Genomic DNA, 70,732 nt, shown 5'->3' on the forward strand with positions numbered 1-70,732 from the left:
GCATTGAAAGGCTCGGGAGACGAGCCAACGAACGTCGCTTTGGCAGGGATAACCCAAGTGATAATCTGTTGATAGCTCGCTGGGAAACTCATCCCTGTTGTGCAAAGACACTGCTGCAGAAGACCAGATACACGCTGCAAACCTCTCCTGTAGATGAGTCAGAGCAGTATGCGAAGACTCTTTGAGCCTTATCTAGGTTATGTTGCCTTAAAATGGGCTTAACAGTCATTCTCTCTTCCAGGGGACCCCGTGGGAACTGCAGCCCTGCATAGGGCAAATGACATACGAATGCTGTACATTGTATGTATTTCAGCTACAAAAAGAAAAAGCAGCTGTGGGAGGTGACACATACAGCAACAAGCAGATTAGCAGCCAGCCGGGCGTACTGAGAACCTGAACCACTGAATAATTCTATACCTTAATTGATTGCAAATAAGGAACAACAATATATGTGAAGCTATTGGCTGAAGAAGCTGCCTTGTTCATCCGGACAGCGTTTCCATTTTTTTCAATATGCTTCCTTCCATGTTCCCTTGAAGAAGCTGATGATTGAAACAAAATGTATAAAAGAAAAAGTTATTAACTGAACTGAAATATAATTCATTTTGGTACTATTGTAGCAAAGAGATATAGCTACTTCGTTTCTTGGTCTTTATGTTTTGTATTGTCTTAGTCGTTACACTGTAAAGAATTGTATAATTTTGGACACTCTGTACATATTCACCACATGTTTGTAACAAGTATAATATAGCATTTTGATAAGCACTGAGAGCCTCATACTATTACTTTATACTACCACCTGGAGGTTGGCAACCCTACTCCCCAGGCTCCACCTCAAAATCCCCAGGAATGCCCCAAACCATAGTTGGCAACCTTAGAATCAGAATCAGAATCTCAGTGCTGGTGAAGGAGTGGAGGTTAACTGAGAGCTATTAGGGTGTAGTGGTTAGAGTATCACACTAGGCTCTGGTTGACCCGGGTTCAAATCCTTCATTGCTATGAAACTTCCTGGGTGACCTTGGGCCAGTCCGACACTCTCTCAGTTTCACCAACCTCATAATGTAGAAAGAATGTAGACAAGCTGGAACGTGTCCAGAGGAGGGCAACAAAGATGGTGAGGGGTCTGGAGACCAAGTCCTATGAGGAAAGGTTGAAGGCGCTGGGTATGTTTAGCCTGAAGAGCTGAAGACTGAGAGGGGATAGGATAACCATCTTCAAGTACTTGAAGGGCTGACATATAGAGGAGGGTGCAGAGTTGTTTTCTGTTGCCCCAGAAGGTCGGACCAGAACCAACGGGTTGAAGTTAAATCCAAAGAGTTTCCTCCTAGACATTAGGAAGAATTTTCTAAACAGTTAGAGCTGTTCCTCAGTGGAACAGGCTTCCTCGGGAGGTGGTGGGCTCTCCTTCCCTGGAGGTTTTTAAGAAGAGGCTGGATGGCCATCTGTCAGCAATGCTGATTCTGTGAACTTAGGCAGATCATGAGAGGGAGGGCAGGAAGGGTTGCGTCAGTGTTTGGCTCTCGTGGCCTTTTCTTGCATACCCAGGGTAGTGCCGATCGCCACTTTGGGGCCAGGAAGGAATTTTCCTCCAGGCCAGATTGCCCAGGGATCCTGGAGGGTCCCCCCCCCAATCTTCTGGGCATGGAGTAGGGGCCACTGCGGGTGTGGTGGAAAGTAGTTGTGAATTTCCGGCATTGTGCAGGGGGTTGGACTAGATGACCCTGGAGGTCCCTTCCAGCTCTATGACTCTATGATTCTATGTATGTTGTTTTCGGGATAAAACGGAGAGGGGAGGACCACTGGGTTGCAGGAAGGATGCGATAAAAATGTTCCACCTGCTGTTTCCTTGATCAGATATACCACTCCCCCTCACAAAGTATGCTTTTCCCAGAAAAGAAAACAGACGGACACGATACAGGAGGATATTGAACAGAGAATTCTCAATGTAGCAAGAAACTACAAATTGATCTTTGGATGGTGGAAAGTTCAAAACTTTACTTTTGCTAAGGACTTTTACTAGGGTTGCCAGCTGGGGGTTGGGAAACACCTGGAGATTTGGGGGAGAAGCTGGAGGAGGGTTACGGTTGCCCACCTCCAGGTAGTGGCTAGAGATCTTCTGCTATTACAACTGATCTCCAGCCGATAGAGATCAGTTCCCCTGGGGAAAATGGCAGCTTTGGCCATTGGATTCTGTGGCATTGAAGTCCCTCCCCAAACCCCTCCTTCCTCAGGCTCCACCCCCAAAATCTCCAGGTATTTCCCATACCGGAACTGGCAACCTTAAGGAGGTCAGAGTTTGGGTAGGGAAGGGACTTCAGTGGGGTATAATGCCATAGAGTCCACCTTCCAAAGCGGCCATTTTCTCCAGGAGAACTGATCTTTGTCGCCTGGAGATCAGTTGTAATACCGGGAGATCTCCAGCCACCACCTGGAGGTCATAATGGTCGGAAGAAGGTTGTGTTATCAGAACCCTCAGTGGTTTGTGTAAACTTTGGGTAGAAGGCTGAAGAAGCCTTACTGATGGCGAAAACGTGGATCGGAACCGGTGGACGCGTTTCCTGTGTCATTTCAGTCTGTCGGCCAAGCTATTAAGCTACTGAAGAGGATTGAAATGGATCATATGTGACTGGACTACACACGAGTAGTTGTGGAGTTTTCAACTGGTAATCCTTGGACGGTCTTGGTGTCTATTTTGATATTGTAAATATTTAGGTTACTTATTTGTTAGTATGTGATAGGTTATGGAGTATAGAATTATTTAGACTTTATAGTTATGTAATAATAGACTTTAAACGAGAGCCTGTGTGCTCTCTTTTGCTATAGACTGTATACAGCATTGGTTTCTTTTTTGTGTGGTTACCAGCTAGAGGTTGGCAAACCTAGCTTTTATGCTGCTGGTGTTCTTGTTTTCCCTTTCTAGTTAAATGTGGGTGGGTTTTTAAAACCATTCTCTTGTAATTGTGTCCCAATGCTGATGGTAAGGTCATTTGGACGTTGACCTAAGCTGCATTCAGCCGTTGTAGATCCTGTGATAGGAATGCAGGATGGAAATGTTATAAATAACACCAACGGATATTTGAGGAATGACACGACAGGCCAAATGCAGATAATAAACAAGCCACGGTGAGGGGAATGAGCCTGGGAAATCCTCGAGCTTTCGTGGACGCTCCCTCCTCTGGCTTCTTGGTTCTTGAGAAACTAGCCATGACGTCAGAATAGGATGTAACCATGGTTGGTGGGTTTTTCTGCTGCCTGCAGCTTGCAAGTTTCCAAACCAGGACAAAACCTCACTTTGGATTCTTGGTTTTAGGCAAGAAACAAACCACAGTTAGTCATTTTGCCCGATGCAGACGCTGCAAATAACTGTGGTTTTGCACAGGCCAAGAAGTCTGTGACTGAATAGGATTGTCAGTTCCAGGTTGGGAAATTTGTAGAGATTTGGGGGTGGAGCCTGGGGAGGGCATAATTAGGGGAGGAGAGCTCGGGAGCTCGGCAGAGATGTGATGCCGTAGAGTCCACCCTCTGAAGCAGCCACTTTCTCTAGGGGAATTGATCCTTGTAGACTAGAGATCAGTTGTAATTCTGGGGAAACTCCAGGACCTACCTGGGGGTTGACAACCTTACCCACATCTAGGGTTGCCAGGGCCCTCTTCGCCACCGGCGGGAGGTTTTTGGGGCGGAGCCTCAGGAGGGTGGGGTTTGGGGAGGGGAGGGACTTCAATGCCATAGAGTCCAATGGCCAAAGCAGCCAGTTTCTCCAGCTGGAAATCAATTGTAATAGGGGCAGATCTCCAGCTACTACCTGGAGGTTGACAACCCTACCCACGTCCAAAGGAAGTGAGCGCGTGCACAAAAGTCGTTCTTGTAATGAAGTACGGTTGGTGCGTTGCATTAGAATACAGCCTTACATGGGCAATAACGCAGGTATAATTCCGCAGAGTAGAGATGCCTTTTGTACCCGTCCAAAGTGGCCACCAATCATTATCTCCTGTGTTAACATTTAGCTTTAAAAAGATGCAGGCTGTGATGTCATTGACTTCAGAGTTGGCTGACCCCTGCAACCAAGCAGCTGCCAATGAAGTGGAACAGGGGAGGGGGAAACCTGGAGCTCAATGGCTTCTAGGGTAGCCAATCTCCAGGTGTAGGGTTGCCAGCCTTCAGGTGGCACCTGGAGATCTTCCACTATTACAGTGGATCTCCAGGTGACCAAGATCAATTCCCCTGGAGGTAGGGTTGCCAACCTCCAGGTACTGGAGAAATATGTAAACCTACACTGAATTAGTAGAAACTGGAGAGAGGCAGCAGCGCATGGCTCAGTGAATGCAGAATGAAAATTAAGAAGAAAAGCAATGCTATTGCTAGTAAATTATATTCATTTATATAACCAAACCTGGAAGACAAGTGTTCATTTCACACAATATGCCTCGCAGGGCTTAAGAACCAAAAGAAAAAGAGAGAGAGCAAAAATATGCTAAACATTCATTGCAGCCAATAGGGCTAATAATATTTACACAGGCAAGGTAATATTTACACAGGCAAGGTGGAAATTCCACAATGGTAAATTACATATGATCACGAAGAAGGTCAACAACAAAAGTTCAAAGTCAATTGCAAGGCTGGATAGCAAAGACGCGTTTCGAATATCTTCATCAGTTTGCTGAACCAACGATATTTAAGGAGACCATCACAAATAGATTAATCCCACTGGGGTGCAGTGTGCATCTACAACTGATAACAATAAGCCACATGACTATCCTGAAATCCAAACCACATTCAAGGTAAGTTTTAAAAGCATGAAACGGACATAATTAGCTTACCCACTGCTTCAATGTAGCAGAAACGGCACTGGGAGGATTTCACAGAGTTCCAAACAATTCTAAAATATGACAGCGCAACGTTATAGACATCTCATCAGAGAAATTAATAGTAAAGAAGTGGTATAGATGAGATGTCTATAACGTTGCGCTGTCATATTTTAGAATTGTTTGGAACTCTGTGAAATCCTCCCGGTGCCGTTTCTGCTACATTGAAGCAGTGGGTAAGCTAATTATGTCCGTTTCATGCTTTTAAAACTTACCTTGAATGTGGTTTTGATTTCAGGATAGTCATGTGGCTTATTGTTATCAATTGTAGAGGCACACTGCACCCCAATGGGATTAATCTATTTGTAATGGTCTCCTTAAATATCGTTGGTTCAGCAAACTGATGAAGATATTCGAAAAGCATCTTTGCTATCCAGCCTTGCAATTGACTTTGAACTTTTGTTTTTGACCTTCTTCGTGATCATATGTAATTTGTGTGTGTGTGTTAAGTGCCGTCAAGTCGCTTCCGACTCATGGCGACCCTATGAATGAAAGTCCTCCAAAATGTCCTATCTTTGACAGCCTTGCTCAGATCTTGCAAATTGAAGGCTGTGGCTTCCTTTATTGAGTCCATCCATCTCTTGTTGGGTCTTCCTCTTTTCCTGCTGCCCTCAACTTTTCCTATCATGACGGTCTTTTCCAGTAAATATGTAAATGGTAAATATGTAATTTACCATTGTGGAATTTCCACCTTGCCTGTGTAAATATTATTAGCCCTTTTGGCTGCAATGAATGTTTAGCATATTTTTGCTCTCTTTTTCTTTTGGTTCTTAAGCCCTGCGAGGCATATTGTGTGAAATGAACACTTGTCTTCCAGGTTTGGTTATATAAATGAATATAATTTACTAGCAATAGCATTGCTTTTCTTCTTAATTTTCATTCTGCATTCACTGAGCCACGCGCTGCCGCCTCTCTCCAACCTCCAGGTACTAGCTGGAGATCTCCTGCTAATACAACTGATCTCCAGCCGATAGAGATCGGTTCCCCTGGAGAAAATGGCCGCTTTGCCCATTGGACTCTATGGCATTGAAGTCCCTCCCCTCCCCAAACTTCCCCTTGGCCACTGGTGGAGAAGTGGGGGGTTGCTAGATCCAAGTTGGGAAACTCCTGGAGATTTGGGGATGGAGCCTGGGGAGGAAAGGGACCTAAAAGGGGTGCAACGTGGTGTAGGAGAACCAGCATGGTGTAGTGGTTAAGAGCGGTGGACTCTAATCTGGAGAACCGGGTTCGATTCCCCGCTCCTACACATGAGCGGCGGATGCTAATCTGGTGAACTGGATTTGTTTCCCCACTCCTCCACACGAAACTAGCAGGGTGACCTTGGGCTAGTCACAGCTCTCTTAGAGCTCTCTCAGCCCCACCTACCTCACAGTGTGTCTGTGGTGGGGAGGTGAAGGGAAGGGGATTGTAAGACGGTTTGATTCTCCCTTAAGTGGTAGAGAAAGTCAGCGTATAAAAACCAACTCTTCTTCTTCTTCTTCTTCTTCTTCTTCTTCGCCATAGAGTCAATCTCCAAAGCAGCCATTTTCTCCAGGGCAACAGATCTCTGTAGTCTGGAGATGAGCTGTAATTCTGGGGGATCCCCAGGTCCCAGCTGGAGGCTGGCATCCCTACTGCCAGCTCAAAAAATGTTGGTGACCCCTGCGTTAAGCAAATCCTCACATTTTTTTGATTGAGGAATTACTCCCTTTCCTGAGATATTAAAGCAGAGAAGATCAAGTTTGGGGAGTCCAATGTCTTCTCATGCTCTGAACAAAAGAGGACCAGAAAATCCCTCCCCCTCCAAGCCCATCTCTTTTTTGCTCCCTTCCGCACAGAGAATTGTGCAATGAAAATTCATCTCAGCTGTTGTTCGGATTATACAGTGCAGGAGCCGTACGGCATCTGGAGATTAGGGGGGGAGCTGGGGCAGGCGCCACACTCCACGGATGCCCCCAGCTGTCTGGTTGTCAACTCCGCATTGCTAAATTCCTGGAGATTTGGAGGCAGTGAGTGGGGAAGGGAGGGTTTGGGGAGGGGAGGGACGTCAGTGGGGTATAATGCCGTAGAGTCCACCTTCCAAAGCAGCCGTTTTCCCCAGGGGAACTGATCTCCGTCTTCTGGAGACTTGTAATTCTCCAGGCCCCACCTGGAGTCTGTCAACTAAGGTCAACCTGGAGATTTTGGGGGGTAGCCCCTGAGGAGGGCGGGGTTTGGAGAGGGGAGGGACTTCAATGCCATAGAGTCCATCTTCCAAAGCAGCCATGTTCTCCAGGGAAACTGATCTCTATCACTAGGGTTGCCAGGTCCCTCTTTGCCACCGGCGGGAGGTTTTTGGGGCGGAGCCTGAGAAGGGTGGGGTTTGGGGAGGGGAGGGACTTCAATGCCATACCCACACGTGGAGGAGTGGGGAATCAAACCCGGTTCTCCAGATTAGACTCCACTGCTCCAAATCACTGCTCTTAACCACTACACCACGTTCCCCGGCACTTATTGGCTGACTTAACATGGAAGCTCTGTGATGGATCCCAAAAAAGGCCTTTTGTGCGGCCCACCCTCTGTTTCTTCTTTCCTCTTCCAACTGGATTCATCTTCCCATCACAACCTTGCCAACAAACCATCTCGTGTGGTCCGGTGCCACAGAAAATAAAGCGCTGAATTCCTTGGACCTGCTCTGTCATTTCTGGATGTGGTCCATAATGTTTTGGGTTTTTTAAAAATCCCTTTTGCAGGCTGGCAAAGTCTGCTGGGAACCATTCATGGCGGTGTGTTCGCAGGAATCCAGCATCGCCGATAAACCATCCTAGAATTAGAAAGAGCCAGGGGATGGGGAAAAAGAAGGTCTAAAAATAAAAGACAGCCTTTCTCTCTCTCTTTTAATTCCAGATAAGTAATTTTTCCAGACATTACCGGTATGTATTTATGGAATTTCTAAATTTGTAGACCATTATTTACACAGTCGTTTTCTTGAGTAAGGGCAGTTGTGATGACTACTCCCTGGTCCGTGTTTCTCATACATTTTCTTACAAAGTCTCATGTTTAAAATAAACGTAAGTGTATGAGAACTACAAGAGATGGATTGACTCAATAAAGGAAGCCACAGCCTTCAGTTTGCAAGATCTGAGCAAGGCTGTCAAAGATAGGACATTTTGGAGGACTTTCATTCATAGGGTCGCCATGAGTCGGAAGCGACTTGACGTCGGCACTTAACACACACATGAGAACTATGGCTGATACAATAGTCATCATAACTGTCCTTACTGAAGAAAACAATGACTGCATAATCTGTCTTGCTTGCCCAATCTGTCTTCCCTTCTTTCCTGGAGCACAGCTGGAAAATTGATTCTACCTAGCTCAGTGGTAGAACGTTGCCTTTGCATGCTTAGGGTTGCCAGCTCTGGGTTGGGAAATACCTGGAGATTTTGGGGGTGGAGCCTGAGGAGGTCGGGGCTTGGGGTATAATGCCATAGAGTCCACATTCCAAGACGGCCATTTTCTCCAGGTGAACTGATCTCTGTCAGCTGGAGATCAGTTGTAATCCCAGGAGAACGCCAGCCAACAACCTGGAAGTTGGCAATCCTATGCATGCGTAAGATCCCAGGTTCTGGCAAGAAGGACAGCCAGAGACACCAAAAGCCGCCACCTAAATCCACTCGAGCTTAGGGTTGCCAACCTCCAGGTAGTAGCTGGAGATCTCCTGCTATTACAACTGATCTCCACCCCACAGAGATCAATTCACCTGGAGAAAATGGCCGCTTTGGCCATTGGACTCTATGGCATTGAAGTCCCTCCCCTCCCTAAACCCCACCCTCCTCCGCCTCCAAAACCTCCCGTCGGTGGTGAAGAGGGACCTGGCAACCCTAGATGCAAGCCTCCAGGTTGGGGCCTCCAGCTTTGGAGGGTGGATTCAATGGAAGCAAATCCCCTCCTGAGCTCCCTCCCCAAACTTCCCCTTCAAAGCTCCCAAACTGGAGTTTGCTACCCTAGCCCCTCTTGTAATGTACAGCTTGCGTGCAGGGCTCAGATTGTGCCAGGAGACACCCCCAGCAACGAAGGTAGACTCTTACATTACTTTCGGCATTCGTCAGACTCGTAATGATGAGCTCGGTCCCGTCTGAGAGGCTGTTGAAAGGAGTTATTAAAATATCAGTGTCTTTGCTGTGAAGAACGCCAGGAAAACCGACTTCCTTCATGCGACTGGCTCTAATTTTCCTGCCCCTTCTCAGCAATCTGGTTTTGTTTTGATTTTTTTTCCTCCCAGTCCTGGGGCAAGAGAGCTGCAGCGGAGACTACTCTCTGGGCCGAGGAATTCGGATGGAAAACAGGAGAGGGGTGTGTTTGTTACGCTCTGAAAATAACAGCGTGGGAGACGAAGAGGGTATCCCTGGGCGCTCTCCGAGGTTTTCATTAAAAACCCCAAAGCCGGGCAATCGGGTGTGACTCCCATTGCCAGCACGCCATGCAACTATACCAGAGGTGGGGTCGGGGCGTTCCTAATGTCAGAACATTTGCTGTAGCGCGTTGGGGATTCACCTGGCTTTCTCTTCAGATCCCAGAAATTATGGCTCAGACAACCCGTCGCAAACCATAAAACCTTCTTAACCACACCCTGTCACCGGCCGTGGCTGCGATGCGCTCTCAGAACTGCCCAGTTGCATGGAGGATCCATCAGCCGTTGGTACCCAACAGACTCCAAGCAGGGCTCAGCTCGAGCAGGCAGCTCAGGTTGCCAACCTCCAGGTAGTCACACATATACATAAAGTACCACTAAAGCTGGACAGTGAAGAAAGCTGATAGGAAGAACATAGATTCCTTTGAAATGTGGTGTTGGAGGAGAGGGTGACGGATACCCGAGACCGCCACAAATCAGTGGGTTACAGATCAGATCAAGCCGGAACGGACCCTAGAAGCTAAAATGACTAAACTGAGGCTAGCGTACTTTGGTCACATGAGAAAAGAGTCACTAGAGAAGACAATCATGCTGGGAAAAGTTGAGGGCAGCAGGAAAAGAGGAAGACCCAACAAGAGATGGATTGACTCTTTACAAATCTATACAAGTTGCAAACAAACAATCTATGCAAGTTTACAAGGTTTTGCGAATCTTATCCGCGTTTCGCTAACTGCCTTTGCTTCCTCAGACGTCTGTTGCTGCTGCACAGGGAAATCGTTAAAATTAGCAAAACACGGATAAGATTCGCGAAACCTTGTAAACTTGCATAGATTTTTTTTGCAACTTGTATAGATTTGTATTGAATGATGCAAATTATTGTGATATAAAAAAAACAATAAAAATTAAAAAAAAAACAGTTGGGGACTCCTGCCCTAAACTAAAGGTCTCGACCGTGTTTTCTTTTCCAGTTTATTCACCTTCACCACCTTGGGTCATTTGTGGGTTCAGGAACAAACATCTGCCATCTTTCTCAGCAAAAAGTTGAATATGTTTGAATGACTGATGCGTGACGCATTTATTTTCCCCTCTAGCAAGCAAAGGAGTGTTTATAGTTGATTCCACCCAAGGTCAGGGTAGGCCACAAGAGAAAAACCTCCAGTTGTGGGGAGAGGCTCCATAAATGCCACAACTGTTCCACTGTATTTCGTCCGAATCTGACGCTGCTCTTTCCTGTAGGGCTGCTGACGTTTTTGATTTGCTCAGAAAGGGACCGCGTGGGAATGCATTCACAGCCGTACTTTATTGCCCTTTATTGCTCCTCTGCTTACTTCTGAAGTAGGCCCATAACCTCCAATGCTGCTAGGGTTGCCAACCTCCAGGTACTACACAAGAAAAGAAGGCTCAGTGCTGTAAGGATAATTGGAGCAACCCAAAACAGCACTATAACACTATAAAGCAAATAAGTGAATTTTATAAAGTGCAAAGTGAATAAATATATACAGCATATACAAAGGGAGTACAACCAGATACAAACTTTACAATAACAATCCAATAAATATGACTTATCAAGAGGATGCCAAAGATCCTGATTCAACAGGTAAGTTCAAGTAATCAACCAATTAAGGTATCATTTGATATTAGAATTTTTTTGAATCTTTCAAATTCTTTTTAGGTTGCAGTTATTAGAGTAAAGCCACAGGAAAAAGATGTCAGACGTGTTGTCTAGATCGGGACCACGTTTTGCATATGGCTTCTTCGGTGACCTGTATCAATAATAAATATATGTATAAGTGCCTTAGTAGGTGTTGTCTCATAGGGACCACAAAGATTTGTATCCAGGTCTCCAGAAGGATGGAAATGATAAGTCATATTTATTGGATTGTTATTGTAAATTTTGTATCTGGTTGTACTCCCTTTGTATATGCTGTATATATTTATTCACTTTGCACTTTATAAAATTCACTTATTTGCTTTATAGTGTTATAGTGCTGTTTTGGGTTGCTCCAACCTCCAGGTACTAGCTGGAGATCTCCCGCTATTACAACTGATAGGGAGGGAAGGGGCCGTGGCTCAGTGGCAGAGCCTCTGCTTGGCATGCAGAAGGATCCCAGGCTCAATCCCCGGCATCTCCAGTTCAAGGGACTAGGCAAGGAGGTGATGTGAAAGACCCCTACCTGAGACCCTGGAGAGCCGCTGCCTGTCTGAGTAGACAATACTGACTTTGATGGACCAAGGCGCTGATTCAGTATATGGCAGCTCCATGTGTTCATAATGAGGAGGGGCTGTGGCTCAGTGGTAGAGCATCTGCTTGGCATGCAGAAGGTCCCAGGCTCAATCCCCGGCATCTCCAGTTAAAGGGACCAGGCAAGGAGGTGATGTGAAAGACCTCCACCTGAGACCCTGGAGAGCTGCCATGGCTCAGTGGTAGAGCATCCGCTTAGCATGCAGAGGGTCCCAGGTTCAGTCCCCAGCATCTCCAGTTAAAGGGACTAGGCAAGGAGGTGATGTGAAAGACCTCCGCCTGAGACCCTGGAGAGCCGCTGCCGGTCTGAGTAGACAATACTGACTTTGATGGACCAAGGGTCTCATTCAGTAGAAGGCAGCTTCAGGTGTCCATGTGATCTCCAGCTGATAGAGATCAGTTGACCTGGAGAAAATGGCTGCTTTGGCAATCAGACTCTATGGCACTGAAGTCCCTCCCCTCCCTAAACCCTGCCCTCCCCAGGCTCCGCCCCAAAAACCTCCCGCTGGTGGCAAAGAGGACCTGGCGACCCTAAGCGCTGCAGCCTAATTGGTTTGAGGATGTAGCCATTAGGGTTTCTAGGTCCCTCTTCGCCACCGGTGAAGCAAATTGCTGCTTTGGAGGGGGGACTCTATGGCACTGTACCCTGATGAATATGGTTGCCAGCTCCAGGTTAGGAAATACCTAGAGATTTTGGGGGTGGAGCCTGAGGAAAGCGGGGTTTGGGGAGGGACTTCAATGGGGTATAATGCCATAGAGTCCACCTTCCAAAGTAGCCATTTTCTCTAGGGGAATGATCTCTGTCATCTGGAGATTAGTTGTAATAGTTTAGGGTTGCCAGGTCCCTCTTTGCCACTGGTGGGAGGTTTTTGGGGCGGAGCCTGAGGGCAGAGTTTGGGGAGGGGAGGGACTTCAATGCCATAGAATCCAATTGCCAAAGTGGTCGTTTTCTCCTGGCGAACTGATCTCTATCGGCTGGAGATCAGTTGTAATAGCAGGAGGTCTCCAGCCACCACCTGAAGGTTGGCAACCCTATAATAGTGGGAGAGTTCCAGCCACCACTTGGAGCCTGGCAATCCTACTGAGGAAACCTCTTCCCTTCCCCAAACCCTAGCCTCCACCTAGGGTTGCCAGGTCCCTCTTCACCACTGGCAGGAGGTTTTTGGGGCGGAGCCTGAGAAGGGCAGGGTTTGGGGAGGGGAGGGACTCCAATGCCATAGAGTCCTATTGCCAAAGTGGCCATTTTTTCCAGGTGAACTGATTTCTATCTGCTGGAGATCAGTTGTAATAGCAGGAGATCTCCAGCTAGTACCTGGAGGCTGGCAACCCTATTCCCACCCCCAAATCTGCAGGAATTTCCCAGCCCGGAGATGGCAACCCTAAGTCTACAGGGAAGTACTGCCGATAGGGCTTACGCAGAAAAACATACTTGCGGCTTATGCTCAGCGCTTGAACTTGATTGCCCCTTTCCCCAAGAAAGGAGCCATGGCAAAAAGGGTACGAATTCATTTATTATTTTCCGTGGAGGCCCAGGACATCATCTATAAGGGCCAAAGTTATTTTCCTTAGGTGTGCCTCTGTTGAGCTGGGAATAATCGAATCAAGAATGTTCTTCTTCCAGCTCTACCGGCTCTGTTGCAATTCTAGACGTTTTGCTGGGGGCCAAATCTCCAGATCTTATGCAAGGTTTTTTTTTTAAAAAAACACAATAAACCAAAAGCAATCCCGAATGAGAAAGCTGGTCTCAGCTCGCGAGTAGACATTCCTGGTTTCCAATAGTCACGTTCCAATCAGGTCTGGGCTGCAGCCGAGGGAACTGGGAGATCTTCAAGTCCCGCAAGATTCTCACGGATGCTGCAGGCAACACCAAGAGAGATGAGAAAAAGAGATTAGGTGCGAAGCCAGTGGGGCTTAATAGGGTGTGACTCTGCTCAGCATTGTCCTTTTGGCTTCTGGGGTTTAATTGCAACCCAGTGACAGAGCTAGGCAGAACTCAAAACGCTGCTCAGCCTGGCCTCTGGGATTGCCAGGTCCCTCTTCGCCACCGGCAGGAAGTTTTGGGGGCGGAGCCTGAGGAGGGCGTGGTTTGGGGAGGGGAGGGGCTTCAGTTCCGTAGAGTCCAGTTGCCAAAGCCCTCCCTCGCCCCCTGCCCCGGGCGCTCCTTCCCCCAGCTCCATGCCTGAGGCTGTGACGGGCTGACTGGCCAAGGTCACCCAGCAAACTTCCAAAGCAGAGTGGAGATTTGAACCTGGGTCTGATGCTCTAACCCCGTGTTGGCGAACCTATGGCACGCATGCCGACTCTGGCACACGTAGCCCTCTCTGCCGGCACTTGCGGCTCAGCTGGGCGGCGGGGGCTTTGAACTGCTTCCCTGGACTCCCCGCGGCCCAGCTGGGCGACGGGGGCTTTGAATTGCTCCGCGCTGCCTGCAGGCAGTTCAAAGCCCCCCCCCTTCCCTGGACTCCCCTCCGCCCAGCTGGGAGTCCAGGGAAGTTGTTTTTTCTATACTAAAACCTCAGTATTCAGGTTAAATTGCCGTGCTGTCACTTTGCGATAAATAAGTGGGTTTGGGGTTGCAGTTTGGGCACTCGGTCTCTAAAAGGTTCGCCATCACTGCTCTAACCACTACACCATCCTCACTGTCACGTGGAGGTGACAACAGGGAGATCAGAAATAATGTATCCTGTAATCCCGTGTGCTGATTTTATCTTGCTAATGAACTGTTGTGTTGTGGTTGTGTCCTTGCTACTGGTTGTTGCATTGTTAGCCGCCCGGATTCTAAGGAGAGAAGGCGGGAGAGCAATAATTTAAATAAATAAATGCAAGCAACGCCTTTGAAAACGCCAGGCCTCCCTTCTCAACTGCAAGTTACTTGCTGGAACAATTGCTAAAATACATGCGTTGAACACTCAGAGAAAGCAGCGCCAACCAGATCAATGCTGGTTCTCTGTTTTGTTAAAGGGGAGGCTGTGGCTCCGTGGTAGAGCCTCTGCTTTGCAAGCTGAAGGTCCCAGGTTCAATCCCCATCGTCTCCAGTTAAAAGGACTAGGCGAGGAGGTGATGCGAAAGACCTCTGCCTAAGACCTTGGAGATCCGCTGCCAGTCTGAGTAGACAATAATGACCTTGATGGACCAAGGGTCTGGTTCAGCATGAGGCAGTTTCACATGCTTATGTGTTCGTTTCTCACCACTGTTTCCAATCTGAGAGCCCCTCTGTTTTCTTTGGTGTCCTCAAGGAGGGTGGGTAATAGGGTTGCCAACCACCAGGTACTAGCTGGAGATCTCCTGCTATTACAACTGCTCTCCAGTCGATGGAGGTGCGGTGGAACACAGGCAGGATGGAAGGGCCTTTCTTATGTTCTTAGAGATCAGTTCACCTGGAGAAAAGGGCCACTTTGGCCATTGGACTCTATGGCATTATAGTGGCAAAAAGGGACCTGGCAACCCTAGTGAGTAAAAGGTTAGGGACTGTCGTCTCTACTACTCTGTGTAGCTCATACTGCCTGTTGCTGTAGGTAGGATCCTGCTATGTAATTTTTGCATCAGCGTTATGTTAAGAGCCCCATGGCGCAGAGTGTAAAGCTGCAGTACTGCAGTCCAAGCTCTCCTCACGACCTGAGTTCGATCCCGACGGAAGTCGGTTTCAGGTAGCCGGCTCAAGGTTGGCTCAGCCTTCTATCCTTCCAAGGTTGGTAAAATGAGTACCTGGCCTGCTGAGGGTAAAGGGAAGATGACTAGAGAAGGCAATGGCAACCCACCCCATAAAGTCTGCCTAGCAAATGTTGTGATGTGTCGTCACCCAATGGGTCAGTAATGACGGGATGCTTGCACAAGGGACTACTGTTACCTTTTAATACTTATGCTTTTGTTCAGTTCTGTTTTCAGAGTTCTGCTTGGTTCCAGATTTCTACAGCTCTAAGCCTATTGCACTGTTTATGGGATGTCCCCTCCTGTATTGACTTACTCTGCGTAATCTGCCTTGAGTCCCAGTGAGAAAGGCGGACTATAAATAACGTCAATAAAAACCCAAATTGCACAGGTCTGAATCCAAACCTAAATGCCACGATCTCTCTTCCACCAAACTCTTAGCAGAGTAAACCTGCTTCCAACGCCGACGTTCTGGCCGCTAAGCGCAATGATGGTTGGCAAGAATTTGTCATACTTTAAAACGTAGTCAATGTTTTCCAGGAAGCCGCTAATCAGATCAACAATTTCAAGCATGTTAGGCAAACCTGCATTTAGATATTGGCTCTTTTGGAGGGGCTGAGGCCAGCCCTCACCCCAGTCCATATGGAGCTCTGCATAGATCTCTGCTGTTGGGAAGGTCTTTGAGAAGGAGGAGGAGGAAGAAGAAGAAGAAGAGTTGGTTTTTATGCCCCACTTTTCTCTACCTTTAAGGAGTCTCAAAGCAGCTTACAATCGCCTTCCCTTCCTCTCCCCACAACAGACAACTTGTGAGGTAGGTGGGGCTGAGAGAGTTCTGAGAGAACTGTGACTGGCCCAAGGTCACCCAGCGGGCTTCATGTGGAGGAGCGGGGAATCGAACCCGGTTCTCCCGATTAGAGTCCGTTACTCATGTGGAGGAGCGGGGAATCAAACCTGGCTCTCCAGATGCCAGTTAATTCCCCCAAAACTGTAAACCAAAGCAGAGGCAATGTGTCCAAGCCAAAAGTCAAAGAGACATTTGCGCCTCTATATTACATAGCTTTGATAATAAGAAGTTCCCAAGGAGAGACTGAGTTGGATCCTGCAGAACGTTTCTGGGGTGGTATTTTTCTTTTTGTGGAAGAGTTCTGTAGGATCAGATACTATATACATTGAATGAAATAGCACATGGTTTAGAAAATTTGCCTTTGTCTTTGTAACCCATTTTGTGCTCCCACCCTGGCCCACCCTTACATATGGAAATAAAAGGGTGTGTGGCAGGAGAGAGTAAGAGAGAGAGAGAGAGAGAGAGAGAGAGAGAGAGAGAGAGCGCACCAAGGAAAGAAATGTGTGAATACAGATGAACACACCCGTCTCACCACGCATGGTGTCAGAAGTGGGATAAGTCTTGTTTCTCTACGGCAAGTTTGGAAGCCTCTGCTTATCCCCGCTGTCACCACCCCACAGCAAAACAAATTATACATAAATAGCCTTGCTAAGATTTCTCTGGATTAGGTTTGCCAACCTCTAGGTGGGGCCTGGAGAACACCCAGAATTACCACTGATTTCCGGACTACAGAGCAATTCCCCTGGGAGAAAATGGCCAATTTGGAGGGTGGGACTCCACGGCATTATACTTCGCTGATGTACCTCTCCTCTCCAAACCCAGAGTTAATCCAGAGTTGGCAACCCTACTCTGGATGCTTCCCTTCTTCTCATCCCTCTGTTCTCTTCCCCACAGTCTGGATTCGAAGCCCCTTGGGGGCAGAGACCAGTTTGCTTCTCCTGTAAAGTCTACAAGGGCTTCACCTCGATGGTGTGGCATCAGTCATAAAAAGCAATATTAGTCTGTACCTTGGACAGAAGCTGTCTTGGGCCTTCACAGCTCCATCATCATCTTGAGGAACTCGTGGTAGTTCACTTTCCCGTTCCCATCCACATCAGCCTCCTTGACCATGATTTCCATCTTCTCATCCGTGAACTTCTCCCCGAGGTGGATCAAAACATGCTCGAGGGAGCGCATGACGGTCCCCAGCTCATCTGGAGTGACGCTCCCGTCGCCATCTTTGTCCAAGTGTGAGAAGGTCTCTTTGAATACGGCGAGTTGTTCTTCAGAGAGCCCGTGAGCCATGCTGCCTTCTCCGATCCCTCCCTCGCAGCAGCTCGCTTCTTCTTCAGCGCATCGCAGGCTCATCCTTGGCAAAACAGGAAAAGCTGGCATGCGGAGGGGAAGGGACAAATGCGCAGTCCACACCCTTTGTGACCTCAGGCAGGGATTTGGTTCCTTTGAGGAGAAACCGCTTGGAAGAAGAGACACCTTAACGTCAACTGGATTCTTGCAGGGCTGCTAGAAGTACTATCCATTCTCAGCATCTCCACAACCTCAAAAATGTATGACAGGCAGAGCTGTCCCCTAGGTTGTAGTGGTTAAGAGTGTGGTTTGGAGCGGTGGACTCTGATCTGGAGATCCTGGTTTGATTCTCCACTCCTCTACATGACCGGCGGATGGTAATCTGGTGAACCGGGTTCGATTCCCCACTCCTCCACATGAGCAGCTGACGCTAATCTGATGAACTGGGTTGGTTTCCTCACTCCTACATGTAAGGCCAGCTGGGTAACCTTAGAGGTCTCTTAGAGCATTCTCAGCCCCACCTACCTCACAGGGTGTCTGTTGTGGGGAGAGGAAGGGAAGGCCATTGTAAACCGGTTTGGTTCTTCCTTAAGTGATGGAAGAAAGTCAGCATATAAAAACAACTCTTCTTCTTCTTCTTGTAGCTTCTACCTCATCGTCTGTCTGATTTTGTGGCACTAAGACCTTGCTATATGCAACCCATTGCGGTTTTGTGTGATAAATGTGCAGTTTGTTCTGCAGCTTCCAGATATTGGCACAACACAACTAAACAGCTAGATTCGAGTCCAGTAGCACCTGAGAGACCAACAAGATTTTGGGGGTTTAAGCTTTCAAGAGTCAAAGATCCCATTGTCAGATACAAGTAGGAGTTCGCTATCTGATGAATGGAGCTTTGACTCTCGAAACCTTATAATAATACCAGAACGTGGGGTCATCTGCTGAAACTGGAGGGCGAGAGATTCAAAACAGATAAAAAGAAGTATTTCGTCACACAACGCATAGTTAAACTGTGGAACTCCCTGCCCCAGGATGTGGTGATGGCTGCCAACTTGGAGGGCTTTAAGAGGGGAGTGGACGTGTTCATGGAGGAGAGGGGTATTCATGGCTATTAGTTAGAATGGATACTAGTCATGATGCACCCCTATTCTCTCTAGTATCCTGCTGCAGTCATCTTGCTTGTGGCCTTCCTAGAGGCCCCTGTTTGGCCACTGTGTGAACAGACTGCTGGACTTGATGGACCTTGGTCTGATCCAGCAGGGCCTTTCTTATGTTCTTATACTCCCCAAATCTTGCTGGTCTCTAAGATGTTACCTGACTCGAATCTAGCTCTTCTACTGCAGACCAATATAGCTACCCCCTGGAACGACCTTGTACAAATTAAGGGCACTTTCTCAGCTCTCAAATGGTGGGATTTGAACACATGAACACATGAATAAGCTGCCTTATACTGAATCAGACCCTCGGTCCATCCAAGTTAGTATTGTCTACGCTGACCAGCAGCAGCTCTCCAGGGTCTCAGGCAGAGGTCTTTCACATCATCTACTTGCCTAGTCCCTTTAACTGGAGATGCCGGGGATTGAACCTGGTACCTTCTGCATGCCAAGCAGATGCTCTACCGCTGAGCCACAGCCCTCATGATGCTGGGGAAATGCGGTTCTTCCCACGTTCATTACTATGGCTGCTTCTTTATATGACAAGCAATTAACATTTCTGTTAACATTTCTTTTACATGATGCGCCAAACATGTATGGAATGTGGCACGCTCAAGATCTGGTGACAGTCGCTAGATTAGGCGGCCTTTGAAAAGGGAAGGGCACATTAATAGGGGTGACTCCAAATTATGGATATTAGCCATGATTGCTACCGGGAACCTTCAAGTCTCCTGGCCGGAAACATCTAAATATCAGGTGCTGTCATAGGGGTGGGATGTTCTGTCCAATTGAAAGCAAGATGCTGGGTGAGATCGATTGGTTTGTCTGAAACATTTTTCTCCCCTCTCTCCAAAACTCTTGCCCAAGGCCAGAAGGTCCTTTGAACACATGAAGGTGCCTTCTACTGAATCAGACAGCCAGTCCATCAAGGTCAGTATTGCCTACTCAGACTGGCAGCGGCTCTCCAGGGTCTCCAGCTGAGGTCTTTCCCATCGCCTACTGTCTAGTCCCTTTAACTGGAGATGCCAGGGATTGAACCTGGGACCTTCTGCATGCTGAGCAGAGGCTCTGCCACTGAGCCATGACCCCTCTCCATGGCTCTCCAGTGTCTCAGGCAGAGGTCTTTCACATCACCTACTTGCCTAGTCCCTTTATCTGGAGATGCGGGGGATTGAACCTGGGACCTTCTGAATGCCAAGCAGAGGCTCCGCCACTGAGCCACAGCCCCTTCCAAAGAGAGAACCACGGTTGAATGAATACACATGAAACTGCCTCATACTGAATCAGATGTCGGTCCATCAAAATCAGTATTGCGTATTCAGACTGGCGGGGGCTCTTTAGGGTCTCAGGCGGAGGCCTTTCACAAAGGGTTGCCAACCTCCAGTGGTGGCTGGAGATCTCTTGCTATTAGAACTGATCTCCAGCCAATAGAGATCAGTTCCCCTGGAGAAAATGGCCACTTTGGCAGTTGGACTCTATACCATTAAAGTCCCCCTCCCCTCCCCAAACCCCGTCCTCCTCAGGCTCCACCACAAAAACCTCCCACCAGTGGCAAAGAGAGACCTGGCAACCCTAACCACAGCACAAGGATCTTCCCTGATGGCAAGCCATTTTGTGGCTCCCGTGGCAGTCCGGTTGCCAACCTCTGGGTTCTAGCTGGAGATCTCCTGATATTACAACTGATCTCCAGCCGATAGAGATCAGTTCCCCTGGAGAAAATAGCCATCTGGCCCTTTTTTAAACTGGAGATACCAAGGATTGAACCTGGGACCTTCCGCATGCCGAACAGAGGCTCTTCAGTTGTGCCAAGCCCTGCCGTCATCTCAGCTATGAAGCCGCCTTATACCGCATCTGACCCTTGGTCCATCAAGGTCAAGATTGTCTGCTCACACTGGCAGCCGCACTCCTGGGTCTCAGGCAGAGGCCTTTCACATCACCTCTTACCTGATTCTTTTAACTGGAGATACCGGGGATTATACCTGGGACTTTCTGCATGCCGAGCAGATGCTCTGCCACTGTGCCACGGCCCCCTCCCTGAAGCTACGGCCCCTTTGACTTGATCCCACAGTCTCTTAGCTTGACGGGATGTGCCTGTGTCAAGGGCGAGGTGGAATGTGGTTCTGCAAGTGTCCCTGACCTCAGGGGAAAGGTCTCCTGCCTGGGCCATGGGTGACCTTTTGAAGTTTAATTGTGGAACTCCCTGCCCCAGGATGTGGTGAGGGCTGCCAACTTGGAAGGCTTTAAGAGGGAAGTGGACATGTTCATGGAGGAGAGGGCTATCCATGGCTGCTAGTACAAATGGATGCTCGTCATGATGCAGACCTATTTTCTCCAGGATCAGAGGAGCATACCTGTTATATGAGGTGTTTTGGAACACAGGCAGGATAAATGCTGCTGCAGTCGTCTTGCTTGTGGGCTTTCTAGCAGCACCTGCTTGGCCACTGTGTGAAGAGACTGATGGACATTATGGGCCTGGGTCTGATCCAGCAGGGCTTTTCTTATGTTCTTATGATCAATATGGCAATTGTTTGCAACTGGTTTTGCTTGTTTCACATGAAAATCCAGTTAGAAACGACTGCTGTAATGCATTGAGAGGACATTATCCAACGATGTGTGAAAATAGATCGTGTTACAAATTCAAAACAGATAAAAGGAAGTATTTCTTCACACAACACATAGTTATATTGTGCAATTCCCTGCCCCAGGAGGTGGTGATGGCTGCCAACTTGGAAGGCTTTAAGAGGGGAGTGGACAGGTTCGTGGAGGAGAGGGCTATCCATGGTTACTAGTCATGATGCACACCTATTCTCTCCAGGATCAGAGGAGCATGACTATTATATTAGGTGCTGGGGAACACAGGCGGGACAATGCTGCTGCAGTCGCCTTGCTTGTGGGCTTCCTAGAGGCACCTGGTTGGCCACTGTGTGAACAGACTGCTGGACTCGATGGGCCTGGGTCTGACCCAGCAGGGCTTTTCTTTTGTTCTTATGTACGTTTTGCCAGTTTGAATTATTCGACTCCTCCACATGAGCGGCTGACTCTAATCTGGCAAACCAGGTTGGTTTCCCCACTCCTCCACATGAAGCCAGCTGGGTGACCTTGGGCCAGTCACAGTTCTCTCTGAACTCTCTCAACCCCACCTGACTCACAAGGTGTCTGTTATGGGGAGAGGAATGGAATGATTGTAAACTGCTTTGAGACTCCTTAAAGGTAGAGAAAATCAAGGTATAAAAAACAACTCTTCTTTGTCTCCAAAAACAGGCAACCAATTCTAAGTAGGTGTAACCACAGTTACTCATCCGTTGTCTCTTATGACCTCAGAATCTCCCATGACTCCTTTCTCGTTCTCCACAGTCAAATTTTGGACTGCAAGTGCTTTGGGTCAACGAGGTGACTCCTTTTAAAAAATCTTATTTTGCAAAGCTCCACAGTCTATGAGAGCACAGCATACATAATCAGTAATAATTAAGGCCACTGTATTTAGTCAGATAATCAGTTCGAGCCATCTCCTATGGTCCACTAAAAACTTGCCTCCTGTTAATCCGGCTGTGGATTTTTTTAATTCATTTTTTGCATTGTTTTTAATGCAATATAAAATCAGTGGGTGGCAAGGATCGTCTTTCAAGATGGATTCACTCCTGGAAGAACAAGGGAGGAATGCCTCTTCTAAGAGGATGCCGCCTCTAAAAGGTAAAGGTAGTCCCCTGTGCAAGCACTGGGTAATTAGCTGACCCATGGGGGTGATGTCCCATCACGACGTTTACTAGGCAGACTGTGTTTACGGGGTGGTTTGCCATTGCCTTCCCCAGTAGGGTTGCCAGGTCCCTCTTTGCCACCGGCGGGAGGTTTTTGGGGTGGAGCCTGAGGAGGGTGGAGTTTGGGGAGGGGAGGGTCTTCAATGCCATTGAGTCCAATTGCCAAAGTGGCCATTTTCTCCAGGGGAACTGACCTCTTGTCAGCTGGAGATCAGTTGTAATAGCAGATCTCCAGCTAGTACCTGGAGGTTGGCAACCCTATTCCCCAGTCATCTACACCATGCCCCCAAAAAGCTTGCCCAGTTTTTTACTTAAATGCAAATTTACACAGATTTAATTGACCAACAACTCAATTGACTAAGGAAAATGCAACCACTGGAAAAGAAAGTCATGCCAGGAAAAGTTGAGGGCAGCAGAAAAAGAGGAAGACCCAACAAGAGGTGGATCAACTCAATAAAGGAAGCCATGGCCCTCAGTTTGCAAGATCTGAGCAACGTTGTCAAAGACAGGACATTTTGGAGGACTTTGATTCATAGGGTCACCATGAGTCGTAAGCAACTTGACGGCACTTAACATACAACACACAAACACACAAATGCAACCAATTCATTTTGTTAATCTGAGGAAAAGCCCTCCTATTTTTGAAATCCATACCTGGATGACGTAACCCCCGGAGAGTCCTTCACTTCTCCATCATCACCCGTACAAACTCTTCGTAGTTCACTTTCCCGTCCCCATCCATGTCCGCCTCCTTGATCATCTCGTCCACCTCTTCGTCCGTGAGCTTCTCCCCAAGGTTGGTCATGACATGCCGCAGCTCGGCTGCGCTGATGTACCCGTTCCCGTCCTTGTCGAACACCCGGAAGGCATCGCGGATTTCCTCTTCACCCGCCGACTCCCTTGTCCGCTTGGCCATCAGGGAGAGAAATTCCGGGAAGTCCACGGTGCCGCTGCCATTGGCATCGATATCGTTGATCATGGCCTGCAGTTCAGCCTCAGTCGGGTTGTGCCCGAGAGACCTCATGACGGTTCCCAGTTCCTTGGTGGTGATGGCCCCGTCGCCATCCTTGTCGAACAGAGAGAAGGCCTCCTTGAACTCTGCAAGCTGTTCCTCTGTAAGATGGCGAGCCATGTTTCTGCCTCTGATCTCTTGCACAGCCTCGTTCGACTCAAGAATTCCACAGGCTCGTCACCCCTGCCGAAACAGGAAAAACTGGCACGGGAAGGGAAAGGGTTGAAGGCCGCCAACCAACACCCTCTTCGTGGCCTAAGGCCTGAAGATGGCTCCTACCCCTTTTGTGATGAAAGAGGTGAGAGGATTAGACTTGCCATTGCAGGCTGGGTTCTTGTAGGGTTCCCAGAGGTAGAGAATGAATCATAGAGTTGGAAGGGACCACCAGGGTCATCTAGTCCAACCCCCTGTTCAAGAAGGAGAAGGGTTGGTTTTTATATGCCAGTTTACAATCGCCTTACAAACCGGCTTACAACACTTTCCCTTCCCCTCCCCACAACAGACACCCTGTGAGGTAGGTGGAGCTGAGAGAGCTGTGACTAACCCAAGGTCACTCAGATGGCTTCATGTGTAGGAGTGGGGAAACCAACTCGGTTTACCAGATTAGCCTCCGCCACTCCAAACCACCACTCTTAAGCGCTACACTACGCTGGCTCTCACAATGCAGGAAATTCACACCTACCTCCTCCCCACATCCCCAGTGATTCCTACTGCATGCCCAGAGGATGGCAACAAAAAAATGCCCCTCAAACAATGTGTAGCTCATTTGCAGCTCAAGAAATGGGTAGAAACATGGGTGATTTCATCATGCTCCATGTCTGGGTTTAGCGACGTGATGATGTGGTGCTGCAGAACATGTGGTTTCTTCATGCGACAAATGCACATTTGATGTTTTGTTCGTTGCACAGGATTCAGATGTCCTATTCTCCAGTTCTCAGCTCTCTTATTTTGCCATTGGGGGCGGGGTGGGGGGAGGAAATAATTTTTCCCAGCAGTTAATGTATGCATTGCTGTGGATAGTGTTTATCAATGGGAGGCTGTAACAAGTCTAATTTCCCCCCTGAGGGTACGCACACAGCCTCCTAAGATTCTCTGGGATCTGAGTGTATGTTAAGTGCCGTCAAGTCACTCCCGACTCATGGTGACCCTATGAATCAACGTCCTCCAGAACGGCCTGTCCTTAACAGCCTTGCTCAGGTCTTGCAAATTGAGGGCCGTGGCTTCCTTGATAGAGCCGACCCATCTGTTGTTGGGTCTTCCTCTTTTCCTGCTGCCTTCAACTTTTCCTAGCATTATTGCCTTTTCGAGTGGCTCTTGTTTTCTCATAATGTGACCAAAGTGCAATAGCCTCAGTTTAGTCATCTAGTCAAATTCAGGCTCGATTTGATCTATAACCTACTGGTTTGTTTTTTTGGCAGTCCACGGTATCCGTAACACTCTCCTCCAACACCAAATTTGATAGGAATCTACTTTCTTCCTTTCAGCTTTCTTTATTGTCCGGCTCTCACACCCATACATAGTAACAGGGAATACGATGGCATGAATTAACTTGATCTTGGTGGCCAGTGACACATCCTTACACCAGAATCTTTTCTAGCTCCTTCCTGGTTGCCCTTCCTAGTCTCGATCTCCTTCTGATTTCTTGGCTGCAGTCTCCCTTTTGGTTGATGATGGAGCCATGGAATAGGAAGTCTTGAACAATTCAATTTCCTCCTTGTCAACCTTAAAGTGGAATAATTCTCCTGTAGTCATTACTTTTGTCTTCTTGATGTTCAGCTGTAATCCTGCTTTGGCACTTTCTCTTTTAACTTTCAGCAGTAATCGTTTCAAGTTTTTGCCATTGACGTCTCTGGGATCTAGGGTTGTTTTAACCTAGAAACCTTCACTTCGGTTACCACGTGTTCTAAAGGTAACAAGTGTATAGGCTTTGGGTTCGCTGCTGTGAGGTAAGTCTATGCAGTGTGCAAGTAGTTTATGGAGATCACTGAGGCCGGTTTTGAACAGGAACAACAAAAATGATGAAAATGAGAAATATCACATAATAATAATCAAAGAATGGAAGTTGTTACACTGAATATATAGGTTTGCCAACCTCCAGGTACTAGCTGGAGATCTCCCGCTATTACAACTGATCTCCAGCTGATAGAGATTAGTTCGCCTGGAGAAAATGGCCACTTTGGCCATTGGACTCTATGGCATTGAAGTCCCTCCCCTCCCCAAACCCTGCCCTCCTCAGGCTCTGCCCCAAAAACCTCCTGCCGGTGACAAAGAGGGACCTGGCAACTCCCCCAAAATCTCCAGGTGTTTTTGGCAACCCACAGCTGGCAACCCTAACTAGGATACCGAAGAGCCTATTTACCACTACACCTAGCAACATGATTCCTTCTCCCATTGCCACACCTTGATGTAAACATCAGATAAAAAGGCTGCGGCCTGAGTTTGTGCAAGAGGCCCCCCATTGACAAAGAACATGTCTAATCGGTTCCCCCGGCGTCTCCCTTTTCTTCCAGGCTTTGTGCTGACTGCCCTGTGCTTGGAGCGGTTATGAAACAGTTCCTTGGCAGCTCCCCAGGGACAGGAGGAGGGCGAGGTGGAGAAAAAGAACCCGGAGCGCAAACAAATGCCGTCAGAGAGCCGCCAACGTTCCCCAGACTTGATAGGGAAGAATGGGGGAGCGCATTGCCACCTTCATGCACAGGCTGGGGAGCCAATAGCTGAATGCTTTAAAAAAACTAGCAAACTGGGTCAGGAGAGAAACTTTCCCTTCTGTAAGGTGGATTTGCTAAATAAAAGTGTGTGTGTTAGGTGGTGTCAAATCGCTTCTAGCTCTTGGTGACCCTATGAATCAATGTCCTCCAAAACGTCCTCTTGTTAACAGCCTTGCTCAGGTCTTGCAAATTGAGGGCCCGGGCTTCCTTTATAGTGTCAATCTATCTCTTGTTGGGTCTTCCTCTTTTCCTGCTGCTTTCAACTTTTCCTAGCATGGTGGTCTTTTCCAGTGACTCTTGTCTTCTCATAAAAGTGGGGCGATTCAATCCCTGGACAGTCTGAGGGCCCGAAACAAAATTTATAGCAATCGCACAAACATGGGGGGGGCATCTATGTTTTTCTGCCAGCAAGGCTAGACGGGGCATTTTGGGTCTGGTTTTGAAATACCAAAATCACCCCTTTTTGCCAATTAGCGTTCCCAACCTCCAGGTGGGGCCTGGAGATCTCCTGGAATTACAGCTGATCTCCAGATGACACATATCATTTCCCCTGGAGAAAGTGTCAGCTTTGGATGGTGGGCTGTATGGCACTGTGCCCTGCTGATGGCGTGGGTTCCAATCCCACCGCTGCCACCAATATATCACAATCCGTGAGTACCGAAAGTCTGTTTTCCAAAATGTTCGATTGGAGTTTTAATTTTTCTCCTTAGTCCCTTTACTTATTTTACCCCAGTAGTCCCTTTACTTATTTTACCAGCAGGACTAGACCAGGCAAATCTTCAGGAATTTCCAAATCCAGTTGGCAACCCTATGCCAATAACAGAAGGCAAAATCCAGCCTGGCATTCTCCTGCACAACTCCTACAGAAATGAACTGCACAAGAGCAGGTTCGTGCTGCCTATGTCAGATCTGTCCATCTCCCTGGGTGCCACCCTTAAGGACACCCAGTATCCAGCACCCAACAGTCACAGGGCAGATTTGGCCAGACTCAGAAATCTACCCTCCACATTGTGGGCCGTACATATCAGTTTGGCTTGTGCAGGGAAACTTCCTGTTGACAGCCAGCACGGCGGTGTCAACATGTAGGAGCAGCACGGGGAAGACCTTGGTTTGAATCCTCGCTCGTTCCCGAAGTTCATGGGTTGACTATCAGCTAGTCATTCTCCCTCAGCTGAACCTACCTCACAGGGCTGTTGTGAGGATAAAATGGAGGCGGGAAGAATCACATATGCCACTCTGTACTCCTTGCAGGGAGGGTAGGATAAAAATTGAATGAATGCACATGGGCAGGGGGGGGGGAGCAATGATCTTGGATGATTAGGGTTGCCAATCTCCAGTAGGTGGATGGAGATCTCCTGGGATTACAACTGATCTCCAGGCAAGATATCAGCTCCCCTGGAGAAAATGGCTGCTTTGGAGGGTGGAGTCGATGGCATTATACCCACTGAAGCCCCTCCCCTTTCCAAACCTTAGGCTCCACTTCCAAAATCTCCAGATATTTCCAACCCAGAACTGGCAACCTTACTGGGATGATCTGCAAACTCACCCAGATTTCACTATTAAGGTTACTAATAGAGAGCCAGTGTGGGGTGGTGGTTAAGAGCGGTGGTTTGGAGCAGTGGACTCTGATCTTGAGAACCGGGAGCGGGGAAACAAATCCAGTTCACCAGATTAGGCTCCACCACTCATGCGGAGGAGTGGGGAATCAAACCCGGTTCTCCAGATCAGAGTCCACCGCTCCAAACCACTACACCACGCTGGACTGGAGGAACCAACAGTAATGCAGAATTTCCTCCTCCTGAACACCAATGCCTCCTCCAAACAATACCTGCCTGCAGACACACCTGGCAAAACCATGAGGGCTAGAAACACTGGTTCTTTCTTTCCCCAAATGGCCGAGTTATCATTGAACAAATATGTTTTTAGAAAGCCTTGCATGAAAGCGTACACTCATTCATATTTAGCAGAAAGTTGAAAAAGAACCTTTTCACAGGGTAGACTTGCTGGTCTGCAATAGAACAGCTAGAGCCGAGTCCAGCAGCACCCTAGAGATCAGCACGATTTTTGGGTTGTAAGCTTTCAAGTCAAAGCTCCCTGCATCAGACATGACAAAGGGAGCGTCGACTCTCGAAAGCTTACACCTCATAAAATCTGGTTGGTCTCTAAGGTGCTACTGGACTCGAATCAAAGAGAATCTGTACTTTGATTTTGACGAACATCAGAGATGCAGACTTCTGGCGACTTGACATTTCCCACAGGGCCAAGTCTGATCCCTACCCGGCGAGAACCAAAGCTGTTTATGATTATCAAGAGTGGGGCAGGGGGATTCCCTTTATGGGGTCCACCGGCATGTTACATACGGTCTGAACATCTGACAGTTAGCTGTTCAGCAGCTGAGAATGATTAGGCTTCCATTATCCGTCGCCCCCATTCGTTATTGTACAATTTTTCCCTTGCCAGATGTTTGAAGAGGTACACAAGTCACAGCAAGATCGAAAACCCAGACGCTGCTTTGAAGCGAGAGCGCCGGGTGTGAATTTTAGGCAGGCGGGATTATGTTGTGAGCCCTATGCGCCGAGGACGCTTGAAAACAAAGAAATTCGGTCTGCTTCTGTTTCATCCTAGCATGGAAAGGTTTTGAGATTGGTGTTCCAGCAGTCCACATGTCTCTAGGGTGCTTGTGGGAGCGGCCTGCATAACTCAAGGGTTCAGTTAAATTAGGAGCTGCCCCCGAAACACTGCTCGACGTGGAACTCATGCAGGGTCGATTCTGCTCCTGGCTCAATGCTGATTTTTAAAATCTGACCTTTAAAATTACTATTCACGGTCTTGATGCAAGAGGAGAAAGTCAAACAAACTCCACCACCCCCCACTCGCCTGCTCCTCCGTTTGCTTAGCCATTACCAATAGTCGTTTGCCTAGCTAAGCCATGGCTGGGATTCTGCATGCTTCTTTCAGTGAATGCTTCGATGCGGGGGTGGAGCAAATACAAAAGGTCGCATTAAAGGGGCTCTTAAGAAATGCAAAGCAGGTAGGGTTCACAGTGATGTCTGGAATGATGGTCAGGTGTGAAGAAATCAAAAAAATATGTGGGGCACTTCAGCTTGGAACACGCTGATAATTACCAAGCATAAACAGCCAGTAAGAATTTGAGGATCCCTAGGGACATAAGAGCAGCTGTGCTGGATCAGACCAATATCGATTATGAAAAGACCAAAGTAATAGTCTTCAGGAAAAGGCCAACATTTTTTGCCTGGAGTAGTCATGGTACACAAATAAATTAATGCAGCACATTTAAATACTTGGGAGTCACTTTCAGTGAAACCTTAAATTGGAATTCACATTTGGTAACCATCAAATCCTCAGCTTTAAAGATTGTGGGAGCTATTCTGAGATATTACTATAGCAAGGTTTTTTTTTTAATTGATCCAGTTTTAAAATGATTTGTAAGGCTGTCGACCACTTGCTATACGGTATCGAAGGGTGGGGATGGAAGGAACATATTGTGTCTAGCCTGGAAGCTATTCAAAATTATTTTGCCAGGCGAATTTTGGCACTCCCAAAGGGGTCCTCTGCGGCTCTGGTTAGAGCCATACTCTGCCTTCCTTCTCTTAGAGCCCCACATACATCCAGCCGTCTTAAAACTTTGGAAGAAAAATAAAAATGTGAACATAAATCAGTTTAGTAAACAACCCTTTCTTCTCTTGGGAACAAGGATCCAACTCACCTTCGTAGTCTTACCACGCTGGGAGTGCCAGTGTGGTGCAGTGGTTAAGAGCAGTGGTCTGCAACGGTGGACTCTGATCTGGAGAACCGGGTTTGATTCCCCCACTCCTCCACATGAGTGGCGGAGGCTAATCTGGCGAACTGGATTTGTTTCCCCGCTCCTACACACAAAGCCAGCTGGGTGACCTTGGGCAAGTTACAGCTCTTTGAGCTCTCTCAGCCCCAGACTTTCTCCACCACTTAAGGGAGAATCAAACCGGCTTACTATCACCTTCCCTTCCCCTCCCAATACTCTGTGAGGTAGGTGGGGCTGAGAGAGCTCTAAAAGAACTGTGAGTAGCCCAAGGTCACCCAGCTGGCTTCATATGCAGGGAATCAAACCCAGTTCTCCAGATGAGTCCACCGATCCAAACCACCACTCTTAACCACTACACCACGCTGGCTCTCATCGGGAAGTCACACCACCTCATCGGGCTGCTCAAACCCGACAGTCTCGTTCTGATAAGAAGCCTCCTCCCAAACTAAAAATGGTAAAAATACCAAACTGTACAAAACTACAACCAGTTCTTGGGCGGAGATGTCCTCTGTACCTGGACCATTGTGAGTAGGGGGTCACTGGGTGTGTGTGGGGGAGGTAGTTGTGAGTTTCCTGCATTGTGCAGGGGGTTTAACTAGATGACCCTGGTGGTCCCTTCCAACTCTATGATTCTATGATGGGGGGAACTAGACGCTGAACGAAACACCAGCCATAATTCCATCCTCTGTCACAACAAAACAATCCAGGAACGTTTGCCAAAAGAGTTTAATTGTACTCAGATATTGACGCTGTACACACATTTACAGAGGACCGCTTGGCTTTGGTTGTCGCCTATTTACATTTGCTTCCAGTCCTGCGTTACCAGCATATCTCACTTGCCCCCTTCCCTTTGGGACCCATTTTTGGTTACACTTGACGGTTGCCAATTACCAGGCGCTCCTGTCATTGGAACCGCTTAGGGGTGCGTACAATTACAACCGAGGGGAAACGGCCCTTCCCTAAACTCCAGGGGGGGAGGGGCCCTCGCAAAAATTGCAAGTAAATAGACCTTACCTTTTCCTTCTCCCAACTACATCTTCCCAAACCTTCCTACGACGTACACTGTGCTTTTCTCCTTGGCTCCCGACAGCATCGGTCATTTCCCGACCTTACCGACAAACTTCATCCCTTCCCACTCTCCACGCTCCCGTTTCCCTTTTGCCTAACTTCTTCCGCTACATTCCTGAAACTTTCTGTGCCATCCACTGCAGTTCCCTTTCAGTCATTCAGAGCACGCAAGCCGCTTTTAGCAGGCCTGATTGCTCAGTCCCAGATGCTACGAACAGTAGAGGCTTCTGTCTGCCCACCTGTTAAAATTGCCTTTTGCTGACCAGAGGGGTTCTCCTGTGCCTTTAAACAAAAGGGGGGTGTCTCACACCACTGGGCACCCCCCCGTGCGCTATTTTAAAGGTACAGTTGCTCTGGACCAGTCGGAAGGCGGGGACTTGGCTCTACAGTTTCTGGCTGGCTAGTGAGAGTTTTATGGCTTCGATTCACCTGGTCAAAGCTTGGAATCGGCTTTTAAATATACATGACAAACTTGCATTTCGAGCACCGTCAAGTACTTGAAAGGAAACAAACAAACAAACAAAAAAAGATCTCGGATCGAGAAATACACTGACAAAGTACAAAAAGAAATCTCCACAAACTTATTCAAATAATAATAATAACGGTAATAAAAAAAAGATTAAATACCAGGCAGGTAGTGTCAATTCACACAAGGAATGTACAACAAACGACAAAAAAAGGAGATACAGAATTCCAGTCAGTAAAAACAAAAAACCTGTCGAAACAGAGGAGTCCTTGCTTAGGAAACACAGGCTGCAGGCTTTAGGCCGCTTCCTCTAGAGTAATCACATTGGTTTTCATTCGACTGCTCCAGATCAAGTGGATTGGTGCACATGCTAGGGTGGCACCACCTCATACTGGAAGGAACAGAACACTCCAGAACACGCCAGAATTTTAAATTCCCATCATTTTGCAAACTGATCTGGCGAGGGGGGTGGGGGGAATAAAACCACTGGATTTTTAGGATGCCCTGTCTTCTTTGGAAAGCAAACCTCAAAAATATGGACGTTTGCCAGTATCAAGCCCAGTAACCACTGAAGCCTGCTCCGAAATGACCGCCCCCCCTTCGATAATAACACTTCCAAGAACACTGAAGTCTTCGACTGCAATGGGACCAAAAAATAAAATAAAAAACCCCACAGGGGGAAAAAAATCACAATCCTTAATTATTTTTCTTAACCAAATCAGACTCCAGTTCAACAACGGTTGCCGAGAACCAGTAGCTGCCATAAAAGAAAAAGAGGAAAAAACATACATACCCGCACGCAGAACCGCCCCCCCACAAAAAAAAAAAAAAGTATTTTCAGAAGAGCAATCCCTGCCATTCTCACATTACAGGAAATGTACACTTATTTATAAATAAACACTGGAGAAAAGGTCCACAGAGGCGTCGGCCACTTCTTCACACCAGAGTCTCTTTGCGCTTGCCGCTCAGCTGGGACTTCTCCCTCGTCCTCCGGAGCCCCGTGTGTATCCGGAAGGTTCTGGCGGGCTTGGGCTCCTCGCCTGTGTCCATCCCGGTGCCGCGTTCCGCACCGTTCTCGTCCAGCTCCATGTGGGAGAGCGCGGACTGCCGCCGCTGGATCTTTGCGCTGGACGCCGCGGGGCTGTTCTCTTCCCCCTCCTCGCTGAGCTCCGGCAGGTCTTTGAGCTCCGGGGGCCCGGCCGGTGGCTGGTGGGGGGCGACGGCCGAGCGGATGCAATTGAGCCACTGCTGCTTGTGGAAGATGTCGTTGGCCTGGAGCGTGTGGGACTGGCCCGGGGAAGGGTCCCGGAAGCGGACGCGGAAGATGTTCTTGGCTAGAAGAAGAGGAGAGTTGGGTTTTTAGATGTCAAATTTCTCGACCTTTTAAGGAGAATCAAACCGGCTGAGAGAGCTCGGAGAGAACTGTGACTGGCCCAAGGCCACCCAGCTGGCTTCATGGGGAGGAATGAGGAATCGAACCTGGTTCTCCAGGTTAGAGTCCGCTGCTCACGTGAAGGAGTGGGGAATCGAACCTGGTTCTCCAGATTAGAGTCCGCCGCTCAGGTGGAGGAGTGGGGAATGGAAGCCGGTTCTCCAGATTAAGAGCCCGCTGTTCCTAACCACTGCACCAAGCGGGGAAAAGAATGCCAGTGTGAGAGGCCAGCTCTCAAAATTATTGATTTTAACTAGTGTTTTTCATATATTATGTATTTTTATTTTATTATTATTAATGTTGTAAGCTGCCATGTATCCCTGTAAGGCAGAAAGGCATCTAACAAATGTTTTCAATAAATAAATAGTGGGGATTTGTCTCCTGAAGAAATATTTATGAATACATGAAGCTGCCTTATACTGAAGCAGACCACTGGTCCATCAGAGTTAGCATTGTCGACTAAGACTGGCAATGGCTCTCCAGGGTCTCATATTCCAAATCACCTGAACATAAGCCCTGCTTCCTGCCTCACACAGTGGCCAACCAGTTCCTCTGGAGGTCCAACAACAGAGCATAAAAGCTGAGGCCTTCCTATAAGAACATCAGAAGAGCCCAGCTGGATCGGACCAGGGAGGGTCATAGAATCATAGAGCTGGAAGGGACCACCAGGGCCATCAAGTCCTGCACAATGCAGGAAATTCACAACTACCTCCCCCCTCCACACCCCTAGTGACCAGAAGATGGCCATCTAGTCCAGCATCCTGCCTCACACAGTGGCCGACCAGTTCCATGGAAGGTCCAACAACAGAGCATAAAATAACATAAGAACATAAGAAAGGCCCTGCTGGATCATACCAAGGCCCATCAAGTCCAGAAGTCTGTTCACACAGTGGCCAAACAGGTGCCTCTAGGAAGCCACAAACGAGGCGACTGTAGCAGCATTTATCCTGCCTGTGTTCCACCGCACCCAAAATAATAGGCATGCTATAAAGCTGAGGCCTTCCCCTGATAAGAACATCAGAAGAGCCCGGCTGGATCGGACCAGTGAGGGTCCATCTAGTCCAGCATCCTGCCTCACACAGTGGCCAACCAGTTCCTCTGGAGGTCCAACAATGGGACATAGAGGCCTTCCTCCGACATTGCTTCCTGATCTTTACTAGAGATGCCGGAGATTGAACCTGGGACCTTCTGCATACCAAGCAGATGCTCTGACGCTGAGCTCCCTGCCCTCCTCTAAATGACAACCCTTCAAGTACTTGAAGAGAGCAATCTTGCGGATAACAACTTTAATCTTAGTCAAAAAGGGCAAGAGTCCAGTAGCACCTTAAAGACTAACAAAAATATTTTCTGGTAGGGTATGAGCTTTCATGAGCCACAGCTCACTTCTTCAGATACTGGACTCTTGCCCTTTTTGACTACTGCAAACAGACTAACACGGCTACCCACTGTGAATTAACTTTAATCTTGCGGATAACAACGTGTTCAGAAATGTGAATGTGATTTAGGGCAACAGCTTATGGAACACAGATCAAAAATGGTCAGTTCACACCATTTTTATACGGTTCTCAAATTAATTTGCTGATTTCTCCTCCCCATTTCGCTTAGGAACGCTTCAACCTATATTTAGATCATGATTCACAATGTTCGGGATGAGCCCCATTTTAAGAGTTTGTGACCTGCCAAGCCTTGAACTATCAGAACAGATGTCGAAATATTTACAAGATTGACCTGACACTCTGAAATCCAGGGAAAGAGGAGGCAAAGGTCTTGGGGTTGAGAGAGGCGTACAGTTCAGTCTGTGGCTACAGCACAGGGAGCTGAAAGGGGCGTGGGAAAGACGACGGAGACGGATCGGCTTCTTACCTTTATCGGAATTGCCAAACGCGCCCCGGAAGGATCCTCCCATCTTCACGTCGCCATCTTGCAAGTCCTCCAAAACCAGTTCCTGGACCGGGATCGGCTGGCGGTACACTTGATATGAATGCCGCTCGTTACGTGTGACGGGCCGAGTCAGAACCAAGACGTCTTGGAAGAGGAAGACGTAGAGCTTCTGGGGGGGAAGACAGAGATTTGGGTGAGTACATGACTCAATGCCTTTTGCCACTGGGACCAGCACTGAATAACAGGACTCGCAATATGGCAATACCTGGGCACCTGCTCTGAATTGAACAGGTCCCACAACCCATGCCAGCCTCTTTGGACAGAAGGGTCTCACGCAACAGGGTTGGAAAATCCTCACCAAAGATGGAAATGTTTTTACTAGAGAGAACAGATAGTAGTAGTAGTAGGAGAACAGTTGGTTTTTTATATTGGAGAGGGGCCGTGGCTCATTGGTAGGCCATCTGCTTAGCATGCAGAAGGATCCCAGGTTCAATCCCCGTCATCTCCAGTTCAAAGGACTAGGCAAGTAGGTGATGGGAAAGATCTCTGCCTGAGACCCTGGAAAGCCACTGCTGGTCAGAGTAGACAATACTGACTTTGATGGACCAAGGGTCTGGTTCAGTATAAGGCAGATTCATGTGTTCATGTGTATGCTGACTTTCTCCACCACTTAAGGAAGAATCAACCCGGCTTGCAATCATCTTCCCTTCCCCTCCCCACAACAGACACCCTGTGAGGTAGGTGGGGCTGAGAGAGCTCTAAGAGAGCTGTGACTAGCCCAAGGTCACCCAGCTGGCTTCATGTAGAGGAATGGGGAAACAAATCCAGTTCACCAGATTAGCCTCTGTTGCTCATGAGGGAGTGGGGAATCGAACCCGGTTCTCCAGATCAGAGTCCACCACTCCAAACCACCGCTCTTGACCACTACACCACGCTGGTGTATATAAACACACAGGACCAGCTGCAACCATTTTGCAGCCGTCAAATTCTCCCATCAAGGCATCGCTCCTGTGAGCAATTTCCATATTCAGGTAACAATGGTGCGAAGGACAGAAGTCGCATCCTTCCGGTACTCTCTAAGTTAGTGCTTGGAGCACACAGTGAAACCTCACGCATGACTTTTCTGCAAAGCCTCCCCCTGGTGTCAATCACGTGAGCCTGCCTGAATCATGCCTCTTGACACTACTGAACAAAGGCTAAAACTAAACACATTCATAGAATCCACTTCCTTTTGAAAGAGAGCCAGCATGGTGTGGTGGTTAAGAGCGGTGGGGTTTGGTCTGGAGAACTGGGTTGGTTTCCCCACTCCTCTACATGAAGCCAGCTGGGAGACCTTGGGCTAGTCACAGCTCTCTTAGAGCTCTCTCAGCCCCACCTACCTCACAGGGTGTCTGTTGTGAGGAAGGGAAGGTGATTGTAAGCCGGTTTGATTCTTCCTTAAGTGGTAGAGAAAGTCAGCATATAAAAACCAACTCTTCTTATTGATTGATTGTTTCAATTTAATACCCCGCTCTCCCCAACCGAGACCGGGCTCAGAGCAACTTACAGGGGAATAAAACCCATTTAATCGATAAAACCTTTTAAAACATCATTTAAAAAAGCGCTAAAAGTCCAAAACCAATCCTAAAACTACTACTACTTCTTCTTCACTTCTGATAGGGTGGAAAGTGGCTAGGGCAGGGGTCTCCCAACCTTTTCGAGCTTGTGGGCACCTTTGGAATTCTGGCACAGCGTGGCGGGCGCAGCCCCAAAACGGCAGCTGCAGGAGGCGGAGCCAGTTGTGTGACGGCTGTGGCAGCTGACCTTTGCTCACACAATGAAGATCCTTGTGCTGTGGTGGCAGCTGCTGCCTAAGCAATGTTTTTTAAAGTCTGCACGGCCAATCAGAAGGCTTGCTGGGCAAAAAGCCCCACTCGGTCCTGCCTGTTTCATAAAAAACACTTGGAAAGGTGTTGGCAGATGCCATGGTGCCAGAAGGCACCATGCTGGGGACCCCTGTGTCGAAAAGGAGTAGGAAGAGGAGGAGAAAGAGTAGGGCGAAGAGGAGTTGGTTTTTTATGCCAACATCAGGTAAGCTCAAGGGATAGTTCTGACACCAAAGCGGAGGAGATCATGCTGCCACCGTGACTTGACGCCTTGCTCTCTGCCAGGAGAAAAGGCCCCCCAAAACCCTTTCGAGTCCCAGCTTCTATTTTTTGAGCAGTCGCACTGGCCAAAACCTTAAACCCCGGCAGGGTTGAGACTTAAAGCTGTCAACGGTTTGCTTCAGCTCGAGAGCTTGCGTGTCTGGAAGGCTTCAGGGGCCGTGTTACATCACCGGGAACGCTCAGGAAACGCTTTGCGAGCAACTGCGAAGAGCATGTTGTGCTTGGCGGGGGTAATTCTACGCTCGTTATTTCGAAACCCGCCGAAACCTGGACGGACGCCAGCCCTGCTTTTAGTCTCAAAGGACTGTCTGGTCTGGGGCTTTCTTAATGGGTTCCTTCAAATCCCAGCCCCAACCTGGCGCCAAACGGCTGCAAAGAAAAAGGAACTCTGATCCAGACCGTTCCTTTTAACAAAGAAGAGGGCGACAGAAGCAGGGTGGGCCCTGGATCTTTGTATCTGGAGGTCACTCTTCACCAAGAAATTGAGTCAGAACGCATTCTTGAACATTTTAGCCTTCAACCGGAGCTGCTTTGCCTACTCTCCTAGGCTGGCAACCCTGGACTCCTCCCCCTTGGCAAATGTTGGCTCCAACAGGGCACAATCTGCGCCACCAGCTCCTCCGCTTAGTGAGAAAGACTTACGTGGCCATTCTTGTTCTTCAGCTCTCCGTGGCAGAGGAGCACCTTGCTGGCTTCGATCCGGGGATCCTTCTGCTTCTCGTCGAGATATTCCAGTTTGTCGATGTAGTACTGGCACTCCGACTCGCCTTTCTTCAAGTTGATGTCGGACAGGACCCCTTGGATGATGGAGATCTATGAGAAATGGATCGACCAATCAGAGCTGCTGGAAGGTTTACCTGCCACCCACCTTTTTAGATGCTAAAATCAGTGTGCAACCTCAGATGGTGTCGCTCTACACCCAGCGTGGTGCAGTGGTTAAAATGATAGCCTAGGATCTGGGAGCCCCGGGTTTGAATCCCCACTCTGCCATGGAGGCCAGCTGGGTGACCTTGGGCCAGTCACGCACACTCAGCCAAATCAACCTCACAGGCTGGCTGGTTATGACCGTGTGTCAGGTGCGTCCATCTCCCCCACTCTAATACCCGTATTGTGACATCTGAAACCAGTTGCCCCATTGTCCGTCAACATTAAGAGGAGCCCTGCTGGATCTGACCAGTGAGGGTCCATCCAGTCCAGCATCCTACTTCACACAGTGGCCAACCAGTTCCTCTGGAGGTCCAACAACAGGGCAGAGAGGCTGCGGCCTTCATAAGAACATCAGAAGAGCCCTGATGGATCAGACCAGTGAGGGTCCATCTAGTCCAGCATCCTGCCTCACACAGTGGCTAACCAGTTCCTCTGGAGGGCCAACAACAGGGCAGAGAGGCTGAGGCCTTCCCCCGATGTTGCTTCCTGGCACTGGGATTCCGAGGTTGACTGCCTCTGAATGTGGAGGTTCCCTTTAGTCACCATGGCTAGTAGCTACTGATAGACCTCTCCTTTCCCCCATGAATCTGTGTAATCCCCTTTCCAAGCCATCTCCGCCTGTGGCCGTCACTCCATCCTCAGTGCTGAATAATAGCCGGGCAGTGGATGTTTTCAAACCCAGCCTGCCCATTTCAATGTTAGATCAAATTAACAAGTCACTATTGAGATAAGAACATAAGATTTGTTGTTGATTGTCACAGGGAAGCTTCACTGGTAGGTTGGGGACCATTCGTTTCAAAGGACCTTTATTCACACCCTTGGAGTTTGTTATGGATAAACCCGAAGGCACTTACTGCTTCTTCCAGAATCTGGACGTCCGGATGATCATTGGGGGTGTGCCTGAGGATCTCTTTCAAGAGCAGAGGGTACTTCACCAGGCGACTCCGCGGGATGTCCAGAAAGCTCCAGAGATCCAGCTTGCGGCTGAAGGGAGACTCGAGGCAACGCTGGAGAAAATCCTGGACTCGCGGATCCTGCTTCTTCTGGTCCAGAAGGGCCTTTGCTGCCAACTGGTTACTGATGTAGGCTTTGTACGCATTCAGTCCCGGTAGCTGGAAAGAAGATGACACCACATTTGCTCACGAGTCTTTCGGAAGCACTGAATGAGCAGGAGAGCTTCCTCTTTTCTTAATCATAGAACCATACAGTTGGAAGGGACCTTCAGGGACCTCTTAGTCCAACTCCCCCCACAACATAGGAAATTCACTACTACCTCCCCCACCCACATCCCCAGTGACCCCTACTCCATGTCCAGAAGATGGCAAAAAACAAAACAAAACACAAACCCTCCCTGGCCAATCTGGCCCGGAGGAAAATTGCTTCCAGACCCTAAAGTGGTGGTTGGCATTACCCTGGGCATGCAAGAAAGGGCCACGAGAGCCAAACACTGGCGCAACCCTTCCTGCCCTCCCTCTCATGATCTGCCTAAAGGTCACAGAATCAGCCTTGCTGTCAGATGGGCCATCTAGCCTCTGCTTAAAAACCTCCAGGGAAGGGGAGCCCACAGCCTCCTGAGGAAGCCTGTTCCACTGAAGAACTGCTCTAACTGATTCATTTCTGAAAGGCATAGTTAAATTGTGAAACTTCCTGCTCCAGGATGTGGCTATCGCTGTCATCTTGGAAGGCTTTAAGAGGGGAGTGGACATGTTAGGGTTATCCATGGCTACTAGTCAAAATGAATACTAGTCATGATGCACACCTATTATCTCTAGTATCGGAGGAGCATGCCTATTATATTAGGTGTTTTGGAACACAGGCAGGACAATGCTGCTGCAGCTGTCTTGTTTGTGGGCTTCCTAGAGGCACCTGGTTGGCCACTGTGTGAACAGACTGCTGGACTCGATGGGCTTTGGCCTGATCCAGCAGGGCTTTTCTTATGTTCTCATACATGCTTAGGATTGGACAGCACACATCAAGAGACCACCAGGGTTATCTAGTCCAATCCCCTGAACAATGTAGGAAATTCACAACTACTTCCTCCTTTAAGCAGAGGCTAGATGGCCATCTGTCAGCAATGCTGATTCTTTGACCTCGGGCAGATCCTGAGAGGGAAGGCACCATGGCCATCTTCTGGGCATGGAGTAGGGGGTTACTGGGTGTTTGTGTGGGGGAGGTAGTTGTTAATTTCCTGCATTGTGCAGGGGGTTGGACTAGATGACCCTGGTGGTCCTTTCCAACTCTATGATTCTAGGATTCCTCAGTTCTCTAACAACTAGCCTTACAGAAACCGAAGTGGTTTAGGCCTCAAAACTACCAGGTTGCAAGATAAACGCAGCTTCTGCTATTTGCCCCAAGTTTCCTGATCTCACAGCTTCCCAGCAAACAAGCCGTTCTCATTCAGAGGGAGGCAGCCGGGAGTCACTCACCCAATTCACCAGAATCGCTCCGATTTGCTCCACTGTCCCGTCCGGTCTCGTTGCTTCAGCCAGCCTGGCCAGAAAGTCTGGAGGGCAAGAACAGAGGGAAGTTGGCCCCAGGAGCAGTTTTCCTGAAATACGGATCAAGAATTCTGCCTTCCAAAAGGCGAGTCCAGCCAATTCAAGGTGCCAAATTGAAAGTTCTGCCTTACTCATTTTTTTACCTCAGTGGCCCCCTGCCTTTCTCCCCAACGGGGACCCAAAGCAGCCTGACTCATTCTCTTCTCCTCCATTTTATCCTCACAACAACCCTGCAAGGTAGGCCACTCAGAGTGTGCAACTGGCCCCCAGTCACCCGGTGAGCATCCGCAGCAGAGTGGGGATTTGACCTGGGTCTCCCACATCCTAGCCCGGCACTCTAACCGCTACACCGTGCTGGCTCGTACAGGGTCCAGGGGCCGCGTGCTTTAGGAAACACCCTGGGTATTCCTGGGCCCACAAATCTGCAAGAGAGGAGGCCTTACTCTTCAGCCACAGCCAGCCAGCATGGTGTAGTGGTTAAGAGCTGCAGACTCTAATCTGGTGAATCAGGTTGGTTTCCCCACTCCTCCACATGAAACCTGCTGGGTGACCTTAGGCCAGTCACAGTTCTCTCTGAACTCTCTCAGCCCCACCTACCTCACAAGGTGTCGGTTGTGGGGAGGAGGAAGTGATTGTAAGTCTCTTTGAGACTCCTTAAAGGCAGAGAAAAGTGGTGTATAAAAACCAACTCTTCTTCTTCTTGAAGGCCGCTGGGAACCAGGCTCTCTCCACAGTGATGCCCCACGTTTAGGGAACACCCTCCCAAGAGGGCTACTGTGTCAGGCCTCTTTGGAGAGCCAGACTTCAAATCCACTCCGCCATGAATTAATTTGGGTGACTTCATTTGGGCCAGTCACTCTGCCAGTCTAGCCCAAAGCTTCTTAAACTGTGGGTCGCGACCCTATGTGGGGTTTCATGACTGAATGTGGGGGTGTCGCGAAAAACCTGGCAATGGTAAATAGTAAAATTACATGGATACCAAAGAACTGTTTTAAAATAAATTTCTTTGTGATTTATTATCAGTAAATGTTAAATTTGTATACCTATTTTATATACCTGGGGTCGCGTAAAAATTTCTCGGGCAAAATGGGGTCGTGAGTGAAAAAAGTTTAAGAAGCCCTGGTCTAGCCTACCTCACAGGGTTGCTCTCAGGATAAAGTGAGGAACCGAGAACTACGGTTATGCACCTGAGCGGCATAAAAATGTCCAAGACTGACAGTGAGGAATTCTTTGCAGAGTGGTTGGTAACCTGCTTCAGATATGGCGTGGGGAGCCGCGGTGTCTTAAGTGATCAGATTCATCAAGTAAAACCTCCCCAGACTTGCCTTCATGCAGAGGGATATAGGAATCCAAGTCCCCAAAGATGTGGGTGAGCTCTTCCTCAGACATAATGGACAGTTTCAGCATGGGATCGTGGTAGGCCTGTCGAGAAATAGCGATGAAGCGTTAAGAAGGAGGCATGAAGGTACAGCTGCACATACCAGATGTTAAGTTTGCACGCCACACGGCTTCAGTCTGCAAAGGCCAGCTGACACCGCGAACGGAATCAAGTGGCGAAGCTTTCTCTGGGCTTGCTGTGGAATGCAGGTGACGGGAGCTGCCTGCTTGAATTGGCCCCCATGACAAAGATCCCGGCCACACGGGAAACCACAGCGGCTTTGGAAGGCAGCAGGGGCTGAACCTTTCAGCCCATCATGCTGCTGGTGGTGGAAAGTGCTGCGAAGTCGCAGCCGACTTGCGGTGACCCTGAAGGGTTTTCAAGGCGAGAGACCTTCAGAGGTGGTTTGCCATTGCCTGCCTCTGCGTAGTGACTCTGGACTTCCTTAGTGGTCTCCCATCCAAGTACTAACCAGGGCCAACCCTGCTTAGCTTATGAGACTGGGCTAGCCTCGGCCATCCGAGATCTGTTTATTCAGGAAGACTGTAAGATGGGGAGTATTGAAAAAACGCGCACACAGAGAACTGCTACCTGCAACCTGAGTCTGTACCATTCAGAAAAGCTTTACCACTTGATTCTGCTCAAAGCATACACCATGGTGGAAGTTCCCACTCAGAAATACGTCTCGGTTTGCTAGAGAGCAGCCTGCAGAGTCCTCGACTCAATAGGAACTGCTCCACTCAAAGCGGCCAGGGCAACAGAACGAGTGGTTCTCTCCTCACCCTCGCCCTGAAAGGCCACTGAAATTGCACACTGGCTTTTACTGGCGGCGGCTGCAGGACGTAGCGCATGAAATATCCCGTGGAGAAAAAAACGATCACAAGGGAATAACCAGAACAGCTCCTCCCGTGAGCAAGTTTGAGAGGGTAGCTGTGTTGTAGAACTACAAGGCTCGAGTCCAGTAGCACCTGGAGGGGGAGGTAGTTTGGAATTTCCTGCATTGTGCAGGGGTGACCCTGGTGGTCCCTTCCAACTCTATGATTCTAGACCAACAAGGTTTTTCAGCATATGAGCTTTTGACAGTCAAAGCTATCTGCCAAAGGGAACTCTGATTCTCAAAAGCTCTTACCTCCCCCCAACCCAAGATCTTGTCTACCATGGGTACGACGGCTTTTGAATTCTCAGGCGTTTTCGAGCAGAGGTGCTACTGGTCTCTAACCCAGCTGTTCCATAAGGAACACATTTTCCCATCACCACGTTCTTGGGTGGAAAAAAACACGATGGAATTCCTTTAAGCAGATCTGTGGCTCAATCCAGACTATAGCAACAGTTTCAAGGAGAGCAGTGAAGAAAGCAGGGAGGAAACAAACCAACCTTCCTGGCAAGCTTCAGGTCCTCGATCAAGTCCTGCTCGCCCCGGGACAGTTCGTAGATCGTCTACCAAGACAAAAAAAGAAAAAAGGGGGGACATTTTTAGAAAGCCACTTCCTCAAAAATTCACCATGTCCAAAGTTCTACCCTTCCTAACCCACGGAACTTCTGATGACTTGCAGACTGTTCTGCAGCCGAGTTACGCTGAGGTAGTGGCATGGAAGTCGGTCTAGTCCAACCCACGTCAGCACAGCCATTTCAGATCAGGAATCTGGCCCCTCAGCGACCCCCCAGGAGGGAGTTGCTGTTGAGTTGGTTTTTTTAATATGCCAACTTTCTCTACCACTTAAGGAAGGCTTACAAACCAGCTTTCCCTTCCCCTCCCCACAACAGACACCCTGTGAGGTAGGTGGGGCTGAAGAGAGCTGTGACTGGCCCAAGGTCACCCAACTGGCTTTGTGTGGAGAAGCGGGGAAACCAACCCGGTTCACCAGATTAGCCTCTGCCACTCATGTGGAGGAGCAGGGAATCAAACCCGGTTCTCCATATCAGAGTCCACCGCTCCAAACCACCACTCTTAACCACTGCACTACGCTGGAGTAGAGGAACCTACCGTAATGCAGAATTTCCACCTCCTGAACACCAGTGCCTCCTCCAAACAATACCTGCCTGCAAACGCACCTGGCAAAACCATGAGGGCTAGAAACACTGACTCTTTCTTTCACCAAATGAAGGCCAAGATGCTCAGAAACCCAAATCCAGGACTGCCAACCAACGGTGCTGAGCATACGGCCGCCTCGCCGGCAGCCTACCCACCTCCTGGCGCTTGATCTCTTTGGCGCTGAGCGTCTCTTTCATGTTAACATCCAGCGTCTCGGACCACAGCACGCTGTTCCGCCTCTTGGGGGGCGTCGGGGCGGCAGACCGGCTGCAGGGCTTCTGGGTGCTACCCGGAGATTTGCTCTCGCCACGGAGGGAGAAGGACTGTCAGGTGCAACAGAGAAAAAAAAGAAACGGCGGTGATGAACAGCGAGGAATGGTAGCTGCTTCAAGGAATCTCATGGATGCTTTGCGACTGTTCTTTTAAAGGGAATCTTGCATCGACCCAAGCGGAAACACCACGGGCCCAAAAACAGAACGAGGGCAGGCCTTCGCTCGCGCAGTGGTGAGCTGCAGCCATGGCCAATGTAACCCGTAGTTACATTGGGAGGGGCCGTGGCTCAGTGGTAGAGCATCTGCTTGGCATGCAGAAGGGCCCAGGTTCAATCCCCGGCATCTCCAGTTAAAGGGACTAGGCAGGTAGGTGATGTGAAAAACCCCTGCCTGAGACCCTGGAGAGCCGCTGCTGTTCTGAGTAGACAGTGCTGACTTTGACGGACCAAAGGTCTGATTCAGTATAAGGGAGCTTCGTGTGTTCATAGTGAAGGAGCTTCCAGAAGAATGCCAGCAAAATCTGCACAATTTATGACCCCCCCAAAAAACCCCAGCTTAATGTAGGCTGCAAGGGGCCCAACCAACCTGCGGCTTGTGCAACCTGCTGGGAAGAGCCAAAAAACAAAAACAAATCAGGGTTCTCAAATTCCCAGCAGGCTGTATTGGGTGGGATTACCCGCTATACCGGCCTGGGTGAATGGATTTGCCCTCAACTTCTCTATGTGCCCCCCACACCCAGGCCTCTTCTCTTTTGGTGCTCACCGGCAGCCCCCCCCCCCGACAGGCGTTTGACCTGCAACCGCCCCCCCCCCGGCTCCTTCGCCCTCCCCTTCTCTGCCGAGGGTACGGGTTAATTTTAAAAGGGCTGGCTGCGAATCCGGTTTCAAGGACACAAATAGTGTAATTCTACCTCTCCTCTCTAGTGACACGGGCAAGCCACGTGAGCGCCATTCTTTTGCAGCCAGTAATGGAACTACCAGCCAGATCGAGACCCGGCAATATTTACACAGTTGGGCGAGGGCATCTCCCATAACAAGCCTTTCTGATGTCACGTTCTTATTATGAACAGTGGGGTAACCTCAGACAGAAGCGTTTGCTGCAGCAGCTCAGAACAGGTCTCCCAAAGGTGGGCAGGGGTGGCAGACATCTGCCCCATACACAGCGGGCCGGGCTTAGGGGGTTGCTCCCGATGAAGATGCGATGGGCCTGTGGCCTCGGCTGACTCTACGCGTGCAAGCAGCTCTCAAAGCAGCCGAAGGACAAGCAAAATTCTGCGCTCAGAATCTCATTTATCCCAGTGACCCCTTTGAGATTGGCACGGAAAGCGGGGAGGAGTTGTCAGGGCAACGGGCTCCGGGAGACACGCCACGGGTCAGAAATTCTGTGGCCGACAAGGAATGCTGTAGAAAAGCCAAGGTCTGCACCTGGAACAAAATTCCATATATGTATTCACCACTGGGAGACCACTAAGGAAGTCCAGGGTTGCTATGCAGAGGCAGGCAAACTACCTGTGTGTGTCTTTTACCCTGAGCTGGATGGCCCAGAATAGCCTGATCTCATCAGATCTTGGAAGCTAAACCATGTCAGCCCTGGTTAATGCTTGGATGGGAGACCACCAAGGAAGTCCAGGGTTGCTGCGCAGAGGCAGGCAATGGCAAGACACCTCTGATCATCTCTTGCCTTAGAAACCTTAAGGGGGTCGGCTGTGACTGGACGGCACTTCCCACCCCTGCCAGTCCCCAATACCCACTTGCCAGCTCCAGACCCACACGCTGATCTCCCATCCGTTACCTGTATCGTCTGCCCAAATCGACGCACTGCACCATTTCTTACGGGCGAAATCAGGTTTGCCAAGGAGGTGACCCGAGCCAGAGGTCGGATGCGCTTATTGCTGGGCTCCTGCAAAGAGACAAGGGAGAGAATAAGTTGTACTGATGGGTTTGCTCAAGGCTTTGCGGACGAGAGTCCAGACTCCCTGCAAGCGACAGGCTGGGCAGAGGCAGGGCTATGGAACACATGGAGGAGCTCGAAAGCCCAGAGGCCTCTTCCAGGCACCTCTGCCTGGTTGAAGCCCCCACCTTAAAACCCAGTGACAAACAGGCTGCTCGGGTGAGACAAAGGAAAGGATAGCAAGGTCATAAGAACCTAAGAAAGGCCCTGCTGGATCAGACCAAGGGCCATCAAGTCCAGCAGTCTGTTCACACAGTGGCCAACCAGGTGCCTCTGGGAAGCCCACAAACAAAACGGCTGCAGCAGAATTGTCCTGCCTGTGTTACACAGCACCTAAGATAACGGGCATGCTCCTCTGATCCTGGAGAGAATAGGCATGCATCATGACTAGAATCCATTTTGACTAGTAGCCATGGATAGCCCTCTCCTCCACGAACATGTCCATTCCCCTCTTAAACCCTTCCAAGTTGGCAGCCATCACCACATCCTGGAGCAGGGAGTTCCACTGCAGGCAGGATAAACAAGGGTGCTTTCCAACCACAAGAGCTTGTCAAGCATGATTTCTTTTTCTCTAGAAGAATGAAGCAGGGGTTTTGTGTTCCCCCCTTCCTGTCTTTGCCACAAATGGGAAAAGAGATATGGGGGGGGGGGGGAGAAGAGGAACCCAGCTGCTTCTCTTCTTAGACGCACCCGTTTGCATGATAAAGACGTCCCTGGTGTGTTTGCTACTCTCAGGGCCAGTGCAGGAATCCCACCCCAGCATGCCCTACTCTCCCCCTGCCTTTCCGAGGAAGGAGGCGCGCCAAAGGGTACAGCCAGATAAGACAAGAGTATTGCCAAGACACCCTAGAACAGGGGTGTCAAACATAAGGCCCCCATAACAATTGAGTTCGACATCTCTGCCCCAGAAATAGTGCTGTCTGAATGTTCGAAGGACACAACACCCTCGCAACAGGAGGCGCCTGGCTAAAAGAAAAAAACAAAAAAACCAAACAAGCCCTGCTTGAGTACTGTATGAGGTGGGGAAAAAGGGATTTCAAGGCCCACAACAATAGAGGCGGGATGCTAAAAATACCTTGATGTTGCACAGTCAAGGGCTGCGTCATCCGCCGCTCTCCCGCCAAATTGGGAGAGCCGGCCTACCATACAACTCTTGCCCAAATCCACTGGCTGAGTTTCAGAGTTGCAAAGCAGAGATTCCCCTCAACTTTCTCAAGAACGTGATCTGCCATGAACACATGAAGCTGCCTTCTACAGCATCAGACCCTCGGTCCATCAAAGTCTACTCAGACCGACAGCGGCTCTCCAGGCTCTCAGGCAGAGGTCTTTCCCATCACCTACTTGCCTAGTCCCTTTAACTGGAGATGCCGGGGATTGAACCTGGGACCTTCTGCATGCCAAGCCAAGGCTCTACCACTGAGCCACGGCCCCGTGACTTCAGTTCCTTCCTTTCCTGGCCTCTCCAGAGCCTCTCCCCCACCCCCATATGATTCCCCTATCAATTCTGGCCCAAGTTCTTCCTCTTTCCCTTTCATTTTGAGCTCACTAAAACTGTGAGCTCTCAGTCAGGGCCCTGGGACCGCTTTTGTTTTGTGCGGCACCCGGAACGCTGCACAGCTAATATTAGCTGTGGCTTTTTTATACAACTAAAAACACTCTTCTTTAGTAGCCCGTCCTATACACGACTATGGAAAGAGCTACCTGTCACAAGCTTTTGGAATCATCTGTTTGCTCAACAGCCTGCAACAAATGAGCCCCATTAGATATTTTGTGAAATTAGAATAATAGAATCATAGAGTTGGAAGGGGCCATACAGGCCATGTAGTCTGACCCCCTGCTCAATGCAGGATCAGCATAGAGCATCCCTGAGAAGAGTTTGTCCAGCCTCTGCTTAAAGACTGCCAGAGAAGAGGAGCTCACCACCTCCCCAGGTAGCTGATGCCACTGTCAAACAACTCTTGCTGTTAAAAAAAAAAATTCTAACATCCAGCCGATACCGTTCTGCCCGCAATTTAAACCCATGATTGCGAGTCCTGTCCTCTGCTGCCAACAGGAACAGCTCCCTACCCTCCTCTAAGTGACAGCCCTTCAAATACTTAAAGAGAGCAATCCTGTCCCCCCTCAACTTCCTCTTCTCCAGGTTAAACATTTCCCTCAGCCTTTTCTCGCAGGGCTTGGTCTCCAGGCCCCAGATCATCCTCGTCGCTCTCCTCTGCACCCGCTCCCTTCTGGCCACATCCTTTTTGAAGGGAAGCCTCCAGAACTGCACACGGGACTCCAGGTGTGGCCGTCCAATGCTGCGTACAGTGGAACTGTGACATCTTGCAATTTGGATGTTATGCCTCTGTTGACGCACCCCTGCATTGTGCAGGGGGTTTGACTAGATCACTCCGGAGGTCCCTTCCTACTCTCCGATTTTGGCTCCAGTGGATTTCTCCCTAGAGAACCCAAATGGCGAAGGAGGGGGGAAAAACTTGAGATGAGATGTTATGGGCGGTACTACCTTCCCTAACTGTCCTTGGGTGCAAAGAGCGCTGGTAAAATGGGAAAGGGGAGGGGTGCTTCTGGGTAGTACAGAGGAAGTGGGAAACCAAAAAAGGAGAAACGGTTGGATTTTTACGGTCACGTCCAGGAGCGCGAGTCAGAAATATCCCCGCTAGAAACAAAACCACTTTGCTGCCCCATTAAGATACCAGAGAACCTTCAGCAATGATGTCATGGATTCCACAGAAAGGGGGGTGTCTGTCGCAAGGGAAGGAGAGGGCGAAAGAACTGAGCCGACGCGTCAAAAATGCCATTTCAGCACAGCCCCGTGTGGTCACAGCTCCATTCATTATTTCATGCCGGGCCTTTCCCGCTAACTTTGGCCTGGAGGATCACACGCTGGCCAGCAAGGCCTTGGAAGTCCAAAGTGGAACCCTGTTGTGCAGCAGCCGCAGGTCCACCCCACTCTTTCTAGTCAGTGTGATGTAGTGGTTAAGAGCGGTGGTTTGGAGCAGTGGAGTCAGATCTGGAGAACCGGGTTTGATTTCCCCCTCCTCCACATGAGCAGCAGAGGCTAATCTGGTGAACTGGAGTTGTTTCCCCACTCCAACACATGAAGCCAGCTGGGTGACCTTGGGCTAGTCACAGCTCTCTCAGCCCCACCTACCTCACAGGGTGTCTGTTGTGCGGAGGGGAAGGAAGGTGATTGTAAGCCGGTTTGGGTCTCCCTTAAGTGGTAGAGAAAGTCGGCATATAAAAAGCAATTCTTCCTAGTCTGACCCTGTAAACTGGGCACAGGGCGACTTGCCAGGATAAAGCCCTTCTGCAAATTGCAACTGCTAGACCGATGATGCCGACAGATTCCATGAGTTTACAATGTGGAAGTTAGTAGGTTGTGTGGGTACGCACCATTTATTTATTTACAGCCCACCTTTCTCCTTCATTTTATCCCCGCAACAACCCTGTGAGGTAGATTAGGCTGAGAGTGTGGGACTGGCCCTGCAAGCTTCTATAGCAGAGAGGGGATTCACACTGGTGGCTTTAAGAGGGGAGTGGACATGTTCATGGAGGGGTATCTGTGGCTTCTAGTAAAAATGGATGCTAGTCATGAGGCATCCCTACTCTCTCCAGGATCAGAGGCATATGTCTGTGGAACACAGGCAGGATAATGCTGCTGCAGTCATCTTGCTTGTGGGCTTCCTGGAGGCATCTGGTTGGCCACTATGTGAACAGACTGCTGGACCTGAAGGGCCTCAGTCTGATCCAGCAGGGCCTTTCTTATGTCCTTATGTTCACCTGGATTTCCTAGATCCTAGTCCAACACTCTAACCACTACACCAGGCTGGCTCCTGTTTGCTTAACGTGGGAGGTTTTCGTTGCATTTTAGCGGTTGTTTTGTGGCTTTGCGTGCCCTGGGTACAGGTAGTAATCTGCAGGGCATGAATGAAACAAATTAAGAGATGAGCAGGCAAGACCCAGCAGCCGTAAGAACTGTTCAAAGCGAATCCTCCTAGGAACTGGGAAGAAAAGGGGCTCTAGAGTTACCTGCACCAAGATCTACCCCACAGAAGAGGAACAGAACTGGGCGAAAGAGGACAGGTTCCAGTGTGGCGAAAGAGGACAGAACAGAAACAGATGAAGAAGCCGAAGCTCTTCAGCTGGAGTTCGGCCAGCTCCCTTGTCTGAACTGCCCAGATTGTCCAAGGTCAATGACAGGGCACATACAGGACAAGAGGTCCATGCATAGGCCGGAGCAGCACAGATGCTCTCTTGCTCACGCCGCGCATGCATATGCAACGCACGCCAGGCTTGGCAGAGAACATCATTTTTCCATCCGGGACAGGTGACACAAAGGGAGGCCCCCTCAACGGGTTCATAAATGGCCGTCAACCATGCAACAGCTAGGCTGCTTTGAGGCAGACACAGAAAGAAGCAAAAGGTTTCCTGTATAGGATCACTGGCCTCCCTTAACCCTCACCACTTTTATACTTCCCTATGTTGAACTGGGACTGGCGCTCCACCTGCTCGCCTAGTTGTAATTTATATTTTACACTTGAGGAGGAGTTGGTTTTTATATGTCAACTTTCTCTACCACTGAAGGAAGAATCAGACCGGCTTACAATCACCTTCCCTTCCCCTCCCCACAACAGACACCCTGTGAGGTCGGTGGGACTGAGAGAGTTCTAAGAGAGCTGTGACTAGCCCAAGGCCACCCAGCTGGCTTCATGTGCAGGAGTGGGGAAACCAACCTGGTTCACCAGATCAGCGTCTGCCGCTCATGTGGAGGAGTGGGGAATCAAATCTGGTTCTCCAGATTAGAGTACACTGCTCCAAACCACTGCTCTTAACCACTACACCACGCTGGCTCACTTTGGAGCCGCCTTAAGTAATTTTAGCAATTTGGTTCATATAATTTTAATAGGGCTATTTTAAATGCTGTTTTAATTGGTTTTTATTGATTAACGCTCTGAGCCCGGTCTTGGCCAGGGACAGTGGGGTATTAATTTGAAATAATAAATAAATAAAAATTCTTTCTTCTGGGGGGGAGGGAGGGAAAGCTCTTTCCCCACCAACTTTCCTAAGTGTTTCTGAGAGAACTACAAACAAGCTGGTTCACTGCCTTCAAAATACTTGGCTGCTGAACTAGAAATTGCCTGAACAGTGGGGGAAAGGGGTTACTTGCGTTGTGAGCGCAGTTTTGAAAACTAAATCCATGTTTTGCTCTTCAAAATATAAATTGTTGAGTGCAGATCCCATTTAACTCCATAACTGAAATTACCCATAATGTTAGATCATGATGGGTAGCCGTGTTAACCTGTCAGTAGCAGAAAAAAAGAGCAGGAGTCCAGTAGCACCTTAAAGACGAACAAAATTTCTGGCAGGGTGTGAGCTTTCCGTGAGCCACAGCTCATTTATTCAGCTCCTACCCTGCCAGAAATTTTGTTAATCTTCAAGGTGCTACTGGACTCTTGCTCTTCTCAATTACCCATAATGTGTTCAGGACACTGCTAGACCCCCTTGGTCCCTTGTGTGTGGATTACGAATTCTCCTTCCAGTTTGGCCCCATAACCCACATCTATGGATTATGTAGGAACAAATTCCAGCCCTACTCTTCTCAGACTCAAATAGTTCAAAAGGTGTCTTTAGACTTCTTGGGCAGTAAGACTTTTCTTTCTCCCTTATTTTTTGAGTTCATTGTTCTTGCTAAGAGGGTTTTGGCGTTGCAAGAGTTAACCACTCATCTGCCTCCACAGGAAACGAGTTTTTCAACATTTTTTTAAAGAGAGGGGGCAGCTATCCAAAATCCTTGCCCACTCTCAGGTGGAAAACAGGTTTCACCCTCCAGCGAGTCAACTGAGAACCAGGAGCTTTTCTGGGGGCTCGTGAAACCCAGCTGGCCGAGCCTGAAGCCATTTCCTGGGCAAACAAGTCCAAAGTCTCCAAAGCCACAGTACAGATTAACACAATTAGAACCAAGAGATAGCAGAACACGGGGTCACACCGCCCGTCAGCTGAGACAACAGGCTGCCAGCCACACGACAAAGGTCTGGGGATTCCCTGCTGAACAGACCGAAACTTGGGCCAAGAAGATGCCTCCGTTCAAGGAGAGATATTTACAGACCAACAGATTTACTAAAGCGAACACATGAATCTGCCTTATACTGAATCAGCCCCTTGGTCCGTCAAAGTCAGCACTGTCTACTCAGACCAGCAGCGGCTCTCCAGGGTCTCAGGCGGAGGTCTTTCACATCACCTACTTGCCTAGTCCCTTTAACTGGAGATACCGGGGATTGAACCTGGGATGCTTCTGCATGCCAAGCAGATGCTCTACCACTGAGCCACAGCCCCTCCCCAGTGTCCGCTCTTGTGGGCTACAGCAGGCTTGCCCAAAGAGCTCCTGTTACCGAAGGCAGCCGCCTCTCTCCGTCTTGATGCCACAACTACAAATTAACTCCCAAAGGGTCAGAAGGGGCTTGGCCCATGAAGTTTCACCAAGTGTGAACACAACGGAGAAGCTACCCTGTCTTTCTGGAAGCAGAAGCGACACACAAGCCAACCCCGGGAAGGGATCCACAATAATATTTAACCTGCACGGGATCTAACCACTCCCAACCCCCAGGAGCCAGTCCTCTGATTCCTGGAGCCCCTTCCACCAAGTCAAGATGCCGAGTTGGGCCTTTCGAATGCCATATCCGTTCCTCTAGGATGGCGGCAACCCAGTACGTTAACCATTGACTTCAGGAGTCACAACATCATCACAAGCTAAAGTGTGTCAAGGGCCAGAAACCACTTGATGTACAAAACACATGCACACATTCAGCCTTCGGCTTCCCCCCATTCAGCCGCCGTTCAGCGCACTTGGCCAATCGGCGCAAGCTCTCTGTTGAAGCCTTGAGAGGTAAAGATCCACAGGCTGGAAATACTGAGTGTCTGGGCTCTGTGATGACATAAAAAGGGTCTCCTTATACGTCCTCCCCACCCAAGGATCAAGCTCCCTGGGCACAGCAGAGGACTTACACATCCAATGAGAAAATATAAGGAGGGCTTACTTGAGAGAAGCACCTTCACATCGGCTTTCGGGTGGTTTGTTGCTCCTTCTCTGCTGCTAGCCCCGTGCGCGCATTGTACGGAAACACTTAAGCCTCCGATTATAAGCTAGTTAAAGCAGAACTATTGAATCATAAAGAAACCCAGACCGACAGAGCTTCCGGACAGGATGCCTTAGGTCACAAGTCACTGCATATGGGAGATCTGACAATTGAGTTCTCGTGACTTCCCTCCATCCGCCAGGAAGATACCTGCAGGCAGCGCATCTCGAGAAGATTAATGCGCTTTTCCTCACGTGTCACACCACACGCACATATAATTATCCTGCAACAAGGCTAATTTCCTCAGCCATCTACGAGATGTTATTGACTATTGACGAACCCCCAAGCCTGACACCATGAATGTGTATTTTGTGTTTACGCAAATGAGTAGGCTCATTGGCAGCAGTCAGAGAGGCAACTCACGTACGTAAACTTGCCCTGCTGCAGGATCGTGTCCTCCTGAATTTATTACATAGGAGTGTTGATGACTTCAGACTATTTTCTGGGTCCTCGTCGGAACAAAACTGAGTTTGACGCTACAGAGCAGGAGAGGAAAATATAAATACGGGACGGAAAAAAAATGCAGCAGAAGGAGGTTGGGGAGACAGAAGTGTCAGATTCCCTGACTAGTGTTTCTTTCTTTAGGCTCCCTTAAATGGAAAGCAGATGAGGAACGTCAGACTTCTCGGTGTCTGAAATGTTTTCCACAGTGACAAGTAGAAACTCTGTGTGCCGTCAAGTCACCACTGACTTATGGCGACCCAAGGCAAGAGACGTTCAGAGAGGATTCGCCATTGCCTGCCTCCGCAAGGGGCCAAGTGAGTTCTGAGAAAATTGTGACTGGCCCAAGGTCATCAGGAAGAATGGGGAATCGAACTCAGTTCTTCAGATTATAGTCCGCTGCTCTTAACCACTACATGGCACTGGCTCTCCAAGTAGAAACGACAAGTTTATCAATAGAGGCAACAACAAAAATGGCAGTTTTATACACACACTCACAGTTTTATACACATAAACATGGAGCATAAGCCAACCAACAGCTCCCAGACACCACTGTTATAAGCACCTCCTAAGCTCAACACTGGGAAGGCTTGGATACCCTCTGAACAGTTTCCAGTGTGGTGTAGTGGTTAAGAGCAATGGTTTGGAACGGTGGACTCTGATCTGGAGAACGGGGTTTGATTCCCCACTCCTCCGTATGAGCAGCAAAGGCGATTCTGGTGAATTGCGCTGGTTTCCCCACTCATCCACATGAAGCCAGCTGGGTGACCTTGGGCTAGTCACAGTTCTCTCCGCCCCACCTACCTCACAGGATGTGTATTGTGGGGAGGAGAAGGGAGGGCGATTGTAAGCTGGTTTGATTCTCCCTTAAGTGGTAGAGAAAGTTGGCATATAAAAAACAACTCTTCTTCCTCCCCCAGGGGAAAAAAGCAGGAGAGAGAAACTTGGCAGTGAATCACACGGGTAGCCCTGTTAGTCTGCCTGTAGTGGTAGAAAAGAGCAAGAGTCCAGGAGCACCTTAAAAGACTAACATTTCTGGCAGGGTAGGGGCTTTCTGAAGAAGTCAGCTGCGGCTCACGACAGCTCCTCTCCTGCCAGAAATGTTGTTAGTCTTTAAGGAGCTCCTGGGATTTGTTTTTCCACTGAAGAAGTGACCTGTGGCTCACGAAAGCTCACACCCTGCCAGAAATTTTGTCAGTCTTTAAGACACTACTGGACTCTTGCTCTTTCCTACTGAAGCAGTGAGCTGTGGCACGCGAAAGCTCCTGCCAGAAATTTTGTCAGTCTTGAAGGCGCTACCGGGCTCTGGCTTTTTTCTTGGCGGAGCGTAACAGCCTTCAGACCTGCCGCCTGCGATCACACGTTTCCTAGAGCCGCGCCCAGCTGGTAAAAAAAGAGCCGCCGGCCCCCACCCCCCGAAAAGGCTGCGTGAAAGCAGAATTCAGCAACAGCTCGCAGGCAGCCCGCAGCGAGACACCGGAGGGCGAGAAACGCAACAGGCAATCCTGGCGGCCGCAGCCCGACCTGAGCGAGGATCGGTGGTCCCCTCCTGCTTCCCCCCCCCCCGGCCGCAGACCCCCCGCTTGCCCCGCCAGCCTCCTCCGGCGCTTCCCCGCAGCCCGGCCCCGCTCCCCCCTTCCTAGGGGGCCGGCCCACGCGGGACCCCGGGCTCCTCACCTCCTGCTCCAGGCCAGACGGGTTCTGCGCGTCGATCAGCCGGATCGTCCTCTTGATGGGGAGCAGCCCCCCGGCGTCGTCGTGGGCCACCATCGCCCCTCGCCCGCCCGCCCCCGGGGGCCGCCCGTGCAAAAGCCGCCCGCCGCCGGCTACTCTTCCGCGTTCTGGCCCCGCACGAGCCGCCCCATGCCGCACGCAGCCCCGCCAAGCACCCGCGCCTTCTGCGCCGGCCCCGGCCGGCCACGCCGTCCTGGAGCGGCTGGGCGGAGCCCGCCCCCGCCTCGGGAGCTCCTGGGCCACGCCCACCCCCGGGCACGCCCACCCACCCCCGGGCACGCCCACCTGGGAGGGTCTGGCCGGCGCGCCTGGCGCGTTTTTACGCACGGGCCGGCGCGCACGCCGGGGCCCCCACGTTCCCCGCCCCCCCGTCCCGCTGGAGAGGCCTTTGGGCGGTTTGGGGCGACCCTGCCCGTGTTCCTCTGCACCTAATATAATAGGCCTGCTCCTAGTAGCTAAATGGTGGCACTCCCTGCTCCGGGATGTAGTGATGGCTGCCAACTTGGAAGGCTTGAAGAGGGGACGTGTTCATGGAGGAGAGGGCTACCCAAGGCCAACAGTCATGGTGCATCCCTGTTCTCTCCAGGAACAGAGGAGCAGGCCTGGTATACCAGGTGCTGTGGAACACAGGCAGGAGGGTGCTGCTGCAGTCGCCTTGTTTGTGGGCTTCCCAGAGGCCCCTGGTTGGTCGCTGTGTGAACAGACTGCTGGACTCGATGGGCCTGGGTCTGCTCCAGCTTAGCCTTTCTTATGTTCTCCAATCCTGGAGAGAATGGGTATGCATCATGACTAGTAGCCATTTTGTCTAGAAGCCACGGATAGCCCTCTCCGTGAACATGTCCACTCCCCTCTTAAAGCCTTCCAAGTTGGCACCCACCCCCACATCCTGGGCAGGGAGTTCCACCATTTAACTATGTGTTGTGTGAAGAAAGACTTCTTTTGATCTGTTTTGAATCTTTCACCCTCCAGCTTCAGCAGATGGCCCTGAGTTCTGGTATTATGAGAGAGGGAGAAAAGCTGCTCCCTGTCCACCCTCTCTATACCCTGCCTAATTTTATAGACCTCTATCATGTCTCCCCTTAACAGCCTTCTTTCCAAGCTAAACAGCCCGAAGCGTTTTACCCGCCCCTCATAGGGCAATTGCTCTAACCCCCAGATCTTTTTGGTTGCTCTTTTCTGCCCTTCTCAAGTGCTACTGGACTCTTCTGGGGGGAAAATTGTTACTTTGAAAGGTGGGCTGCATGGCATTATACCCTGCTGAGCTCCCTCCCTACACCCCTACCCTCTCAGGCTGCACCCTCAAATCTCCAGGTATTTCTGAATTTGGAGTCGGCAGCCCTACTTGGGAGTAAATCCCACAGAGCTCAATGCAGTTTACTTCTAAAAATGCACAGGCAGCTCAATCCGCACTGCTGCTTGCAGCCAAGTTCCGTGCCATTCAACAGCACTTCTGAGTAAACACAAGATACGGCTGCAAATGTGGAAGGGCACACGCCTTTAACTGTAAAAGATGACTGCCCTTCAGGTGCTGTTTATCAGGCAGGGATGAGAGTAGGATCACCTGCTGAAATGCTGCTACTGGATCCCAATTAAAGACCCCCTTCCCATAAATTCTTCGGGTTAACAAGCCGATCACAATGAACGGGGGCTCCAGAGCTGATCCAGTGAAACAAACCAATAAGAACAACAAAAGTCTAGCAATCTCCAAACACAAATCTGTTTTGTGTTTAAACGCAAATCTATTCAAACACAAATCTGTTTTAACCTTCCAAATGTGCAGAGATTATCCAAATTCTGCAGCAGGTCCTTGTGCCCTTCCCAAAGCAACCCCACTCCAGACAGAACACCGAAGCAGCTTCAGATCCATCTAAGGCTGCAAATAATGTGCAGGCTTACTTGGGAGCAAACCCCACTGAACTCTGCTGGACTTATGGCTGAATAAACAAGTTATGGGCTTGAGCTGTAAGGTGCCGGAGATGAAAGGGCTCCATCCTGTATCATTAACAGGTACATAAGACTGATTGGCCTGCCAAGATTCCCTCCTTTACTCCCCAGTTGACACAGGTGTCCTCTCTTAGATTTACAAGTAGAAGAAGAGTTGGGTTTCATATGCTGACTTTCTCTACCACTTAAGGAAGAATCAAACCGGCTTACAATCACCTTGCCTTCCCCTCCCCATAACAGATACCTTGTGAGGTAGGTGGGACTGAGAGAGCTGTGTCTAGCCCAAGGTCAACCAGGGGGAAATCAAATCCAGTTCACCAGATTAGCGTCCACCACTCATGTGGAGGAGTGGGGAATCATACCCAGTTCTCCAGGCCACTGCTCCAAACTTCTAAAAAGAGTTAGCGAGTGCCAGGAGCCAGCAGATGCCATGGCACCCACGGCACCGCATTGGGGACCACTGAACTAGGAACTATGCCCTGTAGTTATCCCAAACACCAATTCTGTCTCTACGTCCTTTGAGGCAAGACTATATGGAGATTAAGAACATCAGCCACTGCATCTCTTCATCTTCTCATCCTCCATACATACGGGTTGAGTATCCCTTATCTGGACATCCGATGTCCAGCCTGAGCCAGCATACAGGTATTACTCACAGGCCCTCCGCAGTGCCGTTGATGGTTCAAGGTAGACAAAGTTATTAAACATGTTGTTCAAAATTACATTCAGGCTATGTGTATAAAGTATACATAAAACATATATAAAACAAATGAATTTCGTGTTTATGTACATGCAAAAATTCCAAAATATGGAAAGATCTGAAATACAGGACCACTTCTGGTTCCAAACAGTCCAGATAAGGGATACTCATTGGCCAATCTTGCCCTTGTGAACACATGAAGCTGCCTTATACTGAAGCAGACCCTTGGTCCATCACAGTCAGTATTGTCAACTCAGACTGGCAGCGGCTCTCCAGGGTCTCAGGCAGAGAAAGGTCTTTCCCATCACCTGCTTGCCTAGTCCCTTTAACTGGAGATGCCGGGGATTGAACCTGGGACCTTCTGCATGCCAAGCAGATGCTCTACTACTGAGCCACAGCCCCTCCCCTACGCAGGCCAAATGGGTCCGTCACTGTATGAAAGAATTAATGGACACAAGTCTAACACTAAGAACAGCAATACTTGGGAAGATCGAGGGGCCATGGCTCAGTGGGAGAGAATCTGCTTGGCATGCAGGAGGTCCCTGGTTCAATCCCTGGCATCCCCAGTTTAAAAAAGGACTAGGCAGTAGGTGATGTGAAAGACCTCTGCCCAAGACTCTGGAGAGCCGCTGCACATCCTGAGCAGACAATAGTGACTTTGATGGACCAAGGGTCTGATTCAGTATCAGGCAGCATCATGTGTATTCATGTGACCAATGGGAGAAAACTGCAGCCGTTAGGACACTGGGACTGCTGACCTGACAAAGAACTAGCAAAGAAACCGCTTACCTAGACTCTTGTGGGGAAATTCGATTGTACTTATCTTGGTCTTTAAGACCATGGTTTTCTCACCAACAACAGGTGTTGAGTTAGCTTAGCCAAGCTGGGGAGATTTTGTTATCACCAAAGTCTGCTACTGAGCTAGAGATTTTTTTGCTGCTGCAAATAGCCAGTGTGGTTATCTTACAGACGTTTAAGTTCTGCACAGAAGGGTCACAGCCACAGAGGCCATCTAGTCCAGCCCCCTGCCCAATGCAAGATCAGCCTAGAGCAGGGGTGGGGAACGTCAGGCCCGGGAGTCATTTAAGGCCTGCGAAATCATTTGGTCTGGCCCTTCCTGGGTCCTGGTAGATCTCTAGCTCAGAAGGATCTAAGACTGGCGACCATCCTCTGCCACCAGGTGGGCGAGTACGCCACCGGTTGGATGCCTGCCTGCTTGCCCGCGCCAGGGGGGGTTCATCTGGGGCAGCTGCCTGCTTGGGGCTTAATTGGCTAATTTTTAAGTTGATAATTTTGTATGGCCCGCAAATGATGTTATAAATATCCAAATGGCTTATGGTGGAAAAAAGGTTCTCCACCCCTGGCCTAGAGCATCCCTGACAGGTGCTTGTCCAGCCTCTGCTTAAAGACTGCCAGTGAGGGGGAGCTCACCACCTCCCTAGGGAGCCGACTCCACTGTCGAACTACTCTGACTGTAAAAAAATTTGTCCCTAATATTCAGCCCTTTCTGCCCGCAATGTAAACCCATTATTGCAAGTCCTACCCTCTGCTGCCAACAGGAACAGCTCCCTGCCTTCCTCTGAGTGACAGCCCTTCAGATACTTAAAGAGAGCAATCCTGACCTCCCTCAACCTCCTCTACCCCAGACTAAACATTCCCAACTCCCTCAGCCTTTCCTCGTAAGGTCTGGTCTCCAGGCCCCTGGTACAGTAACCATCTCCTCGCCCTCCCCCCATTCATCTCCCAATGAAATGCACGTCAACAGGGCTGAACAGCATGTCCTATACGGAGAGATTTAAAAAGTGATGAGAAGAAGAACCTCTCTCCAGAAACCAGGAGGGGTGGGGTAGAGAGGAAACACCCTGGACTTTTAATGCAGCTCTCTTAATTAAGGAAAAGGCGCTCAGGCCTTCCCCAAAAGGTGTGAGAAGAAAGGCAGCCCCAGCTCTCCCACGCTGTAAACAAAGCCCCATTACAGCCAAATTAAAAGGACAAAGGCCAGAAGTTTGAACAGTCCGAGATGCCCGGGTCCGAGTCAAGTAAGAGCCGGTCTGCTTTCTCAGGGATTCTTCACACTGGCCGCCCGATCCGAGACACACTTAAGAGCCAAACCGCACTTGGCTTTGGAGAGCCACAATCAGATTGGCAATATACAGTCGAAACTCAAAACTGGATCAGGGTCACACGCTGGAGCCGGCCGCTTTAACCCCCTCTCCCTTTCGGCTGACATCCAACAAGTTAAGAAGAGTGGGTTTTTATATGCTGACTACACCACTTAAGAAGGAATCAAACCAGCTTACAATCCCCTTCCCTTCTCCTCCCCACAACAGACACCCTGTGAGGTAGGTGGGGCTGAGAGAGTTCAGAGAGAACTGTGACTAGCCCAAGGTCACCCAGCTGGCTTCAAGTGGATGAGTGGGGAAACCAACCCGGTTCACCAGATTAGCCTCTGCCGCTCATGTGGAGGAGTGCAGAACTGAACCCAGTTCTCCCGATTAGAGTCCACCGCTCCAAACCACTGCTCTTAACCACTACAGCACACCAAGTCTATAGCAGGCACCCCCAACCTTTTTCAGCCTGCGGGCACCTTTGGTATTCTGGCACAGGATGGTGGGCGCAGACGGAAAACGGCTGCCGCAGGAGGCAGAGCAAGACACAAAACGGCTACCTCATACAGCAGGGGTGGGGAACGTCAGGCCCGGAGGCCTCTTAAGGCCCGCAAAATCATTTGGTCAGGCCCTTCGTGGGTCCTGGCAGATCTCTAGCTCAGAAGGATCTAAGACTGGTGATCTGCCCCCTCCCGCAGACAGGAATAGCCTCTATTCAAGGCAAATATGAGTTTGTTTTGCTGAGAAAAGGAACCTTCCCCCCCCTTGCAGAAGAGTCGTTAGCTATGGAGCTGCTAGGATCGCCCAAGAAACTATGTTCACCCTTTCCCACCCAGGCCGTGGAAAAACGTATTTCCTCCGCACTACAAGAGGGCTGGGGGAGGAAGTGGCGACAGTGGACGGGTTAAAGAGGCAGGGCCAGAATGCGCCCGGGGGGGGGGGGAGTTCTTAGCCAGTGTGTCCTCATTTCATCCCTGCAAGCGGAGGTAGCAGGAGCCGACTGTAGAATCCGGCCCTGACCATGCGAAGCAGGAGCAACTCTGGCATGTGGCTGGATGGCTACACCCGGCTACACCAGTGCAACAGACCATCCTGTGCCACCAGGTGGGCAAGTGTGCCACTGGTTGGATGCCTGCCTGCTTGCCCATGTGGGGGGGGGGTCATCTGGGGCAGCTGCCTGCTTGGGGCTTGGTCGGCTTTTTAAGTTGATAATTTTGTATGGCCCGTGAATGATGTTATAAATATCCAAATGGCCGTTGGCAGAAAAAAGGTTCCCCACCCCTGTCATACAGGAAGCCTAAGTGCAGGGAAAAGAGGGGTTAATTAAAAAAATATACATACTGGGAAAGAGGAGAGACAGAATAAAACCAACCCTGTGCTGGCTGCTGTTGCTGAAACATTATTTTAATTTGTGCATCCGCTCTCCAATGGCCCATTAGAAGCTAGGGTTGCCAGGTCCCGCTTTACCACCGGCAGGAGGTTTTTGGAGGCGGAGCCTGAGGAGGACAGGGTTTGGGGAGGGACTTCAACGCCATAAAGTCCAATTGCCAAAGGGGCCATTTTCTCCAAGGGAACTAATCTCTATGGGCTGGAGATCAGTTGTAATAGCGGGAGATCTCCAGCTAGTACCTGGAGGTTGGCAACTGTATTAGAAGCCCTGCTGGACAAGACCCCCGCCAGGCACCTGCCACTTTCTAAAAACACAAAGTAGGTACTGGGGAAAGTGTTGGGCGCCATGGTGCCCATGGGAACCACGTTGGGGACCCCTGGTCTACAAGACTGTAGGCTGAGTCTCTGCCTTACGCTGCCCCTGCATCAGAGATAATCAGAGCTACCAGCTGCTTTGCATCTTATTAACAATGACTTTTAAAAGAACGGCGGAAACACCACTACCGGAACCACAACCGACTGAGGCAGAGACCAGCCAGGGTGGTTTTCAGTGCAGGTCTGCACAGCGCAGAACCAAGTCGGATTTTGCTCTTGCGAAACGATCCGTTCTGGTCTTCTGCGAGAGCTCCCTTCTCTTGTTTTCCTTCATTTAGTAACCCTTTGCAGCCCACTTCACGCCGAGTCTACTGCTTTAGCCGAGAGAAGGAGCACAGGTGGAAAAGGATCAGATAGGCCCCTTAAAGCCACCTCGTCCTTACAGCCTCAACTATTTCCATGCGATCAAGTGGCAACAGAGTCTTTAAGGTGACACGGAATCACATAGAATCATAGAGTTGGAAGGGACCACCAGGGTCATCTAGTCCAACCCCCTGCACAAGGCAGGAAATTCACAACTACCTCCCCCCAACACCCCCAGTGACCCCCTACTCCATGCCCAGAAGATGGCCAAGACTCCCTCCCTCTCATCATCTGCCTAAGGTCACAGAATCAGCACTGCTGACAGATGTCCATCTAGCCTCTGCTTAAAAACCTCCAGGGAAGGAGAGCTCACCACCTCCTGAGGAAGCCTGTTACACTGCGGAACCGCTCTAACTGTTAAAAAAATTCTTCCTAATGTCTAGACGGAAGCTCCTCTGAATTAATTTCAACCCGTTGGTTCTGGTCCAACCTTCTGGGACAACAGAAAACAACTCCGCACCCTCCTCTCTATGACAGCCCTTCAAGTACTTGAAGATGGTTCTCATATCTCCTCAGTCTTCTCCATGCGTGCTCTCACGCAAGGTTTCAATGAATAATTTAGTTTAATTTACACCCCGCCCTTTCCCAACCAAGTCAGACTCAGGGTGGCTGCCAACAATAATACACCACAGTACAAACATATCCATGTGACTTTTGACCGCGGGATCCTTAGTAAGTGTAAAGGGATGAGGTGTGACCATAATGCTTGCCAGTGCTCTGAATGCAAACAACAAAAAAAGTTCTCATTCATTGTTCACACTTAGGGCTGTTTAGCTTGGAAAGAAGGCAGTTAAGGGGTGACATGATAGAGGTCTATAAAATTATGCATGGTTTTGAGAGAGTGGACAAGGAGAAGCTTTTCTCCCTCTCTCATAATACTGGAATGTGGGGTCATCTGCTGAAGCTAGAGGGTGAGAGATTCAAAACAGATCAAAGGAAGTATTTCTTCACACAACACATAGTTAAACTGTGGAACTCCCTGCCCCAGGATGTAGTGAGGGTTAACCATGGCAACCAGTAAAAATGGATGCTAGTCCTTATGCATGCCTATTCTCTCCAGGATCAGAGGAGCATGCCTATTATATTGGGTGCTGTGGAGCACAGGCAGGATGGTGCTGCTGCAGCTGTCTTGTTTGTGGCTTCCTAGAGGCACCTGGTTGGCCCCTGTGTGAACAGACTGCTGGACTTGATGGACCTTGGTCTGATCCAGCATGGCCTTTCTTATGCTCATATGTTCTAAGTTTATTGCATTTATTTCAACCTCCGAACACACCCATCTGTCTTAGAGTGGGTAACAGTTTAGAAAAAGAAACAGGAAGAATGAGGGGGAATCCCCAAAGAATAAGGTTTGTACGGCGCTTCTAAGAAAAGCGCTGAGATCCAAAATTGTTTGACTGTGAAAGAAATATGTAACAGAGGGGTGACACTGGCCTACTTTACAGGGCTGTTATAAAGATGAGAGGATACTGAAAAGCGCTCCAAGCACTCAAAAAGTACCATGTAAATGGTTTAAGGTCATCACCCATAGTGTCTGAGTTCATTATCATGCAAGAAGAAAAGCTGCAGAATTAGGCCACCCCAAAGCAAAGAAAGGCTGTCTATATACAAAGTCATGCAGACTCCGAAGGTCACAGAAAAATATGCTTTTGTAAATTGGCCAGAACAACAAAAGAAAAATCCAACTCTGCCGATAAGAACTGAACGTGCTCTGGAGGTAAAAGATGTTGAGAGCAGTTGATGGGTGGGGGGAGGGACAGAGATTGATTTCCTCAAGTCCTTGAGTTTAAAGTATCCTGGAAAGGGAGAGAAAGGATTTTAAAATTGCCCCCCCTCCCAAACACACACCAATTCTTTGCAGGCTCCCAGCTTGTAAATTGTTAAAGGGAAAATGGCTTTGGGTGGTGTTGGAAACCTACAGTAAATGCCTTTTCACCTCCCACCAACTTAGAAGAGGAGTTGGTTTTTATATGATGACTTTCCCTACCACTTAAGGAAGAATCAAACTGGCTTACAATCACCCTTCCCCACAACAGACACCATGTGAGGTAGGTGGGGCTGAGAGCTGTGACTAGCCCAAGGTCACCCAGCTGGCTTCATGTGTAGGGAAACCAACCCGGTTCTCCAGATTAAAGCCCACTGCTCTAAACCACCACTCTTAACCACTACACCATGCTGGCTCTCTATACCACGCTGGCTCTCTTAGAAAGAAACCAAATGAAATTTGGGTCCCAGGCTCAAAAGACGGCTGCCGCTCCAACATCCATTTCATGGCCACTCTCTTTTGTCCCTCGTTTTCACCTTGTTGGCTTCCCCACACCCCCAAAGAAATCCCCTCTTGAGCTGAATTGGCTTCATCCGGGGACAAATCCGTTGCTGGATTCCACACCCACCCAAAAAGGGAGAAGTGCTCACACTTCAGAGTATTTTTCTCAGAGTTAAGAATATCTGGTTCTTCTTGTCCTCTCCTTAGGCGTTTGCTATGAAAAACCCCATCTACCTTCCTAAGCACTATGGAAGAATAATAATAATTAAAAAAAACTCACTTCAAAAGACCAGGTAGACATCTCCAAAGAGCTGGTTTAATTCCACTGGTTCTTCCGACCTCAGGAAGGTATCAGCTTCTCCCTTCCACACAATCATTCTCTGATGGGCTTGCTAATACACACCCCAAGACTTCCTTAGCGGAGGCTGTGAACACGGCCGAGTCTTCCACCAAGTCTGAAAGAACTCTCAGACCCTTCTGCCCAACAGGGCGTCAGGCTTAATAATGCAAAGGTGCTTAACAAAAAGACACCACCAACCTCCACCAGAGGAGCAGGGAGCCCGTCATTAAGTAATTAGGGCTAAGTAATTAGCACGAGGTTCTGACGCTCGGCATCTTAAGCGTGCCTGACACCCGATTGCGTAGGCTAGTCCACATTTTGGAAGCAGGGGCAGAAGTCTGGCTGCCGGCTTTGCCTTCTGGGGACTGACGGGACTGCTTCCTCCCACCGAAATGTTTGTATGTATGTATGCGAGACTGAAACTAACCCATGCTAAATTGCAGCAGAATGTAAGTTGTGGAACTCCCTGCCCCAGGACATGACGATAGCTGCCAGCTTGGAAGGCTTTAAGAGGGGAGTGGACATGTTCATGGAGGAGAGGGCTATTCATGGCTATGAGTCAAAGTGGATACTAGTCATGGTGCATACCTGTTACCTCCAGGATCAGAGGAGCATGCCTAATATATTGGATGCTTTGGAACACAGGCAGGATAATGCTGCTGCAGTCGTCTTGTTTGTGGGCTTCCTAGAGGCACCTGGTTGGCCACTGTGTGAACAGACTGCTGGACTCGATGGGCCTGGGTCTGATCCAGCATGGCCTTTCTTATGTTCTTATATTCTTATGTATAAAGGAGCCTTTCGGAGCAATCAGCCCTAACTGGATAGTCCGGGCTAGCCTGATCTTAGAAGCGAAGAACGGTTGGTTGTGGTTAGTGCTTGGATGGGAGACCTCCAAAGAATACCAGGGTCACTACACAGAGGCAGGCAATGGCAAACCACCCCGGAACATCTCTTGCAGTGAAAACCCTACTGGGTTGTCATAAGTCAGCTGTAACTCAATGGCAAAAAAACAAAAACTACCCCCCCAATCCTAAACAGAGTCACACCCTTCTAAACCTGCTGACTTCAATGAATTTAGAAAAGGTATAACTCTGCTTAAGACTGCACTGTTAACTCTTCTGACCAGCCATTTTCCCTCCATGGTGTGTAAGTTGACAGGAAGTAATTGAGGCCCCGAGGAGGATCACATGTAACCCTGTCAAGTGCCTGAACAGAGGCTAACAGGTGATGCTTTTCTACTCCAAGGCAAACACAGGCAGGTGTAATAAGTAATTCCCTACTAACCTACTCATTAAAACAACTCCTAGGGGACAATATCCAACTCTGGTCCACACAGCCAGCCATGTGAGAAAATGATACCGAAAGGGAAATTCATTCATAGAAGCATAGAACTGGAAGGGACCTCAAGGGTCATCTAGCCCAACCCCCTGCACAATGCAGGAAATTTACACCTACCTCCCCCCCCACACACACACACACACCCAGTGACTCCTAATCTACACCCAGAGGAAGGCAAAAAATCTTCCAGGATCCCTGGCCAATGGCCTGGAGGAAAAATCCTTCCCGACCCGGTGTCCACAGGCTCAAAAGTTTAGGGACTTCTGCCAGTGTGGTGTAGTGGTTAAGAGCACTGGTTTGGAGCAGTGGACTCCTCCACATGAGCGGCGGAGGCTAATCTGGTGAGCTGGATTTGTTTCCCCACTTCTACCCATGAAGCCAGATGGGTGAACTTGGGCTAGTCACAGCTCTCTTAGAGCTCTCTCAGTCCCACCTACCTCACAGGTGCCTGTTGTGGGGAAGGGAAGGTGGTTGTAAGCCGGTTTGATTCTTCCTTAAGTGGTAGAGAAAGTCAGTATATAAGAACCAACTCTTCTTCTTCTCCTCAGGCTCCACCCCCAAAATCTCCAGGTGCCTCTAGGAAGCCCACAAACAAGACGGCTGCAGCCCTGCTGGATCAGACCAAGGCCCATGGAGTCCAGCAGTCTGTTCACACAGTGGCCAACTAGGTGCCTCTAGGAAGCCCACAAACAAGGCGACTGCAGCAGCAATATCCTGCCTGTGTTCCACAGCACCTAATATAATAGGCATGCTCCTCTGATCCTGGAGAGAATAGGTATGCATCATGACTAGTATCAATTTTGATTAGTAGCCATGAATAGCCCCCTCCTCCATGAACATGCCCACTCCCCTCTGAGAGCTTTCCAAGTTGGCAGCCGTCACCACATCCTGGGGCATGCAGAAGGTCCCTGGTTAAATACCCAGCAACCCCAGTTGAAAGGACCTGGTGGTAGATGTTGTGAAAGACCTCCGCCTGAGACCCTGTCTGAGACCTTTGCCTGCGACGCTGCCAGTCTGAGTAGGCAGTACTGACTTTGACGAGCCATGATATGATTCAGTATAAGGCAGCTTCATGGGTCTGTGAGTTCGATAACACATATTGCCAATGGATGTTTTAACTGTTCACATCTCTTTGTCTCAGGGTTTGGGGAATTGCAGCTAGCACAAGCCACAGCCTTACCGCGGGCCAAGGTGCCCCCTGTCAGAATGCTGTGATGTAGGGTTGCCAGGTCCCTCTGCCACCAGCTGGAGGTTTTGGGGGCGGAGCCTAAGGAGGGCAGGGTTTGGGGAGGGCCTTCAGTGCCATAGAGTCTAATTGCCAAAGTGGCCATTTTCTCCAGGGGAACGGATCTCTGTCGCCTGGAGATCAGTTGTGCCAGCAGGAGATCTCCAGCTAGTACCTGGAGGTTGGCGACCCTACTGTGACTGGACCGCACAGATTTGGGGAAAATCACAACTTGCAAGTCTTCGTTTAAGAGCTTTAATGCTAGTAGGAAACCAGCCAAGATGTCCCGTTTGACTGCATTACTTACTGCTAGAATTTGTTTTGTAACGTTCCACGGTAAGAGATATTTATGGCCCTGTCAAAAACGCAAAGCCGGTTCTTGTAAACAGACAAAAAGGGGGCTCGCAGGCTGCTCCGGTGTGTATACATCCAGTCTGGGAAGACAGCACTTTATTAGACTGATGGGATATATCCCTGCAGCCAAAATGGGCTGCAAAGACAGCTGGAAAGCTCGACAACTCCAGGGGAGCGGCACAGACGCGTTCTTCCTACCAGCCATTTAGCCCCCCCTTGAAACTCTGAGCTCGAGGCCTCTGCTACCACCACCGAAACATCAACATTCAAGATGGATGAAAGCGCGGAAACCGGAATGGGGCTCTTTTCACTCAGTGTGCTAATGCAAGGGCTTTGCAGGAAACCTCGTCTATGAAAACAAGGTTTACCAGGAAGAAAGTGGGGGGGAGGGGGGAAGACCCATCAGAACAAATGTAAAGCTATTAAACATTCTCGATTTAAACTTCTCCGCTAACCATAATGGTCGCGGTTATTTTCTCCGAGATCTGGGTGGTCTGGTTGGCAGCTCATCTGCGACGTACTCGTTCTCCCCCCGGGTTCAAAAGTTATTTGACTTTCATGGCTGGCCAAGATAATCGCTCAGGATTATTACAGTTTTGGATCCAGAGAAAGGAGCACCCTGAACAAACAAGCACGCTACTTTCGATGGGGCCGGCAGAACCTGTCTGGTGTAAGAGTGACAGGATCCTGATTCCTCAAAAGGTGGTGTATTCCAACACCAAACAAGTTATACTCCTATCATTTGAAGGATAATAGTTATGTAATACTTTTTATTAGCACTTCCCAAAATATTACATGAATCTGCTTTATTCTGAACCAGACCCTTGGTCCATCGAAGTCAGTATTGTCTACTCAGACCGGCAGCGGCTCTCCAGGGTCTCAGGCAGAGGTCTTTCACATCACCTACTTGCCCTGTCCTTTTAACTGGAGACGCCAGGGATTGAACCTGGGACCTTCTGTATGCCAAGCAGATGCTCTACCACTGAGCCACGGCCCCTCCTCTATAATTATCATCCCTAAGTGAAGCTGACTTATACTGAATCAGACCATCAATCCATCAAGGTCATAGAATCATAGAGTTGGAAGAGATCACCAGGGTCATCTAGTCCAACCCCCCCTGCACAATGCAGGAAATGCACAACTACCCCCACACCCCGTGATCCCCTACTCCATGCCCAGAAGATGGCCAAGATGCCCTCCCTCTCATGAACTGCCTAAGGTCAGAGAATCAGCATTGCTGACAGATGGCCATCTAGCCTCTGCTTAAAAACCTCCAGGGAAGGAGAGCCCACCACCTCCCGAGGAAGCCTGTTCCCCCGAGGAACCGCCCTGTTAGACAATTCTTCCTAATGTCTAGACGGAAACTCTTTTGATTTAATTTCAACCCGTTCCTTTATGTTCTTTTATGCTTCACTGCCATGCAGTCATTTATTGAGCAGCGGTGATGGTTTAGCATTACAAGTACGGGCCAGTCAAGATAGTTCAACATCCAGTTTTCAGTAGTGGCTAGATCGATGCTTCTGGGAAACACCCTAGAGCAGTGGTCCCAACGCATTGCCTCTGGGCGCCATGGTGCCCGCCAAGTGTTTTTGGGAAGTGGGCGGGGCTTTTGTCCAGCAAGGCTTGTGATAGGCCGTTGTAAGTTTCATTGACACTGCAGATTTTTGAAAAAAAGTTGCTTTGGCAGCAGCTACCACTACAGCACAAGGATCCTTCACTGTGTGACTGAAGGTAGGCTGTGGTGGCCATTTTGTGGCTGGCTCTGCCTCCTGCAGCAGCCATTTTGTGGCAGCCATTTGTGGCTGCGCCCACCATGCTGTGTCAGAATTGCAAAGGTGCACAAAGGCTCAAAAGGGTTGGGGACCCCCTGCCCTAAAGGAAGCATGAAGGGAATAGTCCCCCTTTGTTAGTTTCCCCTGCAGAGGCCAGAAGCAAAGAAGGCCAAAAACCCTAGTTCATCTCCAGCACCTGGCATTCAGAGGTATACTGCCTTTGAACATGGGGGTTCCATTTAGCTATAATGAGTCGTAACTGGTGGCAGATCTATCCCCCCCCTATGGATTTGCCTAATCCCTCTTTAAATCCATCTGAGCCCTCACTAGGGTTGCCAATCTCCAGGCAGTAAGTAGCTGGAGATCTCCACCCAATAGAGATCGGTTCCCCTGGAGAAAATGGCCGCTTTAGCAATTGGACTCTATGGCATGGAAGTCGTTCCCCTCCCCAAACCCCGCCCTCCTCATGCTCCACCCCAAAAACTTCTCACCGGCAGCGAAGAGGGACCTGGCAACCCTAGCCTTCACCCTACCCCATGTAGTAGAAAAGAGCAAGAGTCCAGTAGCACCTTAAAGACTAACAAAAATATTTTCTGGCAGGGTATGAATTACCCTGTGAATTACCCTACCCCATGGCAGACTATTCCATAGGTTAATTAGTGCATTGTGTAAAAAGAAAAAAAGGGGGGGAAAAGAACTTTGTCCCAGACCCAAATCTGCTTCGGAATCATCATGACCTCAGATACTGTCGCCAAGAGATGGAGAAAGACTTCTGCCTTACTTTTTCCATACCCTGAATTACTCCACAAGTCTCTTCTCCTGCCTTCCCCACCTACATTTTTCTCTACGCTAAAAAGGCCCAAACGCTTTAGCCAGTCCTTGTAAGATGCTCCAGGTTTTTTTTTTTTTTAAAGAATCATTTTGGGAGCTCTTTACTGCACGTTCCGGAGGCTGCAATTTGAGAACAAACCTCCCAATTCATGACTGGTGAAAGAACTCATATTACAGCATCAAGTGATAAATTCTGCAGCCTGGGCGGGGCTTTGCCACCAATTTCATTCCCAGGGTCCTTCTTTGACGGGCTCTTTGGAAGAATCCTCCCATGTGTGCCTCTTCAAGCCGGATCTGCCCCTTCCGTTTAGAAAAGCAGTGGTTTAGTTAAGCTTCGGAATTGGAAATGGTGGATGTCAGCCCTCATTAGCCTAAATGTTGGAAGAGGAGGAAAAATCAGCCCCTGCGTGTCGTGACTCAAAGGCTAATTTACCTGCTGGGAGATTCTGCCAGGTTCCAGCTCTCGAGAGCTTCCCCTTTCCTCAGAGTTCTGCCTTGACGTGTCCCCCCAAAGTATTTCATCAAAGCAGAACTCATCCTAGCGTTCACATACCTGCTGCCATACCGATGAGTCATTTTCAATTGCTCCATTTGCTGTGGAGTGCAGAAGAACTGAAGAATTTCAGCTTTGGTTTTTTTTTATTTTACTTAAAAACTCTACAAATTTTTAGCCTGCTGACTGCAAAGATGATGG

At 49.4% G+C, this 70,732-nt stretch overlaps 3 protein-coding genes across 3 annotated transcripts; all 3 read right to left on the reverse strand.

Annotated features, from left to right (window-relative positions):
• Nucleotides 1–16,996: 16,996 nt before the first annotated feature.
• LOC130474334 (calmodulin-like) lies at nucleotides 16,997–17,263 on the reverse strand. Its single transcript, XM_056845899.1, has one exon. It carries the CDS (start codon nucleotides 17,247–17,249, stop codon nucleotides 16,998–17,000), a length of 252 nt encoding a protein of 83 aa, XP_056701877.1. The 5' UTR covers nucleotides 17,250–17,263; the 3' UTR covers nucleotide 16,997.
• A 5,564-nt stretch (nucleotides 17,264–22,827) lies between these two features.
• LOC130474333 (calmodulin-A-like) lies at nucleotides 22,828–23,313 on the reverse strand. Its single transcript, XM_056845898.1, has one exon. The coding sequence runs from the start codon at nucleotides 23,285–23,287 to the stop codon at nucleotides 22,838–22,840; it is 450 nt and encodes a 149-aa protein (XP_056701876.1). The 5' UTR covers nucleotides 23,288–23,313; the 3' UTR covers nucleotides 22,828–22,837.
• Nucleotides 23,314–32,147: 8,834 nt separating this feature from the next.
• NET1 (neuroepithelial cell transforming 1) lies at nucleotides 32,148–55,081 on the reverse strand. Its single transcript, XM_056846101.1, has 10 exons — nucleotides 54,980–55,081; nucleotides 45,570–45,677; nucleotides 43,662–43,829; nucleotides 42,849–42,911; nucleotides 41,422–41,518; nucleotides 40,025–40,101; nucleotides 38,453–38,710; nucleotides 37,314–37,484; nucleotides 34,507–34,693; nucleotides 32,148–32,545 (listed from the first exon to the last, which is right to left on the reverse strand). Exons 1-10 carry the CDS (start codon nucleotides 55,070–55,072, stop codon nucleotides 32,148–32,150), a joined length of 1,620 nt encoding a protein of 539 aa, XP_056702079.1. The 5' UTR covers nucleotides 55,073–55,081.
• Between the last annotated feature and the right edge of the window lie 15,651 nt (nucleotides 55,082–70,732).

The sequence above is a fragment of the Euleptes europaea genome, chromosome 3 (genome assembly GCF_029931775.1).
Source record: "Euleptes europaea isolate rEulEur1 chromosome 3, rEulEur1.hap1, whole genome shotgun sequence".
NCBI lineage: Eukaryota > Metazoa > Chordata > Lepidosauria > Squamata > Sphaerodactylidae > Euleptes > Euleptes europaea.

Coding starts and splice junctions, on each gene's coding strand:
- LOC130474334 (XM_056845899.1), bottom strand. CDS start 17,249: ATGGCTCACGGGCTCTCTGAAGAACAACTCGCCGTATTCAAAGAGACC.
- LOC130474333 (XM_056845898.1), bottom strand. CDS start 23,287: ATGGCTCGCCATCTTACAGAGGAACAGCTTGCAGAGTTCAAGGAGGCC.
- NET1 (XM_056846101.1), bottom strand. CDS start 55,072: ATGGTGGCCCACGACGACGCCGGGGGGCTGCTCCCCATCAAGAGGACG. Junction 37,485..38,452: donor TCCAGATTCTGGAAGAAGCA/GTAAGTGCCTTC, acceptor CATTTCTCATAG/ATCTCCATCATCCAAGGGGT. Junction 34,694..37,313: donor TGAAGAACAAGAATGGCCAC/GTAAGTCTTTCT, acceptor CTTCCCCCCCAG/AAGCTCTACGTCTTCCTCTT.